General features: G+C 32.5%; 9 protein-coding genes, 2 long non-coding RNA genes and 1 other non-coding gene across 18 annotated transcripts in view; 9 read left to right on the top strand and 3 right to left on the bottom strand.

The window, feature by feature from the left end:
* ovo (transcriptional regulator ovo) overlaps positions 1-4,500 on the top strand; it is a 12,923-nt gene extending 8,423 nt beyond the window's left edge. Inside the window, exons 2-4 of one of the 2 annotated variants that reach the window (XM_089703708.1) lie at positions 1-1,710; positions 2,052-2,477; positions 2,886-4,500. The exon at positions 1-1,710 is cut by the window's left edge and continues 26 nt beyond it. In XM_089703708.1, coding sequence (XP_089559834.1) covers positions 1-1,710; positions 2,052-2,477; positions 2,886-3,071 — 2,322 coding nt within the window. In that variant the 3' untranslated portion in view covers positions 3,072-4,500. The remainder of the gene's footprint in view (positions 1,711-2,051; positions 2,478-2,885) is intronic. The other variant, XM_089703709.1, reaches the window with a different exon arrangement.
* Positions 4,501-15,018: 10,518 nt separating this feature from the next.
* LOC149482188 (uncharacterized) lies at positions 15,019-16,943 on the top strand. 2 transcript variants are annotated; one of them, XR_016316669.1, is made up of 5 exons: positions 15,019-15,114; positions 15,212-15,233; positions 15,579-15,626; positions 16,005-16,072; positions 16,822-16,943. It is a non-coding gene; the product is annotated as an uncharacterized LOC149482188 (long non-coding RNA). The 2 variants fall into 2 exon arrangements; XR_016316671.1 differs by lacking the exon at positions 15,579-15,626 and having other exon boundaries at positions 15,036-15,114; positions 16,822-16,896.
* A 656-nt stretch (positions 16,944-17,599) lies between these two features.
* On the top strand, positions 17,600-18,444 carry LOC149482187 (uncharacterized). The gene is made up of 3 exons (XR_016316747.1): positions 17,600-17,708; positions 17,975-17,990; positions 18,323-18,444. It is a non-coding gene; the product is annotated as an uncharacterized LOC149482187 (long non-coding RNA).
* A 1,611-nt stretch (positions 18,445-20,055) lies between these two features.
* Positions 20,056-37,915, bottom strand: Nadsyn (NAD synthetase). 2 transcript variants are annotated; one of them, XM_089704421.1, is made up of 13 exons: positions 37,801-37,915; positions 29,622-29,781; positions 29,252-29,507; positions 28,845-28,990; positions 28,132-28,381; positions 27,219-27,423; positions 26,722-26,868; positions 25,433-25,581; positions 24,631-24,786; positions 24,058-24,272; positions 23,227-23,449; positions 21,283-21,459; positions 20,056-20,417 (listed from the first exon to the last, which is right to left on the bottom strand). In XM_089704421.1, the coding sequence occupies exons 2-13, from the start codon at positions 29,765-29,767 to the stop codon at positions 20,394-20,396; spliced, it is 2,094 nt and encodes a 697-aa protein (XP_089560547.1). In that variant the 5' UTR covers positions 29,768-29,781; positions 37,801-37,915; the 3' UTR covers positions 20,056-20,393. The 2 variants fall into 2 exon arrangements, with proteins under 2 accessions (XP_089560547.1, XP_089560546.1); XM_089704420.1 differs by having other exon boundaries at positions 37,753-37,885.
* On the top strand, positions 26,047-26,120 carry TRNAT-AGU (transfer RNA threonine (anticodon AGU)). Its single transcript has one exon. It is a non-coding gene; the product is annotated as a tRNA-Thr (tRNA).
* LOC149482185 (cytosolic carboxypeptidase 2-like) lies at positions 32,007-37,232 on the top strand. Its single transcript, XM_089704424.1, has 17 exons — positions 32,007-32,220; positions 32,426-32,601; positions 32,706-32,858; positions 32,946-33,178; positions 33,255-33,401; positions 33,483-33,741; positions 33,821-33,985; positions 34,075-34,190; positions 34,255-34,414; positions 34,487-34,806; positions 34,874-34,997; positions 35,080-35,157; positions 35,254-35,430; positions 35,523-35,668; positions 35,793-35,969; positions 36,299-36,466; positions 36,814-37,232. The coding sequence occupies exons 1-17, from the start codon at positions 32,016-32,018 to the stop codon at positions 37,106-37,108; spliced, it is 3,099 nt and encodes a 1,032-aa protein (XP_089560550.1). The 5' UTR covers positions 32,007-32,015; the 3' UTR covers positions 37,109-37,232.
* Positions 37,916-38,017: 102 nt separating the features above from the next.
* On the bottom strand, positions 38,018-40,105 carry LOC149482183 (uncharacterized). The gene is made up of 7 exons (XM_089704423.1): positions 39,906-40,105; positions 39,710-39,802; positions 39,535-39,635; positions 39,343-39,454; positions 39,181-39,267; positions 38,933-39,031; positions 38,018-38,858 (listed from the first exon to the last, which is right to left on the bottom strand). The coding sequence occupies exons 1-7, from the start codon at positions 39,945-39,947 to the stop codon at positions 38,547-38,549; spliced, it is 846 nt and encodes a 281-aa protein (XP_089560549.1). The 5' UTR covers positions 39,948-40,105; the 3' UTR covers positions 38,018-38,546.
* Positions 40,106-41,799: 1,694 nt separating this feature from the next.
* Positions 41,800-42,508, top strand: LOC149482182 (vacuolar ATPase assembly integral membrane protein VMA21 homolog). Its single transcript, XM_089704456.1, has 2 exons — positions 41,800-41,957; positions 42,036-42,508. Exons 1-2 carry the CDS (start codon positions 41,937-41,939, stop codon positions 42,285-42,287), a joined length of 273 nt encoding a protein of 90 aa, XP_089560582.1. The 5' UTR covers positions 41,800-41,936; the 3' UTR covers positions 42,288-42,508.
* Positions 42,332-43,497, top strand: LOC149482181 (piRNA biogenesis protein EXD1). The gene is made up of 3 exons (XM_089704455.1): positions 42,332-42,919; positions 43,008-43,124; positions 43,212-43,497. Exons 1-3 carry the CDS (start codon positions 42,332-42,334, stop codon positions 43,452-43,454), a joined length of 948 nt encoding a protein of 315 aa, XP_089560581.1. The 3' UTR covers positions 43,455-43,497.
* A 2,471-nt stretch (positions 43,498-45,968) lies between these two features.
* On the bottom strand, positions 45,969-49,945 carry Vps36 (vacuolar protein sorting 36). Of its 2 annotated transcripts, none has more exons than XM_089704454.1 (8): positions 49,927-49,945; positions 49,450-49,586; positions 49,185-49,380; positions 48,739-49,094; positions 48,351-48,515; positions 47,697-47,797; positions 46,979-47,093; positions 45,969-46,192 (listed from the first exon to the last, which is right to left on the bottom strand). In XM_089704454.1, the coding sequence occupies exons 2-8, from the start codon at positions 49,543-49,545 to the stop codon at positions 46,022-46,024; spliced, it is 1,200 nt and encodes a 399-aa protein (XP_089560580.1). In that variant the 5' UTR covers positions 49,546-49,586; positions 49,927-49,945; the 3' UTR covers positions 45,969-46,021. The 2 variants fall into 2 exon arrangements, with proteins under 2 accessions (XP_089560580.1, XP_089560579.1); XM_089704453.1 differs by lacking the exon at positions 49,927-49,945 and adding an exon at positions 49,753-49,771.
* A 1,528-nt stretch (positions 49,946-51,473) lies between these two features.
* HisRS (histidine--tRNA ligase) lies at positions 51,474-58,148 on the top strand. 3 transcript variants are annotated; one of them, XM_089703828.1, is made up of 9 exons: positions 51,474-51,797; positions 51,884-52,162; positions 52,614-52,829; positions 53,031-53,252; positions 53,899-54,105; positions 55,088-55,382; positions 55,634-55,734; positions 56,235-56,417; positions 56,831-58,148. In XM_089703828.1, exons 1-9 carry the CDS (start codon positions 51,705-51,707, stop codon positions 57,065-57,067), a joined length of 1,833 nt encoding a protein of 610 aa, XP_089559954.1. In that variant the 5' UTR covers positions 51,474-51,704; the 3' UTR covers positions 57,068-58,148. The 3 variants fall into 3 exon arrangements, with proteins under 3 accessions (XP_089559954.1, XP_089559956.1, XP_089559957.1); XM_089703830.1 differs by lacking the exon at positions 51,884-52,162 and adding an exon at positions 52,329-52,500 and having other exon boundaries at positions 51,476-51,797; XM_089703831.1 differs by lacking the exon at positions 51,884-52,162 and having other exon boundaries at positions 51,477-51,797.
* An 878-nt stretch (positions 58,149-59,026) lies between these two features.
* Positions 59,027-60,395, top strand: LOC149482178 (uncharacterized). Its single transcript, XM_089704449.1, has one exon. It carries the CDS (start codon positions 59,077-59,079, stop codon positions 60,316-60,318), a length of 1,242 nt encoding a protein of 413 aa, XP_089560575.1. The 5' UTR covers positions 59,027-59,076; the 3' UTR covers positions 60,319-60,395.
* Positions 60,396-70,168: the final 9,773 nt, after the last annotated feature.

Below are 70,168 nucleotides of genomic sequence, written 5' to 3'. Positions count from 1 at the left end.
GGAAATAGAACATCGCAAGAGAGACGCACTAAAGAGCCGAGAAGATTCATATCTTCCATCCTCGGGGGTGAAATTCCTTACGGAAGTCACAGAGGTCATGTCCTGACACAAGCAGAAAGAAAACAATATTTGCCTGTAGCAGTTGATAGCAAAAAAGTTGAAGATAAACCCTTAATAAAGGAAGAAAAAGATGTATTACAAGCCGATCCAATTGTTCTTCCGTCTAGGAATTCGCCTTCACCTGAAGCTACACCATCACCTGGTATTGATAATAATGTCACATGCCAAAAAGTTTCAGTTATTCAAAGAACACCATCACAATCACAATTCCAAAACAACAAAAAAGAATTATCTGATGTATGCCTTCCAGTTACTTTACCTCCTTCAGAACCAGAACAAGATCAGCCAATAGACTACGCAATAGCTAAGAAGAGAGGCGAGACTGAAGACGAAGAAACCGAAAAGAAAATAAGAGAACAAAGACGAACCAGCAGTTCCAAAATTGCTAACGGTATTTTGGCAAGACCAGTACTAGTATTAAGAAATTGTCCTGGGAATAAATTACCAGGCATTATCAACGCTGCCGCAGGCCATGGTCGCTCAACTAATGGAAATAGTTCAAATTCTGGTTCACAAAGTACCGGTGGGTCAGGAAGTTTTAGCTCAGGTGCTGGCAGTGCAGCCCCCTCTTCGGGTGGAGGTGGAGGAGCGCTTGGTGGCGGATCTGGTAGCGGTGGTAATGGTCGTGATGGTAGATCAAATTATGGACCTAACAGCCCGCCCACAGGCAGCCTTCCACCCTTTTATGAAACACTCGGACCAAACACCAAAGGAGGACAAAGTTCGTTTAATGCAAACGGTAACTTTTCAAACGAATTTAATATGATAAATGGTTTTAACATGGATTGTGAAAATACAGATAATGCTAACACAAATTTCCCAGAACAAAGTAAACAATATTCTTTAATGCAAAACGCGCACTATGGAATTGCATTGAAAGATGAAGAAATTGATTACGACCGGATTGAAAATAAACTAGAAAATCTTGGATCTATCGGTAATTACAGTAACAATTTCGATGATTCTATGGTTGTAGATATGGGTGAAGATGTAATTGACAACAATCAATTTTATACAACTTTAACTTTTGCTTCTAATGAAGGGATTTTAGGTAATCTTTCTGACTCTACCGAAGACTTTGCTAGCCTTCTCAACAATCACGTTGAACAAATAACAGATTCAGAAATCCGAGAATCTTCATCCATTACACCTGATTCTGTTCACAATGGTGTAGATATTGAATCTTTAGCGGAACAAGTAAATCTAAGCAGACAGTATTACGAAAAAGCAAACTACATTGCTTTTGCAAGCCAAGAACAAGGTTCCTCTTATGGATTTGCTAAGGAACGACCAGATTTATTAATGCAGCTTAATCCAGCACTCTTACCCCACAACGAAGGTCAAATGCAACAACTACAAATTCATGTACAACTTCAACAAAGACAACAAATACTGTCTCCTGGTTTCCCTTTCACTAGTCATTCCTTGGATTTGGATTCACCAACTGGAGTTTCACTTCCATCACCTGGAGGCAACAGTTCCCTGGATGGCAACAATCACATCGAGAACTCATCTTTAAGCCCTGCTGCTGCTGTAAGTGTGAAGAAAGGCTCAGTCGCCGATAGCAAAATTCAAATCTTGCAACAAAGGGTAAGCATTATTTGATTTTAAGGCGAAGCTCTCAATCGTTTCTCATTCAATGTCATCTTCGACACAATTAAATAAAAAAGTGTAAATATGTATTTGCTGGAACATCACGATGACATTGAAATTTGAATGTACAATACCGTTAATATATAACGCTGAGCCTGAATCAACTTATGCTTTTACCTACTGCAACTTTATTCTTGTTTATTTACGTACCATTTTTTTCTACGGACAGCTGTCTTTTATATCGCTCAGCTTTATAATTTGACGAATAAATACTTATACATAAGTAGCTGTCCAAACATAACATCAATAATACTAAAAGTATTACTTTTTCTTTACAGTTGGGCCTTCCTGCTGAACTGCCATTAGAATTTATAAACGGAGGTCACGGTGTAAAAAATCCTCTAGCCACTGAAGCAAATGCCAGACAAAGAGAAGAGGAGAAGAATAAACAAGTATTAGTAAGCGAAGATGATCCCACAAAATTCGTGTGCAGAGTATGCTCAAAGAACTTTAGCTTGCAGAGGCTGCTAAACCGTCACATGAAGTGTCACTCTGACGTGAAACGGTATCTCTGCACGTTCTGCGGAAAAGGATTCAACGACACCTTTGACTTAAAAAGACACACACGAACTCACACTGGAGTCCGACCCTACAAGTGCAATCTATGTGAAAAATCTTTCACCCAAAGATGTTCGCTAGAATCTCACTGTTTGAAAGTTCATGGCGTACAACATACATATGCTTATAAAGAGAGGAGGACTAAGGTGGGTATTATTCTTAAATATTCCCTCATAATTAAAGGTCTAAGACATGTATTGAATATATCCCATATAACAATGTTCCATAGTTATTACATACTAGCTTTCCACCCGCAGCTTCGCCCGCGCAGTCAAAGAAAAACCCGCATAGTTCCCGTTCCCGTGGGATTTCCGGGATAAAACCTATCCTATTTCCCGGGATAAAAAGTAGCCTATGTCCTTTCTCGGATATCAAAATATCTCTATACCAAATTTCATGCCAATTGGTTCAGTAGTTAAGGCGTGATTGAGTAACAGACAGACAGACAGAGTTACTTTCGCATTTATTTCGCATTTATAATATTATATAGTATTGATTACATATGTAATGTTTTTTTATATCTACCATATCTTATAATAACATCTCATTTACAGATGTACGTCTGCGAAGAATGCGGCCACACAACTTCCGAGCCCGAAGAGCACTACATGCACCTTAAAAAACAACATCCATACTCTCCAGCCTTACTCAAGTTCTACGACAAACGACATTTCAAGTTCACAAACGCAACGTTCGCAAATCAACTACTAGGACAATTACCTATGCCAGTCCACAACTAATAATAAGACGTTTTTAAATACAAATAATATTCAAGATTTCTGCTAAAAAGATGTGTTGTAATATTGAAAAAATTACGAATTTATTCCGTCCGTTGGTTATAAAAGAATGTAAAGCAATCCCAGTGCATGTTGTGTGTCTTCTGTCACGATTTAGTTTATAAAGATTACTGTCTTCCAAGCTAACTGTAGATCTCCTGATTATTGAGGAATATTATTAACAACTTTAATATGGGAGCTGCGTCTCCTTTTTAAAATACCTTAATTTTTTAACAGTCAGAGGAGACTCCATTAGCCTATTGCGTTAGGCATGACTGCAATAATTAAAAAATCAAAGTATCGGGTATTATGTGCAATGTTTGGTGATGGTACGGGGTTAGTCTTAAGTTTAAATGTAGCTGCAGAATAATAATTAAGACTTAAGATACCTATGTAGGTTTTATGATAATAACACATTTGCGGTTTCATTTCAAGTCAGCGTAGGTTAGAATAGAATGCATAGTGGATGGTGCTAATAGCGAGATTATGAATCGCTGAATTGAAATGAAACAATCTATGGACCGGATGACGTTTTTGTCCGATTCATTAATAAAATAATACTTACTTCGAGTGCGTTATACGCCTCGATAGTAATTAACTCAATTAAGGAATCTCGTTTCTTTCCTTTCTAGTGATATTAGATTCTAATTGACATTAAAATGATAACACAATTCATGTCACAATTTAATGTGTACTTAATACGTTATGTTTGTTTTTGTTGGTACTTATTTTGTAACAAAATTTTTAAATTTATACGTGAACGCTCGCCCAGAGCTCACATTAAGTCGTACCAAGTTTAAATGCATTTCTAGAAGTATTTATATGATTAAATTATAAAAATAATTGGTTTACAGTGTGTGCTGTGAGTGTGTGTAAGAATTATCTATTGTGCTAAGTTATTTAATGCGTTGATTGTTATTACATAATAGAATATACAAAGTGTAATTGAAATAACGCACGTGTTATGCGTAATTAAGAGTTTAAGAAGTTATGATGCTCAATTTCGGTACATTTGCGCTTTCACAGCGAAGCTTGTGGATATTAATGAAAAATTTGTAAATATTACTAAATTTATATATTAGTAGTAAATTTTAAAAATATTTTAGTGGTACCTTATTAGCTTTATGAGATTTCTAAAAAGAGAATATTGTATAAATTTGTATGAAAATTGTTATAGCATTTTGTACGAAGAATTCTTTGATCTGAGCGTATTGGCTTATCAACAGTAATTGGTTACACTCAATTATCTTGTGATAGCGCAATGCCTTAATTTTAACTACTTATCGATTGCATTTACTAGCATTTTGATGGCAATGTAAAGTTATAGTTTCATATTTTTAGAAACAATCTGTTACATTGTACTGATAAGCAATAATATAATATCATGATTAAATATATGGTTTTATTTCGCTCCTATGAGTTCTAACACTCGCATTAAGCGCGTCACACACGCTGAAGATACTATAATATTTTATCTTAAGATACTGTATATTTTATATTACAGTATCTTAATGTATCCGGTATCAGCGTTCTGACCATCATTTTTCTTTTTGTCATTGCGTACTAAGACCCCTGTAGAACCGCCATCCTGTTACAAATGACCCGAAATTTTGTGTGTGCCCCAAGGACAAAAAGAAAAATGATGGTCAGAACGCTGATATCGGATACCTTAAGATACTTTATATTACAGTATCTTAAGATAAAATATTATAGTATCTTCACCGTGTGTGACGCACTTTAAGCTCTACAATAGTAGAGTAGTTCATATGGCGCTGTTAAGACAAAGATTCCCAAAACTTTTGATACTTACTTGTTAACGGGACAAACATAAACCTGAATGTTGTTCCAGTCTCGATCGCTGCGCTAGTACTGAAATTTTAAACACGCTTTTGTAATTCGTAATAAGGCGTGATTCATTATTATATTAGATAAATGTACATGTCAAATCTAATAAAAAACTCAGGTGAGTATTTATAATTTTTACTATTTGCTATTTTCGATGTGGCTTATCCAAACCTGGAGCAGGAGTTTTGAACCCTTGACCGCTGAATTGCGGCGAATTATGATAGTGGGATATATACGTATAAAATTTATACCATATTTAATATGGTCACAATTAATAAATAAGGAGATAGCTTGATTTTGAATAAAAAGTAACTCGAAAAATGCGCAGTTATTTCAAATCCAAACATTTTTACTAACCGTTCTAATAACTAGACTTCTTCAGAACCAGGCCTTCAGAAGTGCTTTGGAATAGTAAAAATACACGATTAACCCAAAGAATATCATTTGAGTTCACTCAACTTAACTTTTCAAATGCAACCAAACCCCTTATTTCCTTTTATGACGAACTAATTAACAGTTCAAGCCTTTAATTGGTTCACATAGTTAATATATATTATTATAATTATGTTTTTTTCTGCACATTTATGTATAAAAATAAATCGATGAGATTTGATAACTTCCTAGTTCCTATAGGATCTTTGTTGGATAAGTTTAATCGAATTCCTTATTAATTAATACTTAATAAAAAATGACCTACAAAGTTATGGTTAACTAGCAAACCCGGTGAACTCCGTTTCGCTACCAGAGACACCTTTTCTTTGCTAGGTATAAACCTCACGGAGCCCGAGACCTTTCCAACGAATGCAAAACCGTGGAAATCGGTTCGAGCGTTCTGGAGTTATAGTGTCAGGAAGGAAAAACCTACTTATTTTTATATAGTAGATTATTATATTTGACGCAAACTAATTATTTATAAATTAACGTAAGGGAGTGTCCATAAATTACGTGAGGTGTTTTTTTCAATTTTTTGACCTTCCTCCCCCCCCTGGTGAGATGTCGTGAGATTTTATTTTAGTTTCAAAATAGTATAAGTAACAATTTACATACAAATTTTCTATAACATGACATTGCTCAAACCAATTCAAAAGGAGACTTTATTTAGGCGAGCTTAACTGTGCAAATTTTAATGTCTATTCACTATTGGTATGCTATAACTAATAACTATAGAGCACTTCAAGTAGATCTCTAAATTTAAATAGAGTAGAATTTCAAATCGTAGTTTATTTACTTGCCTCATAGGTAAAAAGTCCATTCTTTGACTGGGTCTCCGAACCAATTTTTATAAATAACCTATAGAACATTAGAGCAATTTTAATGCTCGACGACGAAGTATAGATTTAAACGAAATTTTTATCAATAATATCCCATTGAGCCCCAAGCGGCCCGATCGGTCCCAGACACAATAGATTTTCTATTGTGTCTGTGGTTCCGGGGCCTGAGTTACTACATAATTCGCTATCGCTTTTATAAAACTACCCAATTTTAATCAGTAAAAGAAATATAAAGTTAAATAGCATGAAATAAAGAAAAGTTTCAGATAATTAAGAAAATACATTATGAGCAACATAATGAAATTGTTATTTTTATTATTGAAATTCGATTATTATTTTCCTATAAACGTTGACATGTGATGTATATTTAATTTAACCTCATGGGCCTACTGCTTTACTAATTGATTTATGATAGTAATCTATCAATATATATAATGTAGCCCTACAGTTTTCTTCACATTCCCTCATATAGGTACGTACGTAAAAGCTTCACAATGATCAAACAAAAATTAGTAAAAGAACATACTGATAGAATTAAAGCAGTCGCCCCTTACTTACCACTTTTATATTTATTGTATATAACAAATAACACGGGATTTAAAAGGACAAGTAACGTTTTAACTAATTTAAAACTGTTTATATTGCCCTTTATAACCATTGTGTGTGGGACGATTATATCCTGGAAGGCTTTGTATTTTATACAGTTTATTAGAGCGCCATTAGCTGTTATAGCATTAATGATAACATTATTTTCTGTTTCGATTTTTGTATACGTGGGTGTCATAAGGAGGGATGCGCTTATTAAACTTTTTAATATCTGCGTTGATATTGATATATTAATTGGTGCAAGGGAAACTAAATTTATGAGGAACATAGAACACAGGGGATTTATTTTCTATGTGTTTGTTATTACGAATGTTGCAATAATTACAGCCATAACTCTTGTAATAACTACAAATTCATCTATTTCAACTACAATAATTGGAACTTTATTAGTGATTAATATGTACTGTTCCTACGTATACTTGGATATATTGCTTGCTGTGTACCTATTCTTATCCTTGAGAGTTCGTTATTTAAATATAGCATTAACCAAGGAAAGCAATGTAAACTATGAACTCTTCGCACAAAACGTTTTATTTTTCGACGGATTCTTTTGGAGAAAAGACTTCAATAACTTAGTAAAAGCACACCTTATAGATAAGCTAAAAGTTAGACAAGTGTTTCGCTTAGTATTTATAGTTATTCGCCATATTGAAATATCATACAGATTTGTGGTAAGTAGATGATGTTAGTTTTTATAAATACATACAACATAATCTAAGCTAGCATTATTTGTATACAAAATATTTACAAATTTAAGTAGAGAATAATGAAATTCTGTTCACTATAATTTATTCTATATTTTAGTAACCTTATAAACTCTTAAATAATATTTAATTACAGATTCTCATTGGGACTTTTTTTGTATTAGCATCATCGCTTGTAATGGCACACGGCATTATAAATTACCTAAAAATTATACCGGTATGTACCTATACTTCGTTATAATATTATATTTTACAGTTGTTTCAAATTATATTATTAAGAAGTTAAGAACATTAAGGGTGCGTATAAAGCAAAATTACCAATCTTCTATTAGATGATACGTGTAATATTCAAGACCAAATCTAAAAAATAAAATATATATCAAACTAGATGATATGTTCAACGATTCTGTTTAATCAAAAACATAAAATATTAAAATTTACTCGATAAAAAAAATCACCAAGTTAGCTCTAATTTTCACACTTTTACGTTTTCTACTTGACATGGTAATACTTATTAGTTATGATTTTTTTTTCATAAACAATTATATTAAAACATTTGCAAGATATTTGTCAGAGCATTTTGTGTAATTACTTTTAGTTTTGGTTTTATCTGCGATAAACCACTTTTGGCGCTCTTTTTTTCTCGAGATAAACGTTTGGTTTTGTCACGATAAAAGTGGTTTATCGCAGATAAAACCAAAACTAAAAGTAATTACACAAAATGCTCTGACAAATATCTTGCAAATGTTTTAATATAATTGTTTATGAAAAAAAAATCATAATAAGTATTACCATGTCAAGTAGAAAACGTAAAAGTGTGAAAATTAGAGCTAACTTGGTGATTTTTTTTTATCGAGTCAATTTTAATATTTTATGTTTTTGATTGAACAGAATCGTTGAACATATCATCTAGTTTGATATATATTTTATTTTTTAGATTTGGTCTTGAATATTACACGTATCATCTAATAGAAGATTGGTAATTTTGCTTTATACGCACCCTTAATACCTAACTCAATTTGATTCGCTGTTTCGAGCAGTGTTGAAATTGAAAAATCAATTTTATCTCCTGCACGCTCGCCTGGCCTCGAATCCCCGACTTTTAGATCGATATTTTTGTGATACTAGCTGCCCCGGCAGACATTGTTGTGCCCTTTTTACGTTTTTTATGCCTTAACTTAACTTGTGCCTTAACAAAATAAAAAAATATCTTAAATGGTCCAGCCATTCTCGATTTTTTACGCATTGCAATAGATTTTGCGATTCGTTTTTTTTTTTAATTATATTTAAGGAATAATTTATTCACTTTTGTTATGGTCACATTTGAATATTATTGCATAATATATTATAATCTGAAATGTATAAATTTATTTTATTTTTACCTTTATCAAGACCACAATGTATTAAGGGAAGGGACTGGCTTTCTTAACACAGGCTATGCCTAGCAAGAGAGCCAGAGCCTCATAACCAATATTGTATATATCCAAAAGGTGAAATAAAGATTTATTTTATTTTATTTTTTTTTTTTTTTTTAATCTTATTGAATATTTATTTCAAGGTAATTGATGGTTTACGGATTACAGTTGTGTTAATTTCTGTTGGTATACTTTGGCTGTTTAAATTCGTCTGTGGCATCTTCGCGGATATGTTTTTGACACAAATTGGGAAAACGCAACAGATTTGTGCGTATGTTATGCTGGAATCTAATTTATCGGGTAAGTATTTTTTTTTTTGCGTAAGTTACAAAATGTTATACAAACAGTGCAGATGAATATACAATCATGTATACTAATATTATAAAGCTGAAGAGTTTGTTTGTTTGCATGTAAAATTATTTCATTAAACCAATTGGTTATGCGTAAAAGAGCCGTTTACTTCGACAAAATTTGTGTCATTTCTATCCATATCAAATAATAATGAGGTATCATCTGCAAACAGTTCTATTTCAAACCTGCGAATAATAAGGAAAATCATTAATATACCTATACTAAAAACGAACGGTCCTAAGATAGATCCCTGCGGAACATTAATGTTAATAACCGGCGCACCGCAAGACTTATCTCCATTAACAATATGCTTAAGCTTAATATTAAACAACATACATATTTGTTTAAATCACAATTTAATAATTATTCAATCCTTATTTAATTTCAGAGGACACCCTTCAATTAACAGAGGAAATATTTCAAATGTTCAAAGTTTACGATCCCCAAATATCTGTATACGGAATGTACTATTTCAATTTTAGTGCTGTTTCGAAATGCGCAGTGACTATAATCGTACTTATAGTCCAAATGTTCCAGTTTTCGTTTCCAACGAGAGAAGACCTTGTTCATAATAATGTGGAAACTTATGCAAATATAACACATACCTTCTAATACTTAATAAGTTTTTGGTATGTGTGTTCTGTTATCATGCGACTAGCACTATCCATTTACAGTAAACTAGCAAAATTTAGCTTAGACATAAAATATAAGATTTTGAATTAGATACCTATTGTGTTCTTTCAATTTATTTTGACAATTTTTTTTTAAATGAACTACTGCTTAAGCTTTGCACGGTGCAATTATGCATGTTATATATTATATAAATGTTAAACTCAAAGTCATAACGCGTTGTGATCACAACAAAATCTCCACATCACAAAGATCGTATTATGGATCTAATGAAAAAGATCACAAAGATAATGTTGAAGGTTAATCCTGTAAAACCTGTGAAATATTTTTGATTGTATATTTTTTACAGCTTTGATTCTACTTCTTTCTGGCTTTCTTACAATAATACATGGTTTTTCAAGATCAGTTGGAAATAGGCATTTGTTTACAAATAAAGGTAGTGGTCCGGGAGCCAGCAGCAGATTTTATGACCAAGTTCCTCTCAAGCGGTAATTAGTAAAATGCATCAAAGTATAGTATTATGAAGCCTCGTGAACGTCAGCTGGAGCTCGGTTGGGGGGATGAGCGGTTGTAGCCTCCCACGCACGTAGGAAAAAAAATACATTCATTCATTTCCTCTCAGCTAAAAATTTGTCAAATTGTAGCTAACCCAATATCTCAACGAAAAAAAATAATCAGCTGTTACAACGTGGTGTATTATACGTCAGCTGGTGTCTCGAACATGAAAAAAAAATCATTTTCCGTGATTTCCTCTCAAACAAAAATTTACCTGATGATAGCTTATATGTAACTGTGGATAAATATATAAGTCAGCTGGCTGTATCTTGGTGGAAAAACCGTCAGCTGATACTTTGAAAGTTATTACATAGGAGTTAGACAGAAGCATCTATTGCCAATTTATATGCATCAGCTGACTAGGTTTTCCTGAACTTATTGCAAGCTGATTTTTTTTATTTATCGCATCAGTATATTAACAATCAGCTCACAAATTTTCATCTGAGAGGAAATGACGTATCTTTAATTATTCGACATTGCGCTTCAATATAAGAGTTGAGTTGAAATAAACCTTCAGTATCAATATTTTTGAAACGAATAAGTATGTAATCAAATAATTTTATAACTATGTAGGTATATTAAAATAATTAAATAATCACTTAGCAATAAATGAACTAGTTACTCGATAAATAATATTTATTATATAAACTTGATAAAAAATGATAATGAGAACAATATGATTTATTCGTTTTCGCTCTGGCTTGAGTCACTTTCCTCTCTTTCCGATTCATTATCAGAGTCGATAATTAATATCAACGATGTAAGTTTTGCAGGACGTCAACGTAAAGTCAGATATTTGAAATAATTTCTCGTAAATGTTAATAAATGTTAAAATGAAGAGTTTGTTTGCCATATGTACGGATTTAATCGTCTACAAAAGATCAATGATTAACGTAGTTATTTTTATTTAATATTTTTTAGTGTATTTTTCAACACGAATCAAACGAGCCCAAACTCGATAAAGTTGAGTCAATATATTACCGAGTTCCTAAGGCCACCTTCCGATTCCATCATCAAATCAGCTCTATATCATGATAATGTTTCATCGCTATCCAATTTACATACGTATACAAAATTTCAGCTCAATCGGTTACCAGGAAGTGAATCAAATTTACTTGCTTCATTTCAATTAAGTCATCGAGATCAGACAAAAATGCTCATAAAATAAAAACTGCTGGGCCTATCCGAATAAAATTTTTATGAGACCAATTCGACACCATTCCGCATCAAACAAAAAAAGAATCACGTAAATCGGTTCAGAAACCTCGGAGTAATCGGTGTACATACATAAAAAAAAACATACCGGCCGAGGTTATCAACCTCCTCCTTTTTTTGAAGTCGATTAAAAAATCAGCTAGCAATAAGTTGAGGAAAACCTAGTCAGCTGATGCATATAAATTGGCAATAGATGCTTCTGTCTAACTCCTATGTAATAACTTTCAAAGTATCAGCTGACGGTTTTTCCACCAAGATACAGCCAGCTGACTTATATATTTATCCACAGTTACATATAAGCTATCATCAGGTAAATTTTTGTTTGAGAGGAAATCACGGAAAATATTTTTTTTTTCATGTTCGAGACACCAGCTGACATATAATACACCACGTTGTAACCAGCTGATCATTTTTTTTCGTTGAGATATTGGGTTAGCTACAATTTGACAAATTTTTAGCTGAGAGGAAATGAATGAATGTATTTTTTTCCTACGTGCGTGGGAGGCTACAACCGCTCACCCCCCCAACCGAGCGCCAGCTGACGTTCACGAGGCTTTATAATACTATACTCTGATGCGTCTGACGAATTTTCCTTTCCCATCAGGTTGCCTGGTAGAGATTGCTGCTTAGCAATAAGGCCGCCTCTTGTACAAACTATGCCTTCCTTTTGTATTTTAATGTTATTTTTGTCCTAATTTTGTTTGTGCAATAAAGTGTTATAAATAAATAAATAAATAAATTTTCTCTTGAGAGGAAATAATTAACCAAATTTGCACCTGGCTCCCTAACCATAGCAATTAGCAAAGTAGGTACCATTCTCTAGTACCATTCTTAGTATGCAGAGGCGGCTCGCCCTAAGGAGCGCTGGTGCAGTGAACTCCCATAAATAATTATAATAAAATCATACTCCTTAATTTCATTATTAATATTAATTATTACTATTTAAAATCAATCGTAATCGTAAAAAACTACTGTCAATACCAATGATCCAATCCATCATTCCATACACCTGAATAATACTGTATTATACAGTAACGCGCGAAGCGGAGCGCTCACGATTGCGCTCCAATGAAAAAATATTTAGTACATTTCCTAATACGAAATCCAATAGGAGTGAAAGAGAGGGTTTGCCAGTGCCCTGCGCGCGTGAAACAGAAGATTTTCTATGGAAAAATAGCAAAATTCGGAGCGCCGCTCCCGCAAACATTGCCACTCTCTATATTATAAATTTATAAACAAACACTCGACTCTCGAGTCAACTTCCATGCACGCGCGCGAATGCAAATTCGGGAATTTTCTAATTAAAATCATAAGATACGTGTTGAAATAGTCTGTAGTTATCAGTATTACTTGTGAGTGTGAAAATGAACAATTATAATGTGGCGTTCATTAAAAAGTGTGTTAAAACGTTACAAATTCGGCTTTAATTGAAAGCTAAGGGACTGCCACGGCCTGAACTTGACCTTACGCAAAAATGTACGACAAAAACGAAAACATATACCTACGCGTGTTAAATCCGAACAATATTATGTGAAAACACCGTGGTTGTGTGGTTGTGATGAAAGCAACAACAGACATTTACGAATGTCGCTTTAAGTTATAGATAAGTATTTTTGCACACCAAAAAGAAAGACGTACCTATGTATTTCCTTTATAAGTAATTTTTTTGATAAATGTACTGCTTTACAGTTTACACCATGTATTTTCAGTGTTTTATTTCAAGTGAACACCCATAAAATTTTGTCACGAGCCGCCTCTGTTAGTATGTGTAATTTGTAAATCTAATGATTTAATTAAAAATTAAAAATGCAATAAAGTTTATTTTTTTTATCTCTATAAGAATAGATATTATTGACTTATATGACATACATTTATATCATTAGTAGATTTTCAGTACGGCAATTAAAGATTTGTTGAACATATATTATATTAGCTTTCCACCCACAGCTTCGCCCGCGCAGTCAAAGAAAAACCCGCATAGTTCCCGTTCCCGTGGGATTTCCGGGATTGCGTCATTTTCCCGGGATAAAAAGTAGCCTATGTCCTTTCTCGGGTATCAAAATATCTCCATACCAAATTTCATGAAAATTGGTTCAGTAGTTTAGGCGTGTTTGAGTAACAGACAGACAGACAGAGTTACTTTCGCATTTATAATAAATATTAGTATGGATTATATCAATTTTAACAAAATTTTTGCACAACAACAATTTTTGTTTGATCGAATTGTGAGTGGCACTTTACGAAAAAAATTAAACTCATTAGTTACGATTGTTTTTGTCTCAGATTTTCATATGGTTGTCGACAAATCATAATTATTGTCAATTTATGAGACACGTAGGTAATTTTAAAATAAGAGTTGGTGTGACTCACAGTCTTTCATATACTGTGCAAATAATAATTAATAGTTACCTGATATTATAACGAAGGTTTATAGAGTTTGACGTTATTTTCAGGATTAATTCTCTATATCTAAAGACATGCGGCGGCAAATAAATAATTATTTTTAAACAAAAAACTAAACCGCTTTTAATTATTGTCAGTACATAAATTAATTTGAATGGGGCCAACCGGCAGACTACGATCAGCTTTATAGTAAGAAAAAAACAATCGTCAAAATTCTGTTAGGTACCTACTTGTTTAATTAATGGGACTTTGTAATTAACCAATCTAAATGAGTGCCAAATTCTGCGTTCCTCAAGAATTGACTTAGCTATTTTTTACCAACAAAACTGATACTCAGCATAGGTGTGTCAATCCAGAACAAAAAGGAAGTACAGGAGTCAAATCTTTGGCTCCAATTACATAATTTAAATAATATCATAGGGATTTAAATTTTTTATGAGGACCTACCTAATGCTTAAGATTGTATTCATGCGTCAATTTGTCTGAAAATGTTTAAACAAAACGATAATGCGCTTTATCGACATATTCTCGACACCGTAATGACACGGTAATTTACACTTGAATGTAAATTCATCTAGAAATTATAATTATTACAACAGATTTTTCTCCTAATCGATGAAAATTACACTCACGCATACCTACATAGAATGTTTAGTGTCGCCGTACACGAACCACTCGCGACAGCCACAAGCGCTGCCACGAGAAGTTAGAAGCGTGTAGCGTGTGGCGGCCACCGGCGTCAACCGTGTGCGGCGAGTCCATATAAAATGTATGAAAAGTACAGGAAATATGCCGGTGGCGGCGTTTTGTGGTTGTGGCCGGTGGCCCGTGTGCGGGAGCCCTTATGTGTGTGTGTGTATTATATGTATGTATACAAACCCGCAGTATATATAAATATTAGAATGCCGCCGCAAAGGCTTACTTTCCTTAGTAAAAATAAGCTTACAATAAACTCAAAATGTTAAAGAAATTTTTCATCGGTCTCGTCATCACAACGCTGATCCTCAGCAACGTAAGTTGTTCTTTCTTTATTTTGTATACTTTAGTCACATTAAAAAATTAGATATAAATAAACATTTCAGGCATTTAAAAAATTCAATCCTTTACAGATTGCAAATGTTAAAGCTGATGGTAAGCAATTTTTTGTTTTTATTGATGAAAACTATATGACAAAAAATAAGTTCAAGTAATACGCAAACGAGATACCTAAATCGCATTTGATTAATATTTCCTATTCCTGTCTTAAGTCTCTTTATCAATAGCCTTTGAATATAGCCTTGCCTAGTCGCTAGAAGGCGTCGATTACCTAACGGCCTGAAATATCTTTAAAAAAATATTGGATGAAGTGGCTAGCCTAAGCTGAGCCTTCAGCACAATATACTAAATTGTATCCTCATCGTAATATTGAGTTTTACATTTTACTTCAGCATGTTAATGGTTTTGTATGAACACTATTTAAACAATTATTTTTCTTAGATCCTCAAGCGAAACCTGATGCACAACCTAACACCCCAAATAATAATGGTTAGTTACTCTTGTATGCATTATTCCCCTGTATATTTTCTCTTTTCTATGTTTTATATAATATATAATATATATAAAATGTAAATATATAAGACGAATTGTCTGATCTATTTCTGACTATCAATGCGCAATTGCATAGCCCAAACTACTGGACCGATCCGGTTGAAATTTGGCATGATGTAGGCTTCTGCTAAGATCTTGATAGATACTGCCAATGCAAGGGGATAAAATAACGTAGGTATTGACACGATAGGATAGCTAGATTTCTATATTTAAAAATATCTCCCTATAATGTTGAATGACGCTGGAAGGTTGTAAACAAATGTAGACCCTATCAAGCAAATGAAGGTACATTACTGTTGTTCCCGCTTTTTGCAGGTAACGAAGGACCGCTAATGGATTTATTCAGTCTTCCAAAGAATTTCCTTAAATCTGTAATGAGACCAGTAAGTTATAAATCATACAATGTATTTAAAATCATATGTAATTGCTCCATTTATAATAAGTCCTACATCTGGTAACATTTATGTGATACTGGCTGTGTCCACGAAATTATAAAAGAAGCCTAGTTATAATTATAAAACAAGTAGTAACTTATTTTTGAGCTTTATAGTGCCACAAACTTATCTGACCCGGTGACAGTGTCACTGATGTCGCTTTCTTTTTATTTAAACAAAATATTTCGTATGAAAAGTCTGTGAAAATGTGACATTTCAAAATGGCGGCACGTAGTTCCATTTTTTGCCACCGGGTCAGATAAGTTTGTGGCACTGTACAGTGCCACAAACTTATCTGACCCGGTGGCAAAAACTGGAACTACGTGCCGCCATTTTGAAATGTCACATTTTCACAGACTTTTCATACGGAATATTTTGTTTATATAAAAGAAAGCGACATCAGTGACACACTGTCACCGGGTCAGATAAGTTTGTGGCACTATACATGCTCATGTCATTGCTCTGCCACTGAAAGACCCTTCAAAATCGGTCGAGTAGATCCATAGATTAGCCGGAACCAGCAGACAGACAATTTTTTAATGTATTATTTTGAGTGTATATGTCTATGTGCATTAAGTAAAGTGCTGCTATTTCAATATTAAAAACAGACACTCCAATTCAATTTATTTGTACCTATTTATAGATAATAGATAATATTTTATAAAACAAATATAATTGACCTCATAGTTCTTTTCCAGGTCTTTTAAACAATGCAGTTCATGGGTGAACACACATAAATTCTGGATTAGCTATTTCTATCAATATCATACTAATAAAATAACGTATCTTCATATTATTATTCGAAATAAAGAAGCCTGACTTAAAATGAAATGTTTTATTTTACCTACATGTTCAAACTATTAAAAAGGACACGTAGAAAAACCTGTTAATATTTCACACAATTAGGTACCTACTCTTTTTTATACTTAGTCAATATTAAAATCATATTGCTTACATTTATTTTTATAAATGCAATATTTCCTGGGTGACCGAACTTAGGTCGATATATTTTGTTTTTAAATGTATCCTTGCCAGATCGATTAATCACCCCTAAAACCAGGAGGTTAATTGAAGTATGCAAGAGCATAAAGTATGCAAGAACAACTTCATTAAAATCGAATTGCTCATTCAAATGTATTAGATACATAGGTATAAAATAAATTAATGACATCTTTCACAACTGCGTTGTTAAGAATAGTCACATCAAGTCGTCCTCTGAAGTTAAAGGAATATAATACATATAGGTATATTTTATAAATTATAAGTATTCTAATTAAACGACCTTCTATATAAACAAAACGGTGATGACGAATCCATAACTTCCTGGAAAACTTACACGATATTCACCATATACGTCATTTAACATTTTAACAAAGCGTGTGTCAAAAATATTTTGTATTACGTCTGCATATTTTAAAATTTGTTCAGGTGTTCACATAATATTGTACTGCGTCTACCGGTGATATATAAACTCAACAAATTACTTAAAAGCCAATATTCAACTGCCGAGAGCGTCATAAAGACTCCAAACATGTTGAAAAAGCTATTTGTTGTTCTGCTTTTAGCAGTGATGTTCATAGGTGCAGTAAGTAGCCTTTCGTAATTTGTTATTTATATTTTAACATTAATAGAAAAATATACATATTTAATAAACTTAATATGCTTATATTCATTACGTATTTAGCCGATATTATCCATAATTAATTATTTGAGTAAGTAATATGTTTTTGTAAAGAGGTTTCTCGAATATTTTAAATTTCATTCCATTGTTTCTAAAGTTGCTTTCTCGTACGTATTTAAATATAAATTTAAAATTTTCTTTTCAACTCATCATTTATATTTCTATTACAGTTTGCGAAGCCAGCGGGTAAGTAATAACTTCTGAATATACAACATTCATGGTAATAATATAGACTATTTCAGCCAAGTAACTATTTACCATTATATTTATTAAAATAAAATTATTTCTCATTATACCCTAGTCTAGTGAACGCGATTTTGAAAATAAAATTAAGTAACTTTTGCATTATTTGCTTTTTTGTTATTTGTTAATACTAACTGTTGCAATATTTGCTTATTGTCTAAATAAAAATGGTATTATTGTCTATCGCAATCCCATATCATCTATCATCTATATCGAATTACTTATTTATCTATAATATCATCTATATACTGCAATAAACGTTAAATATGTTACAGATTCTTCAACAGGCCCCGCATCGATACCATCAACCATACCGGCCGTAACAACACCCTCCTTACCTGCAACACCTTCACCGTCTAAACCTGGTTTGTAGCCTGCAGTATTACATTTCCAAATGAAATCATTTTTTTGTTAGAATTGTGGTAATGCAGAGTCCACATTAGCTAAAAAATAGTGCACACAATTCGCCAAACAATTGGCATACAAAATTTCGAAAATACAACGTCCTAAAACATTTATTACAACTACAATTCCAAAATGGAAAAATTACTTAATATTTTTTGTTTACAACAATAATTACGTGGTATGATTGCGTGGTATATAAACGATTGACATAAAGTATTCTCATATTCAACCCCCATAAAGGTATTTAAATCTGTGCTAGCATTATTGATTTTTGTTTATTTAAACAAATATGAATACTAAACAACCATTCAATTATATTTTTGTTTAACTATTATACTAGCTGGGAAGACGTTTTTACAGTAAACAAAGTTTAACATTTAACTATATAATTGTAGTCTATCGGGCCTATGTCAGCCAGGAATGATAAACTTTTCTTTGGAATTTTCATCTATTCTTTAGTGGAAAATATGAAATAACACGTAGGAAAAAACCCTCGTCCGAATATCTTATTTCACACTTCAATTCATATCTTCAATTCAAACTTAATTAATCCTAGGTTGTTTAATAGCATAATAATTATCAATATTTAATTATGGATTAAAAACGCCTCTCTCTTAGGTTTCTTTGGGCAGATTATGAATGAAGCAGATAATATGATGAAAAATTGGATAGTAAGTATAGTTAAAAATATTTTTATATTTAAAATTTATATGTAGGTATATATTATATAGGGTGGAGGAAAAGTACTTGAAATACTGGAGATAGCAAATATTGCTGAAAGGAAACGACGATAGAACGGCATTTTTAGAGTTTTGAATACTTGCCGTGTTTGAGAATTTATATATAACTGAAAATCATTTCAGGTTTCCACCCTGTATAATATATTGAAAATACTCATATAAATTACTTCGTTGGTCGTAAACGAACGAACACTTGAGCTAAATAATATAATTAATCCTTTGAGCTTTATAGATAGCTTTTTGTGTGTACATCTCGCAGGGAAATCAGGATACATGAGATTTTATCCCTCGTTGCGTGATTTTCCAAAATCACGCAACCTATCGTTACCTACCTATGTTATTGTATACTCTATTACTTTTTTTCACTAAAAATATTTAATAATGATTGTTTCACTTAAGTATATTTAGGGCCGATTTTTCAATGGATTTGGATAAAACTTATCCGTCCAATAAAGTATTAGGTATAGGTACACGATAATATTAAAATGCCACGTAAACTGTCAAATACGGGCAATTAGAATACGTTTTAAAAAGGGTAATTTTATACATTATTCGACGAATAAGTTTTATCCAAGCATTGAATAATCGGCCCTTAGAGAAATGAAGAATGAATTAAGTAATTTGTCACTAGAATACGAAGATTGATTAGGTTAGGTTTTAACTTTTAACAAACTAGAGAGAAATAGGAGCCCTGCTACTCTAACGCTGTTTTTTTTTTCTTTTTCAGAATATAATATGAATAAACACAACATCGCGGAATTCATTGGACATTTTCCCATTTTTTTAGATACTTACTTAATTGAAATATGTAAAATATATAAAAATAATATCTGAGATTACAGGAAATAAAAATAAAATGAATCTTTGAATAATAAAACTCATAATTATTTATTAAAACCCAATAATTACCCCATCTACATAACGTTACTTATATTAAATATGAAAATTCAATTGAAAACCAAACACAATAAGCAAGATTTAAAAAGCTATTCATAAAAATACATTTTTTCCTGTTATAAATTAATAAAGATACTATTTTATAACACAGCTATTAATGATGAAAATCGACATCATTGTAAAATTATTATAAATATAATATAACATACACTATGGTGTGCTAAAACATTCACTAGTTACTAGAATGCCGATACTATAGGAATATTTAATGAATATTGCTTCAAGTTCTTGCCAAGTAGTAACTCTATCTATGCATCATAAGAGCCACCTGAAAAAGGAAACAAAATAAAAAGCTTCTAGAAAATACAATCACATGTTTATTCATGTATAACACAAATTAACATAAATAATATATTTATAGCAAGTTTTACAACTTCTAGATAAGTTCTGTAAACCTGATGTTGCATATTAAATGACAAATAATTGAACAGGCCATCAGTGAGTGATTAGCAGCAAGTTGAGAAACTGACCCTTATAAAAATGAAAAAAAAATGTAAGATTTTAGTATAAATAACCTTCTATAATGAAATAAAATAGGTAAACATTGGCGCAAAACAAAGATCTATAAGTAGCGGAATTTTATACGCTTAATTAAATCCAAATAAAATTTATTTGACGACGTATATTATATTTGTACAGCTGATTCAATTAACTATTGTGAAACTACTTATGATTGTTTTCAGACAACGGCTTAGTCAGAATTAATATTCAGGTTTTTCATAAAATATACGTCATAGTAAAAATAAGTGTAAGTTGGTTGAACCGCGCGCCAATAAGCGACACTTAATGACTTTAATTTCTTTACATTAGATTCATCTGTATGTTTGTTTGCTTGCATAATTAGGATACATTTTTAGACAAACTTCGCCCCTCGGGCAGTTTTAACAGGTGTGTAAGTATAGTTGTTAATTGAAATAATAATAGTTTAAAAAACTAAAAAACACGCTTTTTATAGAAAACCGAAAAAATTTTATCAAATTAGTGTATTGTCATCGGTCCTTAATAAACCTACAAAGTTTGAACGAAATCTGGCCGTTTAAAGTGGGTCAAAATCGCGCCCAAAGAAGTCGGTTACAAACATACAGGTGAAGCTAATATAAAGCGTGTAATAAAAAGGTAAAAGGTTTTCTTACCGATTCGTCAATTTTCTTGAACTGCCAATTCCACTGCACAGGGTATAAGAAAGGTCGATGGTCGAAGCGATTGTCATCCGGGTTGTAAGATTCCGCGTGGTAAGATGGCGTCAGAACCGTCATTTTGTGGCGATTAATCGCGTAACAACGGAAAAAGTACTTTACTTTATCTGCCACCTGAAAGTACCACAATGTGTCCTATGTACCAGTATGTGCCAATATTTTTTAATCGGTCCAGTAGTTCCTGAGATTAGGACGTATAAACATACAAACAAACTCTTCAGCTTTATAATTATATCAGCTAAGTATATATTATTATCGTATGGATACAACGCCTTGTATGAGCCGCCGCTCAATATATTTTTTTTTGTTGGAAATTATTCCCATTTATGTTGCGTATGAAACACCATACAACTAAAATGATGTTGATAATGAAAAAATTGAGTAGGTACCTATGAGAAATGTCTGCGCCTCGTGAATACAGCGGTAACTGACACAGAAAAAACATTGTTCTTCTTATGCCTTTCCCATTGTTCTGTACTATTATTTTTTATTGCACGCCTCATAAGCGAAGCGTTGAGGTGGGTACTACTGCCACTTCGCGCAAAACATCTGATTTTTCAAACTTAAAATGTCTTTATGTATCATACATTGCACTTGTAATAACATACACACACATATTAAGAAAAAACACTATTTTTGACATTCATGATATTTTTGATGTCATTTTTGTTATTTAAACTAGTTAAAAAACAGTTTAAAAAAGTTCTGTCTTGGACGTCCGTGTGTCTGTATGTGCGGAGGATTTTCTTGTTAACACGATAGCGACCGAAATACTTTACTAATCGAGTCTTTTTTTTTCTCTTACGCTTGAGTATGCTCAGGAATAGAACCCTTTCATTTTTCAGGGTCTGATTCGATGTGGTTTAATTGTTATTAAATAAACAAAAATAATAATTAATAAATAATTATTTAAAAAAATTATGAGGCGTGCACTTTTCGATTTTCCAAACTATTTTTTCAGTGTATATTAAGGATAATTCACGCTACACCGTGTCGCGACGGGGCCGGCCGTCCGGTCAAATCTTAATATGTATATATAAATCTCGTGTCACAATGTTTGTCCTCAATGGACTCCTAAACCACTTAAGCGATTATAATAAAATTCGCACACCATGTGCAGTTCGATCCAACTTGAGAGATAGGATAGTTTAAACATGTAGGTTCCACGGGCGAAGCCGGGGTGGACCGCTAGTACCGTATTGTATACTTTTTGCACCTTTTTGTATTAAGTGATTCGTCTGACCGTGGCTCAGCCATTGAAATGGGCCAATGAAATGTGGATGGATATTATTTCATTTGTTTCAAGATCGCGCCATGGCAATACCACGTCACGTCATGGAGTATTAGGCGACGATTTTGGTATCTTTGAATCTTGACAAAGAAATTTCACTTCTAACACGCTCATTTTTTAGGGATTTTTTGTCTCATCACAACCTAATTAAAAATAATGGGCTCATTATTTTTCCGGTTAGCCTGGTAGCCTGGTAGCCTGGTAGAGATACTGTTCAGCATTAAGGCTGCCTTTATGCAAATTATGCCTTTTCGTTCTGCTTCATTTTTATAATTACTATTTTTAAGCTATTCAATAAAGACTTCAACATGAAATAAATAAAATAATTTTGCTCAATATCTACGAATCCATCTATAGATATAACGCGAATCATGTAAAAAGAACGCTGGATGAAAGTGATGGGGTGTGTTTTGGCATGTATCGAGTTTAGCACGAAAGTTATTTGCTGCTTATTTTATTTTTGAAGTATGCTCTCGAGTCGTGGCTTCGCAACTACATATTTGTTACTCTTATACCACCTCATAACACCAAATAGACCAATAAATCGCCAATGCGCAGCGTTCTTTTTACATAACGCGACCTATACATACCTCTTGTGGGGAACACTTCTCGTTCCAAGTGTGTACTAATTTCTGGAACATTCCAAACGGTCCACACGAGTACATTTTCCTCAGTCGACCGAACTCAGACAGTTCTTTGTACGTCATTCCCATATCTTCTTCGTCTGTTTGTGTGATCTTTCCTTCCTCTAAAGGCTCTAATTCTGCTGTAGGCGGAGCTTCTAATATACCTGATAGAGACGGCAGGGAAAAACTGAAAAATAAAATAAAATTTTATACCTGTAGTTACTAATTAGTATGTTATTAACTTTGATGTTTTGTATAAATTTTGTTTAACGGAAAGATAAAAGAAATAAAAAGAGATTATTAATTGCAATCCAATACTTATGTTAATTATTATGAAACATACAGGGAGTCCTTGAAGACATATCGAAATAATAGATTATCATTTGAAAAGCATAGAAAAACAACTAAACATATGTACATATTAATTGAAATGTTTAATTGTAACATACATATAGAAGGGTAATAAATAAATTATTATTTAGCAATTTTAATAATAGTGGTCTCATTATTATTAAGCAACTAGCTGTGCCCTGCGGTTTTACCCGCAGTGCTCCACTTCTGCCTATAGCCTTCCTCGATAAATGGGCTATCCTAACACCGAAAGAATTTTTCAAATCGGAACAATAGTTCCCGAGATTAGCGCGTTCAAACAAACAAACTCTTCACCTTTATAATATTAGTATAGATTTAAATAATAATAATCTCATTATTATTTAGCAATTTTAGATATCTAGTAAAAATCATTATTGATACACCTTTAAAAGTACCCTTAAAATTAAAATTACATAACCTTACCGCATTTCAGCGAAACGCAGAAAAGATTTCAAGTCTGTCTTAGAAATGCCACCAATGGGGTTCACATCTGCACTAGAACAGTCGTACTTAGTGAGATAGCCCCGTAGAGCCTCGTCCACGTTCGCAGAACCCAACACTAGCAAACAACCCGGCTTGCCTCGCACCCAGAGCATTAGCTGGGCAAATAGGTACGCGAATACCATGCGGAGACGAGCCTGAAAGAAAAAAAAAGATTGCACTCCGGGAGTGCCGGCAGAAGTGAAAACTTGATTATTAACGTTGAGCATGTTTGATATCCATCCGTCTTACGCTTTTTCGATCAGGTCACGTGTCCTGACGCGAGTTTAAGATTTTATACCCAACGCCGCTAAAGAAGTTTTCACTTCAAAAATCAAGCACCTATTAAATGTATAAGAATGTAATATAGCAACTATTGGTAAAAGACAAAAAATATATACAAAATGTACGATCTCTGATACATTTTAATTTTTAAATACATAGTAACTTTAATAATATTCACATTTCTAACATTAACTGTTTCTAATTTCTATGATATGTGCTTCTTATAAATACCTGAATGTTTTGCAATGCTTGATTCTCTCGATAGCAGCCACCATTGATCTTAAACTTCGGTACAAGTCCAGTAGCAGTTTGAAATACACCAATAGCTGCACTCACTGCAGAGTCGATTAGTATGGGAAAATGGTAACTCCCTATTTCGGTGGACAACTAAAAATTTCATGTTTTATAAGAATAACTATATTCTTGCAATAATGATCTTATTTCATAAATACTTATACAGGGTGTCCCACTATTGGTATACTAAGCGCGAAGGGACTTGTAGTTTTGCATACACTGATCACGTAAAAAATACTTAAACAAAAAAATTACGTCAAAAATTTTTTGATAAATTTTTCCGGAAAATCCATGTTTTCTTCTCTAGCTTCGCGCAGCCGGCATATACCGCTTCTCTAATGTGAACATTTCATCTATGAAAACATAATCTTAAACGATAGCTCACTTGCTGGTGGCAAAGTTAGGCGGGTTGCTTGTTAGGGGTGTACACATAGAGTTTTAAGAATTCATCTATTTGAAAAAAAAATGCGTCTGGAATTTTATAAGTATTTTTTACGTACTCAGCGTATGCAAAACTATAACCTCCTTTGAGCTTAGTATACCAACAGTGGGACACCCTGTATAGATAAATTAACATCCAGACACCGAGCAAACATCTATGTTTATCACACAAATATTTGCCCCGGATGGGAATCGAACCCACGACCTCTGGCTTGGAAGGCAGGGCCACTACCAACCAAGCCAACCGGTCAGGTAATAGAAGACAAACTTTATACATCATTCCATTAGTATATACAACCTGCTTAGCCCTCTGTCTCGTCTCTTCACTGGAATTCTCAGTGGCCATGTAACATGTGACCAGTATTCTATTGCAAAGTTCCTTCGGATCGAGTGGGGTGTAATCTGATTCTGACACTATCTTACGAACGTCGGATAGAACTTGGCTATCTGAAAGGTAAAGGGGTAAAGGATTTTTTATAATCCAGGCCTTAAATATTATATTATTTATTATTATATTATTTTAAATATTAGAAAACAAAGCATTTCTATTACAAAAAAACTACTATATGAATAATATAATACTGCATAGCCGATTTCGTTATATTATATACGTACCTACTGCGGGCGAAGCCGGGTCGAACCACTTGTATTAAATTATTCTGTACGTAGTAATAATCATCAGCTCTATAATATTATGTATATTAAATGGAACATACATAATATTAATTTATTGCAAACTATTCAAAAATCATCAAAACTTTCATTCTGAATGATAATAAGGTTTAATTGAAATTAAACTTTATTTATAAAAACATAAGGACGACATAAGCAAGATTAATATGAACGTATTACATCATCACACGTGTCAGAGAAAAGAACGTATTATACGCTTATTTCGTCGTATAAGACATCGGCGCCGTGGCTTAGTTGGTTAAAGCGCCTGTCTAGTAAACAGGAGATCGTGAGTTCGAATCTCGCCGGTGCCTAGTGGTCGGAAATCTTTTTTTATTTTTATTATTTCATTTTCTGAATAATTTTTTTGAATATTATATCATTTTTATTATGATATTGCTTAAAAATTTAGAGATGATTTTTCCTAATACATTTTTGTACAGGAAAAAATTACGTATGAAATCCTAAAATTAAACTTGTTATCGCCGATTATAGATAAGAAGTAATGTTATACATGCGAATAACCAGTTTTAAACGAAACTTTGATATCATACAGATATCTATAGCAGAGTTCAATAAATTTAGGTCGCTGATATAACTCGTTAGATGGATTACGGACGTTGGCAAAAAGCCATTATTTATTTTGTCATTTATTAGAAGTTTTTTAACTAATCTTTACACATTCGTATTGTTAAAAACACGTTAAATTTTCATTTGGATAAGATTAAAAACTCCGTGGGAAGTACAATATTATGTACCTACCTTTTTAATTTTTATAGAAAATAGAACAGTCAAAACGGTGCGACACACTTTCCCATTTTAAAACTTTTTTTCAATCTATACATTTTTAATTTCCAAAAATGTACTACAGAGGATTTCAACTATTAAAGGTATATCGATCTTTTTTAAACTTACCTCCTCTCTGTACTGCATCGCAAATTTGCGTACACATGGAGAACACAATACAAGCAGTGCTCGACGAGTCCACCCCACCACTTAGGGGCAAAAAGAACCCCCCTTGGCCCGATCTTCGTAAATAATCCCATAGCCAACATGCTGGTCCTGTATAAAATATAATAATATGGGTTAACAGCATTAACAGTTTGGTTTAAAAGTCTAATAAAACGACGTTAAGATTAAAAGATGTCAGTCAAAATAGGGTAAACTGCTAACTGCATACGATAATGTTGGCAAAGTTAAGTATTTGTAACAAATTTAATGTAAGTACTTACCTCTATTTCTACATAATATAGCCTATACTACCAGAAAACTTATATAATTTATAAACTTAAACAATATACTTACAATATAAATTTCAGGAGAAATGCTTACTTATATTTTACATTTATTTATATAAATAAAAAATAATAATTTAAAAGGTGAATTACATCCTACTGTACTACTTTACTTACCCATAGCAATTTCTTCTTCCGGGCTCAAATACTGCCATTCGATCGCTGGATTGGCAATTAGGTGAATATCTTCATTATCGGATAAAGCGAAGTCCACTGTGATCCTTGGAAATGGTGCGCTAGACGCGGCTAGATGAGATCTAGACCGTTTCTTAGCACGGTATGACCTAATGTCCTCGAGGTCGATCGTGGCAGTAACGACCTCCTAAAACATGTTTATGGTTTACTTGCGAGTTGCGATGTCGTTTAATTTCGTTTGTTATAAAAGAAAGCAAGCAGATATGATGAAATATGATTCTCAGGTTTGAGTTAAAAGACATTTTACTATAAATATAACCAATTTCTGCAAATCAGACTCAGACTCCTTTATAATTAGAATTATTCGATTCTTCTTACTTTATAAAAAATCTTTAAATTATGACGACATCTTGTATTTGTGTTATTAAAAATTTTATGAACTTATGTCCTATAGAATTTAAAATGTACATATTTCTACCAAATTTAGTTCAATACTGATTGTTAAAAAAATAAAAACAAAGAAATAATCGAACATTTAAATAGGTAGTTAAAAAACAAATAGAATTGTTTTTTTTTTTTAGTAACTAACTACTTATTAAATTTTACCCTGTTTTCTCATTATTATTTCAATTTGAATAAAAAAATGCGATAATAACTAACTATATACGAAATGATGTGTAAATTATATTCATAGCATATTTAATATTATAAAAAATACTATGAATGTAATTTACATACCATTTTGTATGCAATCGGAAATAGAGGAGATATACATAGATATTATAGTTTAAATATACATCCAGAATTATAAAATTGTTATTTTTCCTTGAGCCCTTTTAGAATAATACCCCAATAAGCCATATAAAAAGTGATACAACGTAATAAAGTAACAGACCACATCCTGTAGAGAAAATTGCAATCCCCTACTGACGATATCACCATTCACAGCAACACAGGAGCATCCATTGAAATAAATCCTTTGTCCGTCACACCCTCGTAAATTACTGAACAAGTACGCCCCACCGCTTTTGAACGTCGCACTTTTTACTAAGTCCACGGTCACATACGCTTTTCGTAGTTCCGTGTAACTGCCTGAACCGTTGCATATAATTTCTACGCCGTCGAGGCCCAGATCTATGTGGCGACTGTAAAAATTTTTCAAGTGTATACCAAATGTATTTACCCCACATTATAGGGACTAAAATATTACCATCTCATCACACCTCACATCATCATCACCTTAATTTTTTTAAGTATTAGCGTGGTACAGAAAGGGAGACTAATAGAAGTACACATACTTCTTGAATTTTTTTAGGGAATAGAAAAATTTCAATCATGGTGGGATTGCGAATGATGCTGGTTTGATCCAAGTGTTATATATTTTTTCTACTCTTTAAATTTTTTCAAATATTAATAACTTGCATTTAATGCTATCGAATAGGTAAAAAATGTTTATCTTTCAACTCAATCCAAAACAGAATGCAATAACTAAACAAAATCATAATCTCATAATGAAGAGTCTTTTATTACCCCCAACTCCGATTAACATCTAATATTTTAGCTAAGTCCCAAAGGAAATATATTGATAGTCATTAAATTATGATATACCTTCGAGGATTCCATAATTCTTCACAAATTTCGAAGCCAATGCATGTATCCTTCGTAGCTATAACAGCGTCACCAATGGGAACAGTAGTTTGGTTTGTTATCGCCGTGATCATTCTAGGCAAGTAGTAATCTTCTGTTTGCTTCTCCTTTGTGGAAAAATAATATGTATAGGTATTTCTACAGCTAGAGTTATTGGGAATAATTAGAAAAATATATTAATGCTTAAACCACTGTTTTACAAAGAGTATAGCGATTGGAGTCAACTCAGAAGAAGGCGTAATTCCATCGCAGTCAATCTTTTAAGTATTGTAACGAAAGCCAAAAAATCTCACATACATGTGAATTAATTATCTATCTATGACCAAAAAATATTTTACGTATTTTAAATACTCGTTCCAAATACCCACCTTTGTCCATCGAGAGAACCACCGAGATTCTCTGTAGTTACCGTCCTCGCAGAGCGTCATCTTAGGTCGTATCAACAATATCTTTTTGTTCAAGAAAACTACACGACAATTATATGATACATTACGATGCTGGACGGGCATACCGACATCTACTAGTATATTATCACATGTTGACGACTTAAGCAACTCTGCAAGAACCTGCCAGCTATGAAGAAATGTATCGGGCTCATGGAAATGATCCTCGCAGCTATAACCACTAAAATACATGAGAATAGGTAAATTAAATATACATACATGATACTTTACTAAATACATACAAAATACATACTATGATCATAACAAAAATTAATAATCAACATAGCAAAATTACCATATCTCTAATTCAGGCCCAGTGCGGTAAAGAGCTCCCAACTCTTTCGCTTCTTGAATAGATTGTAAAATCCTGCTTAAATTACCCTCAAAATCCAAGGCCCATTGATTTAGAGTACAAGTGGCTACGACAACTTTACGACCCATGTTTTTTTTTAATTCTAAAACAAGAAAAATATTTATTTTATACCTAAAATAAAAAATAGAAATCAGGAATTAAAAAGGAAATAATTGAAGTAAAAACTCGAATAATGCATAACGATTAGGTAGATTAATTACGTACATTAAAATGTGCATTTAAATTAAAATTTTTATGTTATTTCAAATAAGAACAAGTATTGTGTTAAGAGTTTTTTTTAGTACGTAGGGGGTATGTTCATTGATAATATAATTGACAAAGCCCCTGATCGATCCGCACCAAGCGGTGCCAGGGTGCGGCCAATCACCTCGCGTATTTCACTTCTCAATCCCTACCGCCCTTTTACGTTGTCTACGCATTCTAAGGGTAACCCTTCTATTAGTTTGGATATAGTGAGATATGTATCTAGATATTTATAATTTAAAGTTTTAAATAGTTTGGGCCTTAATGTTCCCGCGACTTCTATTTTGTTATCAGCTGCAGTTTAGACAATCCATTACGATAACGAATTGCTCTAGCGGTCGAGGTCATGTCTAATGTTTAAATAATAGGAGAATAACCAAATTGTTGACCACTCTAAAATCTTAATTAATTAGCTACTTAAAGTAAATTTCCCGTATGTTTGACAAAAAGTAGACTGACTTTTGAAGTACGAGATCATCGTACCTATATATTGAAGAATGCAGAGAAACTATATTAAAATGTTGAGGCAGATTTATTCTCATCAATGAAATCGAGACAGCTTATATTCTCAAGTCTGATATTATACACAAATTGGTATGAATTATAATTGTTGAAACATTTTCGCTCAGCATTGTTGAAATTTAGCAATTATTATCTAACCTAAATACATAACACATTGCAGAATCTATTATCTACATGGATATATTCACACTGACAAGGTTGCATGTTAGCTTAACGTAATAAGGGCCTATTACTTACGTTTTTTATCTCACACACAAAATCTTGCGAAAACCATTAACAACTTAATTTATTAATGTTTTGTTAGATACTGATACTATCGACTTCACTAGTGTCGTTACCTTAGCGACCGTTGTGTTCCACATACCTATTTATTCCAAAGATAACTCTAGGTAGGCTTCTATAGATTTTCTTAATGCTGCATATTGCTATACCTTATTACAACATTACACGGATTTACAGAAATACAATTATGATAAGGTAGAGAACTTATTTGTTTAAAGCTAGATCGACAACTATAATATTATCAGTATACTTAGAGCTATGTTATTAAGTTTGTAGGTACTTACTCCAAATGCAAATGAAGGACAATTTTCTGGCTTCCAAAAGAATTGGATCAACGGACCATAAATCTTTAATAAGTATAAGACATTAAATTATATTTACTATAGTAGTTTACAGTCTTCAATCCATATAATCCAGTACAGTTTTTAAATAACTACAGTCGTCTACAAGAATTGATTGAAGCCCATTGTCTGGCTTTTGCCTATAACTTTATTGAACATTGTTTTCTTCGCATGTCTATATGAAAAAGTTTAACGATTACGAAGTTTGCACGTTTCCATCGAACTTTAACACTTTACCAAGAAGTGCAGTCACCTTTCAGATTTACGTGGAACAGTAGCGTAACTTACAGTGTTCATACGTTTTATATAATCGTGTTATTTTGTATCGAATTAAGCAAAAATTTGTAAAAAAATACGTAGAAGTGAAAGCTCTTTATTTTTTAAATTACTTAGTATCTAGATTTTATGATTTTTTTTTATGCAAACTGCTGTACAGGAAGACTGCGGTGGGTAATATTCGAATTTTTATACATTTATTATTACTCATCATATTAGTTACTAATGATAAATTGAGAATAGATATTAAATTAAATATTTGAACAGTTATCTCTAAATACTACAATTAATTTACTAAGTTTAAATAATTAAGAACAAAAATTAATTAATGGAACATTTAATTGATAAAGCTATAATTTTATGACTTGCCAACAAAAGCTTGCTGACGCAAGCTATCGTCACTTGTTAGTTATGATAGTGACGTGACATCAGGCTTTCATTTTCTAACTTTACAACGCCCCCGAAAAACTTCAGTATAATTTCGTGCGTCGCTCCACTCGCCAGGTTACACGCCGACGAAAATCAATCGTTTATCATCACACAATATTTTTGTGCAACCATGGCGACTGAAAGTACAACGCTGCGAAATGCCTTGATAAGATTAAATAGCTAAAAGTTTTAAACTTTACAAGTTCGTATTTACTTTAGTACAATGTTATGGTGGAAACAACTGGAATCCGTCCAAGAAAACGTCATGATGATTGAGAGAGAGGAACAAAGGAAAGAATTTACGGAAAAAACGACACTTACTTTAAACTTTCCTAGCAGAGATCCGGTTTTGCGGGACAATATTTTATTAGCGAATTTAGATCAAGTAAAAACATTGCAAGCTTCATTATTTCCTATTTGTAATAAAGGTATTGAATAACAAAGCTTGGAAACGAGGAAGACATCGTTAATTTATATCAATAAACGTTACATTACTTATATTATAGAGAACGATAATTTTATTTACATATCTTGTGTAAAATTAAAATAGAATTACTTCTTAACACCAAGATATTTTTTTCAAGTCATGTATTCAAATATATTTTTTTAATAAGTTAATAGCTTTTCTTGCAGGTACATTTATTTCGAACTTCCTTCAGAACAATATCAAAACGAATCAACTAGAAATTAACACAGATATAAAAACGTTTAAAACCATTGCCAAATTGAAGGAGCCGAGAGACCTCTTTGCACTGCCGAAAGAATTAGATTGTCCACAGCAAGCACCACGGTGGCCATCAGAATGCCAAGTAAGGCTACTCCTATAATAATCCATTGAGATTTTTTTTATTCAAGTATAATAATTTGCTCTATAAAATTGTATAAAACAGTACTAACATAACAATGCTATCAGGTAGTCGAAGAAAGAATACAACACATATGTTGGAGTCCGGCATCACCTGAACCTTATTATGTGCCTACTGGTAAAGAATTAAAACCACAACCAGTTGGTGAGGAAGCCGGCACAGTAATTTTTCAATATTATCCAATGAGTGCAGTGAACTATGTGAGTTAAAAAATAGTATCGAAATCATAAGAAAATTATGAAATTATGTGCAACCTAACTTATTTCCCTAATTTTGTATATTTTTAGTTTAGTCGTTCAACCGTCGGTGGATCACGTCTATTTTTATCAGCGTGCACAAGTGCTGGAGGTGACGATGAATTACGATTTGAATCCCGCTTTGAAAGCGGTAATCTTGCAAAAGCTATAAAGATAACATCTGCTTATTATGAACTTCATCTTCGGACCGATCTATACACAAACAGACATGTGCAGTGGTTCTATTTTAAAGTATCTAATACAAGGAAACAAATGATGTATAGGTAATATTCATATAGCTACATGTATAATTTAAATTTTTATTATTGTGATGCACGTACAGCATAATTTACATTGCAGGTTTTCCATAGTTAATCTATCAAAGCCAGAAAGTTTATATAATGAAGGCATGCGACCTTTACTGTACTCGACCAAGGACGCTCAGTTGCATTCGATCGGTTGGAGACGATGCGGTGACAATATCGCATACTACAAGAATGATCCCACGTTAGTGATATTATTTGTTATTAACTAAAAAGTATATTATATCACACACAGAGCAAAAATAAAACATAGCATAATCAACAGGTGTGAAGAGGAGGAACAATTTCCAAGTTATACGTTAACATTCAATATTGAGTTTCCACACTCGGATGACGCAGTTTATGTTGCTCACTGTTATCCGTATACGTATTCTGATTTGCAAGAATATCTTTCGAGGTTACAAGCACATCCAGTCAAATCAACTTATTCGAAACTGAGGCTTCTTTGCAGAACTTTAGCAGGCAATAATGTATATTATCTTACCGTGACTGCTCCGCAAAACCAAAATGAAATGGAACAAAAGGTTAAAAAATATATATTTAGGTTTTATTCTAAATTGTATAATTTATAATCCAATACGATTAAAAGAATTCTTATCGCAGAAAAAGAAAGCGGTCATTATAACCGCTAGAGTCCATCCTGGCGAAACACCAGCATCCTGGATGATGAAAGGATTCATGGACTATTTAACCGGAGATTCTAATCAAGCTCGCGAATTGAGAGAAAAATTCATATTCAAACTTGTTCCAATGCTTAATCCAGATGGGGTTGGTAAATAAAGTTTTTGGATAGTTGTTTTGTGAGATCTTAATTTGAAATGTAAATTTAACTAACTATATGTTTATTATTTTCTCAGGTAATTGTTGGTAACAATCGCTGTTCACTAACTGGAAAGGATTTAAATAGACAATATCGCACTGTTATCCGAGAAACATATCCACCTGTTTGGCACACGAAAGTTATGATCCGCAGGTATGGTAAATTTCAGAAAAAAATGTTCATTGATAATGATCAAACTTTATTTTATCCTTACTAGATTGCAGGAGGAATGTGGAATAGCAATGTATGTAGACCTTCACGCTCACTCCCGTAAACATAATATCTTCATATATGGTTGCGAAAGTAGAAGAAATTCAGATAAGCGTTTACAAGAACAGGTGTTTCCTCTAATGTTACATAAAAACGCAGCCGACAAAGTATGTTTCAATAAATTTGTTATATTTTTTACCGAAAAAAAAACACATTTTCAACTTCTTTCATGTTTTCAGTTTTCTTTTGAACACTGCAAATTTAGAATTCAGCGTAGTAAAGAAGGGACGGCGCGCGTTGTAGTTTGGATGCTAGGAATAGCTAATAGTTATACAATGGAAGCATCCTTTGGAGGGTCAGAACTTGGCAGTAGAATGTCTACACACTTTTCAGTTCAAGACTACGAAAGCTTAGGAAAAACATTTTGCGAAACTCTCCTTGATTTTTATGATGATGACCCCAGTAAAGAGAGATTAAGGAATAAAATAGTGACACGCCTTTTAAAAGAAGGATCGAATGCAGATGAGCCAACTAATATTGACCTGTCTGACTATTCAAGGTAAGTTTTGTATTTTTTTTTGAATTTCCGAACATTTAAAGTAACTAATTGGAGATAACATTCACAGTGATGAGGGTGATACCTCCAGTAGTAGTTCGGAGGCAGCAGTTGCTACAAGACCAAAAATTGGTGTAATCCAATCTGCACCACCACCGTCACCAATTTTTCCGGATATAAATAGATCGAATGAGGTTTGCATTAAACTGCACTTATAACAAATTTGTAGTAATGTAGTAATGCAAGGTAGTCAATTATTCAAATACTTAATTACAGAGGCCGAGGCGGCAGCAAATTCTACAGGAGAAACCTAATAAACTCCAAAAGAAGAAAACAAAACGTGAAACTTTAAAAGTACTTTAACACTTTATTGACCAGATTTATATTTTATACATCAATTATTTCAACATAAGTATTGTTCTTTTCATTCAGTTATCATCTAATTTTCAGGTCCCAAGAGCAACAATAGATTTAACATCAGACGCAATGACTTCTTCTGATTGCGATTCAGTTGAAGAAAACTTAAGTCCTGTAAGAAGAGTACATAAACTTTTGCAAACATCTAGTAAAAATAAACCCCGTCGAAAAAAGAAAATGCCTCCGGAGCTTAAAATTTTTCCTGTTCCGGTATCAACTTTTATTTTATTTCCTTCTGATTGAATTATTTACTTTTCAACTATTGTCAATAAGTGTATGTACTAAGTAACAACTCATTTTAGACAAATGATTCGCCGTTTAATTCGGACCGTGAAAAAAAACCGAAATGTAGAAGACCACGAAGTGTGTCTATGTTCGACGACTCGATTCAAAAACCCAAACTTAACCCCGCGTCGTGGCATCAGTTTAGGCGTTTACCTCCGACGAGGTAAGCAAACATTGAAATAAACGAGTATTGATAACATTAAATTTATGACTTTCCTTCTTCAATTGAATATTTGAACACATTCTTAATTCATATCTTGGAAATGCTCACGATATTATTTTTGTAGATGCCTTGCAGAAATCAAGAGCAGAAACACACAACCATCTGAATTACAAGTAAAATTGAATGCATTGAAGAAAAATTTTTGGACAGGACTACAGGAAGATGAGAAAGGTCCTTTATCGTGGGGCATTTCAAGTTTTGCAATGAATTCTTACTTTACAGATAGCGAGGCATTGCTCAGGTAATCTATGCTAATATTAGAAAGCCGGTGAGTTTGGTTGTTTGGATGAACACTCTAAACCCAGAAACTACATGTCCGATTTGAAAAACTATTTCTGTGTTAGATAGCCCATTAACCGCGGAAGGCTTATATCATAAACAATTAACTTAAGGATTTTAATTATTTAACTTCTAACAATGTAATGTGAAATACAAAGTGTTAATTAAATCTATTAGATCTACATCATTGATCATGAGCTTTACTATATTTTTTGTTATATCATAACATCAGTTAACATTTATATTTATTAATTAAGAATATCATTTTAAGTAAGCCAAACTCGTCCACAGATCATGTTCGAAAAAATTAGAAGAGTTAGAGGATGAAAAAAAGAAAAATAAAGACATGAAGAAGAAGAAAAAGTACAAATCCAAAAAGGTTTCATTGAAAGTACCATCTGTCGAAGACACATTAGATCCAAGTAATAAAACTAGCAAAACATATAAAAAGAAGGGAAAGTGAGTAATTATTATCTATACCATCTATTACGCCTTCATACCTTTCGAGTATGTACCATTGATTATTCACCATTACTGGGAAACGCTGTATGTGTAGTAATATGCTCAAAGTCAATACTAAAATATCGAAATATGAGCTATTTCTTCGATTCATAAGCATTATCTGTCTTTAAGCATAACTTGTATATAAATTACAATTTCACTTTTTGCTATTAATCCATCAGGCCCCAGAATCACAGACACAATAGAAAATCTATTGTGTCGCGGTCGGATCTGGCCTCTCGGTGGTTGAGACGTTAATATTAAAAAAATATTTTTTTATTAATATTAACACTTTCCCTTTCTAGATTAAAACATAGTAAAACAGAGATTGCTCAGTTAAACAATACAAGCTTTACCGAAATACCAAGAAATAACCAATCTCTTCAACGCCCAAGTCTTCTTGAAAACAGACAAGCTAAATCAACATTTAGAAAAGGAGCCTATGTAGCAACCGCTATTCAAACGAAAAAGTCAAAACAGAAAGAAACAAAAATGGTATCAGAAAACTCTGATTCTGATAATTCTATACAATCTAGAAAAAAAGCCAAGAAAAAGGGGAAGAACTTTAAAAACAAACCAAAAGATGCAGCTAGAAAATAATTTTAAGATGTACAAATATTCATTTTATATGAATCTAATAAGATAAGCAATAATTACATTTTTATTCAGTGTTTTATCAAATAGCACACAATTATACATACATAAATAGTATTATTTTAATAGCCCCTTGACCTTATTTTAACTGTCTCAAATTTATCAGAAATATACAAAGAGAAATCATTAAGTTTATAATCAATATTTTTAACTTAGGTACTAAATATTAAATAGGAATGTGTATAATTTATGTACATGTTATTTTTATTTGAACTAGCCAGGATACTGTTTACTATAATTAGATTGGAATTGAAGACAATTGTTTTAATACAAATAAAATTTACAAAAAATTTTGGCTGATTGTATGGCTTAGCTGGTAGGACCCTGCCTTCGAAGCCAGAGTTGAGCCAGGTTGTAGGTTCGATTCCCACCCAAGGTAAATATCTGTGTGATGAACATCGATGTTTGTCTGGGTGTTAATTATATATAATAAGTATATTAAAATTATATATGTAATTATGTATGTTTATCAGCCATTTGGAAAAAGCTAAGTATGGGATCAGATCGTGCCGTGTGTGAAAAATATTCTGAAATATTGATTTATTTACTTATTTTTAATTATCAAAGATGCTTATTAATATTTCACTAACTTCAAGTAAAATAAAGATGAATTGAGTTGAAAATTTTATTTAACTTACTGCTTTCACCTACAGTGATGCAAGGGTATCTATTATTCTTCTATTTCATTAAAAATAAACATTTATTAACCTTAGCTGGTTTTCTTTAAAAAAAATTGCCTTTGTTTTGACTTTTAAATGTGACATTTGACAAATAACAAGGTGTCAAATGTCAAAAGCAAGTCTGGATCGTGAAGGCCATAAACAAAACAGAAGAAGAAGACACCCATTCATCACCCTACACTTTTTAAAGAAAAAAGAGACAAGAAGTTGAGAAATCTTTTATTTTATCAAAAATATTACGAACAATAGTGGCAACTCGTCTATTCTTTACATACACTTTACATACTTTCTCTGTCTTCTTGGCAACGTCCGCGTTACGCCTACAGTGCTATACACAAATGTTTGTTTCCTTAGTTCCGAAAAAAATCGCTTCCCTGCAGTTTTTGAACTTAACGCTAGTTTCTTTGACGTGACAACGTCTTAAAATTCGATAGAGCCGACTGCACGCACGAAAAAACATGACTTATGCGGCGTTACCTCGCTCTGAGGCGTTCCATGTAAGGCTTGAAGTGCGAGCGAGAGCGCGGAGCGAGCGACAAAGAAGCACAATCAGCCGTTGTCACGTTCAACTATCGTCAGTAAACCGACTTTACAGACAACCATTTTTTTTTAATCTTAAAGCTACAAAAACCATATTCTAGAAAAAAATAAAATTTAATTCTAAATTTACATTGAAACCTAGTTCATTCTAATATTAATATACATTAACATACATTTGTCAACCAACTAGTTTGATTTAAATTATTCATAGTGGAACAAAAAGATGAAGAGACCGGTGTATTTGCAGAAAAAGCCAATATGCGAAGTTCACTGTTTTCAGAAAACTGAAGTGCATTGCTAACTCTCATTCCTGAAGATGTGTAACCTGGAGTTTGTGGTTCACCAGATATAGGATTAAAAGGACCACATCTTGTTTTTGCCAAGATACATGATGTTACATTTGTGTAAAATCTAACATTATCAGCATCAACTGTTATATTCACACCAGTTCTAGCTTCTCTCGTACACTGCGTGATCTTAAAAAAATGCATAATTATTGTTAGATTATTAATTATACCGTGAATGCTATAATTAACTATTTAATACTTACCAAATTCATTGAATTGGTTCTTCTTAGGCATCGTACAAAATCGCAATATCCCATATAACATCCTGAAGGTTGAACATTCAAAGCTGATGTGGATAGAGCCTAAAAATTGCAATCACAAAATAAATGATTATAGAATTTATTCTTCTAAATTTGTAGTAAGAACTTAAACTTATAATAATATAACATTATGCTAATAATATAATAGTATCGTCCTACTATTAATACGTATAAATAAATTATATATTTACCATGAGCGCTGTTGCACAGCTAAAATACGATGTATTAGCAAAATATTGTACGGCGCAAACACTCAAAGCATTTAATTCTTGAGGACCCTTAAATAAAGAAATTACATAGTCATAAGTTAGTTTAAATACAATTTGTAGAACATTAATTATAGAGGGACATACCTCCGGCATAGACGTCACTCTAGAAAAACAAGATATGCAAGCGTCGCGGTTGGTTACGTTCGTAGGCTGAGCAGTACTACATACTAAATTTAATAAAAATTGGAGTTGTGCCCTAAAAAACAAAATTTGAATTGAAACTTGTGCACTAACCAAGTAAAAATATTATTATTTATATATTTTGTTATAATGTACCCATTCGACGGACATAATGTTGATAATTTTTGAGTTTTCCACTGCAGTAATTTATTTTTAACATCACTTAGATCAAAAATTCCGTTTGTTGCCACTCCAACCTAAAAATGTAGAACAAAATAAGTGAAAAGGTTAAAACTTTAAATAATTGAATAGTAACTATTGAATTTCTAACCTCATTAAAATTTAAGTTTTGATCCTTCCATTGTAGGACATGATTTTTAATTTCATTGAGGTCTATAAAAGTACCATGAACCCATATTAAATTCTAGAAATAAAAAAAATATATGAAAAGATCATAATATTTGCTGCTATAAACAATGATCGTTTTCAAATATTGCACTATTTCTTGTTAAAAGCGTTTTACTTACTAACAATATAAGACAAATAACACCGTATTCAACTTTGAGCATTTTTATGTTTTATAATAATTATTATACAATACTATCATTTATTTTCCTGGTCAAACTATGAATGATCGAGAAAATAATTTGAATACATATTTTCACCACAACTTACATGAGTGAGACATAAAATGATATAATATTGTAGCATCGTTTCATAGCAAAGACTGTATTGCAACTTCTACTCAGGTCAGTTCCGTATACACTATGTAATAAATATTAATAGGTACGTATATAAGTAAAATAATCCGTAAAAAGAGGAAGAATTTTAATTTTTAACCAACTTCAAAAAAAGGAGGAGGTTATCAATTCGACCGGTATGTTTTTTTTATGTATGTACACCGATTAGTCCGAGGTTTCTGAACCGATTTACGTGATTATTACATATATACATGTATTAACGCAAAAACTGCTATGCTTATTTCAATAAATATTTTAGACGAACTGCTAGTATAAGCCTTACTAATTACGAAAAATGAAAATGCTTTTTAATTAATTAAGAATATTAATTAAATAAACCTAATTGTATCAATATTGTTATTAAGCTAAGTTATTAAGTATTCAATTAATAAAAGTTTGATATATAATAGTTAATTATTGATTATTATTCTTTTCGATTATTCTAATGATTTCGACATTCTATTTATTTGTGTCTTCCTTGTTTAGTTATTAATCAAAATTCTTGAAAGTTTAACACGTTTTGTAATTAATTTGGAGAACTCTAAAACCCTCTTCAAACATTTTAATATCTAATATTTACTATTGTAGTCAAAACACCATTGCTTTCATAACAAAAATAATTAACTTTCCTTTATATTGCTCCGCCTTTATGCTCGCTCAAAGACCATGAAGTTGTCTGTTGTGAGAGTGTATATTGTTCTTTTGTGAATAGAGTAAAACGTAGTATATAATATTGATGTACATATTATATATTTTATTTTATCATGAATTTTAGATTAAAATACAAATAAAAAAAAGATCATGCGCGCACTAAACGTGGACCTACTTTTTAGCGTTGAATTGGTTAGCGTAATCGGTATATTATTTTATCCATATTTTATCTTACTTGTGCATTAACGATGTCATGAGATTTTAAAATATGTGAAGCGATCTCAAATTCATTCGTAGACAATTTCTGCACCCGCAGGTTCTATGACACTCGTCTGCTATCTGATTCGGTAAATAAATTAAGGACAGTCAGTGATCACTAATATTCGAAGTTGTTTCTTAATTTAGTCCTAAATTGAGCGAAGTGTAATATGCGCTTCATTCCGTTCGCAGCATCATCGTTGGCGCTCTACCACCGTACGCCACCCTCGCAACTTTTTTCCGCGTACGGTGAAGCTTTGAAGCGGCGATTTAACACCTGCGATGATCGAACATTAGGAGCTTCAAGAAAAGAGAGTACCTATTTTATCAGTAAAAGTCCAGCAAAGTACTTATAACACTTCCAGTGTTACAAGTGTGTATGGACTTGGACGGTGATGACCATTTAACACCAGGTGGCCAACCTGATCCTTGCTTGCTCTGATATAAACAAAAACCAAACACACGTGTCAGAAATGAAACTTTTTTGGCAATATTCAAAGATACCAAAATTGTCGCCCTACTCCATGGCGTGACGGTATTGCCATGAGGCGAACTTCAAATTTTACTACCAACGCGCCTAGAAACAATTTTCACTTCAAAATACTTCAATGACCTATGTATATATATACATTTTACTCAAATACTTTTACGTGTAGGTACATTTTAAATTTTCACATAAGTACAAACAATATCGTAATTCGTACACTAAGAATCTGCGACCGGCTACCAGGAACGTGAATTGGGTACTTTATTTTTATGTCCTTCGATTATTGAACGTGATTGTACTGTAACTTTTTGGTTGTTCTATTCGCTATTGTCATCGTCATTTGTCATTGATCGTGGATTATTGATGAGTGTGCTCCTTTTTCTGATTATTTGATTTATTTTTATTTTTTGTTTTAACTTATAATGATTGAAGGCAAGGCAAATGTAAGTAATATTCTAAAGTAATTACAAATTCATATTTATCGATTCTGTCACTGTCATATAACCTATTTTATTTTTTAGGAATTACCCGACTTTCAGGTCTTTCGAACAGTTATAAAATACTGTTTGTTCATTATCATCGTCCCTGTGGTCTCTTTTTTCCTAGTTAAGAGTTTACTATTTGATGGATTACTGCGTTTAGAGCCAATTACAAGCAGCGTTTACTCTGCTGTTGTAGCTGTAGTCGTTCTACATATTACACTTGGCCTATACATATACAGAGCCTACAGTGAGGCTGAAAAAGCTCCAACTAAGCCTGTTAAAAAGGATTAGTATTACTCAGAAGTCTTATCATATATTACAACAAAACTTGCAAAATGGACAGTCTATATATGAAAGGAGATTTATTACAATTACATACAAAAGATTCTGAAGTGGTAGAAGGCAGATTTTATAGCATCACAAATGACAAATCTAAAATATCACTTTACAATGTGAAAGAGTTGTCTTTAAATGATAAGAGTGAAGGTGTATGCCACTACTATGATTCTGAGGTAAGAAACATTGTAAAACTGCAAGAAGTAAATGAGCAAACATTTTTGAAAATATCTCAGAAGGAATGTGAAGAAATTTTGAAAGTATCTAAAAAATATGTGTACATAAATCAAGTTGATAGCACTTTTCACGAGGCAATGGATGTACTGAAGCATTATAACTATATAGCTTTGAGTACTGATGGTGCACACATGGGACGGAAATGTAAAATGCCATTCTTAGTGCTTTCAACTCCAGAACAGATTTATATTTTTGACATTCAAGTTATGCAATATCATGCCTTTGATGCTGGCTTAAAGAATATACTTGAAGATGAAAGTATTAAAAAGATTGTCCATGATTGCAGAAAAATATCTGACTGCCTATATCATAAACATAATATTAAGATTAAATCCATTTTTGACACTCAGGTTCGTATGAGCATCTTTGATATTGAAGTATTCTAAATAAAAGTTGTATGAACAAAATTTCAATATTATTATTAATTTTAATTTTTAGGTTGGTGACCTTATCATCGCCAAAAATAAAACAGGTAGAGTTCCTGATAACGTAAAAACTTTAGCACAATGTCTTAATACTCATCTTGGCCTAAAATTGAACACAATAGATGAAAAGGTATTTATGATTAAATAATTTTTGTCCAAAATTGCTGATCATTTTTTGCAGAACTTTTAATATTCTAATCTATTAATTTTTTATTAGATGGATATAGTACAGTGCACTGAGCGACCACTTTCTTCAAATATAAAAGAAAGCCTGGCTAAAAATATTGCATTCCTGCACCGTCTTTCTGAAGTTATAAATCAAGAGATGATGTTACCATTTGTAAGAGGCGTTGAATGTTTCATAGAAAGTGTGAGGTCATGTGATGATTTCAAAGCATGGGAGTTGTGTGGAAAATACGACCAGATACCAAAGGATTTTCAGAGTGCAATCGAGTATTAACAAAATTCATTCCAACTTTGAGTAATAAATGTTAGAATTAGGATATGATTTTATTTATTTTGCCAATTTTATTTAAACTATAATATTGTAGCTTATTTATTGCAAATTCAAGGTGTTGGTACAAAAAAGTTTATTGTGAATGTCTGTATTTTTACATTTTAATGGGGAAGTTTGTAAAATAAAGTATAGACTGGGGTAGAAGCCTTTGAAAATAATGAAAAGATAAAAAAAATCGCAGTCGGATGAAACCTATTAGAAAAGGAGGGGAATATGATAAAAATGTAAGGAAAAATAAATTACGGTCAATCCGAGTTCGGGAAGCGGGAGGGGGGAGCTTTTAAGAGAAAAAAATGGTTTCTCTCGATTTCCGACAAAACTACAAGTCCTATAGAAAAAAGTTCAATGGCAAAGTTGTAGGTAATTAAAAGTTCTACAACTTTTGTATTCACAATTTTTTCACATAACCTAAAAATTTAGGTGAAAAATTCAAAAAACCAAGTTTTTGGTCTTTTATTTCTATCTACTTCAAAATTTATTTTTTTTCTACGAAATTTGGTGGAAACGTACTTTACTATGTCCCAAATACACTGTAATTTATTTGATTGAAAATATTTATTTTTTCGCCTTATTTTGAATTAATACCAAAAAAACAATCTAATTTTCAATCGAAAAGTCACCCGCCAAAATATCAGCTTTTTTCAAAAACTTGGGGTGCCTTTTATTCATTGAAATCTCTACTTTCATATGGTGTAAAAAAAAATAAACACCACCATAGTAAATGTTCTCAGGAAATGCATACAAACAGTGTGATAATGAGCTTTTACTAAATCAGGCACACTTCTTGAACTCTATATCTTCTCTTGTATAGGCTTTTCGGTAATATTTCAAAAGAAAAATAATTATCTGTTCTAAGTTTAATATTTTACAGCATATTTAAAAGCAAAATGATGTCGATAAAAACATTTCAGGTAGTTCGAAAAGTGTGCCTGATTTAGTAAAAGCTAATTTTCAAACTGTTTGTATGCATTTCCTGGGAACATTTACTATGGTGGTGTTTATTTTTTTTACACCATATGAAAGTAGAGATTTCAATGAATAAAAGGCACCCCAAGTTTTTGAAAAAAGCTGATATTTTGACGGGTGACTTTTCGATTGAAAATTAGGTTGTTTTTTTGGTATTAATTCAAAATAAGGCGAAAAAATAAATATTTTCAATCAAATAAATTACAGTGTATTTGGGACATAATAAAGTAAGTTTCCACCAAATTTCGTAGAAAAAAAATAAATTTTGAAGTAGATAGAAATAAAAGACCAAAAACTTGGTTTTTTGAATTTTTCACCTAAATTTTTAGGTTATGTGAAAAAATTGTGAATACAAAAGTTGTAGAACTTTTAATTACCTACAACTTTGCCATTGAACTTTTTTCTATAGGACTTGTAGTTTTGTCGGAAATCGAGAGAAACCATTTTTTTTTCTTAAAAGCTCCCCCCTCCCGCTTCCCGAACTCGGATTGACCGTAATTTATTTTTCCTTACATTTTTATCATATTCCCCTCCTTTTCTAATGGGTTTCATCCGACTGCGATTTTTTTTTGTTTCAAAAATTATCTACTCTAGTCTAGTATGCCTCAAGTGCTTTATATAATCACAATGGAAAGCTTTTCAAATTCTAAAATAAAGCCTACTCACTACTGTATTAATTAATGGTCTTTAGAGACATGATTGTTGCATGTGTTTACTAACTTTTGCAAATCCATTGCTTTTGAATGAAATGGCAAATACATAATACTTATGTATATTTTTTGATATTTCAATATATTATGCAAGTCGCATTATATAAAAATAAAAAATGGAAAAAAACTAGATTTAAACATTAATGAATGAATCACAACTTTCATGTATGTTATATTGCTTTATTAATAATAATAATTTAAATTATTATTGTGATTATCTTCTTAATACTCTTTTTAAAAAAGATCTCACGTGTGAAAGAAATTTGGTGATGGTTGTAAACAAATGTGTGAATTTGCTTTGGGGCTTTTAACTGATTATGTGTAGAAAATATTCATAATAATAAATGTATTCTCACAGAATAAAGAAATGTAAAATAATATTTATAATATGTATAACTTTTTGGAACCTGGTTGATGGACATTAATGATGAATATATATCATTCCAGGAGCAAAAATTCTGAAGTGAATGACAATGAATTTGAATAAGCTCAGGCCTTAGGGTGAGATGATAAAAATTTTGACACATAAAGTTAATCTTTAACAGTATGTATTTATAAAACTGAGCACCGTTTGTCCAGTATTACATTTCACACTTTAGAATGCATAGAAAAATGCTCATATCTTTATGTATAAGGAGAAAGTTGTGTCTAAAGATATTTTGCGAGGTTGTTTACAGAGTTGGTATTAAAAGTGTAGGTTTAAGTTTACTAAGCTTTTGTGAACTTGCTTCAATAAAAAATTCTGCTTATTGTGTTGTTTTAGTGTGAAAGAAAAAACACATTTCGAACTTCGAAGTCTCAAGAAAATATATTATTAATTAATATAAACATAATTTACACTTTGCTTAAAAATAGATTTGGATAAAATGCTAATCCCTCAATAGATTCGTCCCTGCAAGCCATTCCAAGTCTTTCTGTAGTGAAGAGACGTTCACGCGCTAAGAGGACGGATACGTTTGCGATTTGCGATAGTTTAATAGGAGTAAGTGAGCCATTTTCTTCAATCTGTAAATTACGATAAAGTTATATAAATCAGTAGATCGAAAAATTGCATGAAATGTGGTGTTGGATATATATTTTGATTGGTGGTGGTATAAAACTACATTTAATTATTTACATTTCCATGTGTTCTATGCAAAACAACAATTTTACACACCAAAATAATTTAGTTCAGAACATTAAGTTGTGCTTAAATGTAACAATCCATTAATTCTTAGTTAGTGTATAGCTTTTTCCTATCTAGAAGGAAATATCATAATTTAACTTATTCAATGTGGCATAATCAGTGTATGCTTTAAATAGTAATTTTTAGAACAGTATCTATTCTCATCAAGGTGCGTACGGATAGCGCGTTCCTGTGTTACGCGTAGTTGGGAAACACTGTCCACGCGTACATTGGATACGCGTACAGCTCCTGTACGGACCGCCGCGAACCTGTATGTGAGGTTAATCGATCCACAAGACCCGGTGAAATTCATAAAGTTGAATCATTCTGATAATATTTTCATTATTAAAACTCTAAGAACAAATGTAGCGTAGCCGGCCCCGTGCGTCCTCTTTGACGCGCGACAAAAAACCGACTGACGATCGGCACGCCCTCGAGTTGGCTCGCGCGGTACGCGTACCCCAAGAGTGAACGCGTAGCTGCAGGTATGAACTAGGCGTTCCAGATACGCGTAAACTGAGTACGCGTACCAGGGTACGCGCAATCCGTACGCAGCTTCAGAGTTAAATGACAAAATTGTTTCAAGTTAAGAATTAGTCTCAAATATATATTTTGATAATAATTACCAATTGACTAGTAGCTTTAGCAACTTCTTCATCTCTGTTATTATTCAGCTGAAGGACACATGCACCACTTGGAAACTTGCGAAGAGACATTGGCGCATCAATGTTTGGGAGTAACCTAAAATGTAATTTAAATAATATCTTAATATATATTATAAAGGCGAAAGTTTGTAAGTATGGATGTATGGATATTTGTTACTCTTTCACGTAAAAACTACTGAATGAATGAACTGAATGAATGTTTCTTCTGAATGAATGTTTCTTCTGAATGAATTCTGAATGAACATCAGAATAACACATAGGATAGGTTTTATCCCGGAAATCCCACGGGAACGGGAACTATGCGGGTTTTCCTTTGAAAACGCGGGCGAAGCCGCGGGCGGAAATCTAGTTATTTATATTGAACCCAACAAGGTGGCATTAAATAAACTCATTCTGTCATGCATTTGTGAAGTCCCGTGTCCCCTAGTGGGGTAAGGGGCAGATGCGTTATACATCTGTTTCACTGATCGAATTTCTTTAGGGACAAGTAGGTGATCAGCCTTCTGTGAGCCGTCTGTCATGCATTACTTGGTTATTATTTTTTAAACTTCTTGTGTGACTGTGGACCAAGGACTAGAAGCTAACTTTATATTATCTTTCTATAATATGAAATTGAATAAAGGTTCCTTAATAAAGGTACTTCTTAAGTTAATTGCTATCAAAATGAATAGTTCCTTACTTGCAAGCATTAAGTAAATCTTCTGGGGATATTAGTTCCAAACCTCTTGCTCTATTCACGCGGCACCAAACATCAGCCAGGGACATTATGCCTCCACATTCCTAGATACAGAACAATATTTTCAAATGAATTCATTGTAGTATAAAAAAAAAGACGGGTTGCACTCCGGGAGTGCCGGCAGAAGTGAAAACTTGATTATTAACGTTCAGCATGTTTGATATTTTGGAATGGTATCCGTCTTACGCATGGAATATAAGGGCTAATAAAAAAACATCCGTCTTACGCTTTTTCGATCAGGCCACGTGTCTTGACGCGAGTTTAAGATTTTATACCCAACGCCGCTAAAGAAGTTTTCACTTCAAAAATTGAGTAGTCACGGGACGCCTGGCACATGCGAACCATTGATAATATTTCACATCAAAAGTTTTTATTTTAAAGAAATAAAAGTATGTGCATTGTGTACTGTATTAGGATATAAACATCTGAAAGTGTTTCTGGGAATATTATTAACATCAAAAATAAGTACTATGTCATTATTTTGGTCAAAATGATATACTTTACACCCATTATCTGTTCAAATATCATTCACATCATTGGCAAAGTTTCAGTAGGGAGTGCCAACATAAAAAAGTAAAATACATATTTAATATTTACCATCAGTGCGGCAACCATCATATCAGATATTTGCTGTGCGAGCCCCATATAATACTCTGAGTCAGATCTAAATGCATCTCTGGTCACAGGATCATCAATTCCAAGACTCATTAAGTATGACTTGAATCTTACTGTATCATCCTCAGATATATCACCTTGTTTTTCCTATATCAGAGAGAATAACACTAAATTAATATTATAAATTGAAAAATAAAAAAACAGTGAATGAAACTTATTTATAAAACTACCAGGAATTTTATTGACTTTAATCTACAGACTCATAACATTCTTGAACAAGCAACACAAAAATTACTTATGAAATAAACTTAAACACATTCTTATTGCATTAATAACTTCTTATCTGTTGAAGAATCAAATCAATATTTACCCTGATTTTAGTAGAGATTGTTTTGGAAATAGAAACCATATCTTTAGCCTTTTCCATTAGCTTAGTTAAATCTTTAAAAGCAACACTGATACTTTCATCAGTTGCTTTATGTTGTTCTTCAATGCTTCGTTCAATCCCAACTATACCTGATCGAATTTTAGAATTAATGGGGTTTATTGATGGTCTTGGGCTCATGTTGGGGCTGCTGAACGCATTCGTTTCTATTGGGTGCTTTTCCCATAACTTTGCAGCCACAGCATCACTCAAAGCTTTATAAAAAGCAGCATCTATACCATCTTTGAATGAAAGCTTTATGAAGTGGTAAGTGCTTATTACAGCTGGGCCAGGTCTTTTTCCTGGAAATATTTAAAAATGTATAAATGTTTGCTGCATTTATAAATACATACTAACATAAAAATTTATTGTGTACGAAAACTGTGTTATACCTGGAAGGGCAGGCCCCAAATGCAATATTATACGTTTCGGACCGCCTAGGCCAAAAACGCCACCATTCTCTTCTTCCAAACAGAAAACATAGTACAAATAGAGAGATAAACAAATAAGCCCTTTGGGTATGTCGCCTGGCTTTCCCCACAGTAGTCTGTGAGATGTAAGCACTACCTCACCATCTACGTATTGAGTCTACAATAAGATATGAAAATTAGGCACGTTACAAAATAATATATTTTTAAGCAAATCAGAATCATTTACCTTATCTTCGCCATCATACAGCTTTACATTTTTATCGCGTTTTATATAATTTTCGCCGTCAAATAAACGCGCCTCCATGTATTCAAATCTATCCATTTTTCAGAACCAACATTTATATTGTTTTAATTAATATATTTCTAAAAATAAAACCATTATTAAAGCGAAAGTTTGTGTGATTAAATTTTCTCTAACTAAAATAATATGAGATTAATCAAACAGTATATCAATAAGTTATTGAAAAGTAATCAATATTCAATATTTTTTTGATCTAATGGGAAAATTTACAATTTTGACAGTAGGTACCTTGACAGTACCACAATGACAAAAACAGAATATTTTGCTTGTGCTAGATCTGTGATTTTATTAGAGACAGATCACAGAATATATTACAGAGAATATTTTTGTTGAAACCACGTTAAAACCAAAGATCACAGAGCATTTTTTATCGTAGTAGCGTAGTAGCGCATAAATCAGTACTTAATGATCTAAGTAGTAGCGAAAATGGCCAAATGTGGATGACCCAAGAAGCTTATATCTATGGATGACCACATCGCGTCGTGATGATTCAAACTATGTTGGCAGATTGAATTATAACAATTAAATGTTCGAACAAACGTTATTTATTGAAGAACAAACGATAATAAATGTTTATTTATAAATTAATAATGGAAAAAAATATTAATACTTTTGAATGGGGGAGCCAACCAGTATATTTTTTATTTTATTTATTGTTAATATACAATTAAAGAAGAAACAATTATTTAAAGCACATAATTATGAGTAAACCATGAACTTGCCATGAACTAACGATATGGCATAATAAAAATATAAAACTAAAAATTTTTTTTGCGGCGGTTAAGTTTACTTTGTATTAGAGACATCTAGTGGTGAATAGAAGAATCGAAATTAATAATGACTACAGCCTCCTTCTAATAGATGGCGCTGTATTCAATTTCAATATTATACTATTCGTGAAATATAATGCAAATACTCCAAAGCACTAGGAAAAAATGTATAATTAAATTTTTTGGTGGCTATTTAAATATTTATATAACTGTAAACTTATAATATCACAATAATATACAAACTACTAGCTCCATCTACATAAATATCAGATTAATTATATTTAATTACTGTGACATCTATCGATAACTAGTATTAACTAATTGCACAAGAATTACTGCCAGATTCTAATAGATGGCGCTGTTCTTAATTTCATAATTACTGAATTTACGGAATAAAATGTAAACATAACAAATTGGTTCAGTAGTTTAGGCGTGATTATTATTTGATATAAAATAATCAAATAATAATAAATAATCAAATAAATCAAATAAAAGTGTACTGTTTGGTTGCCCCCCCCCCCCCCATTCAAAATTATTAATATTTTGTTCCATTATTACTTTATAAACATTTATTATCGTTTGTTCTTCAATAAATAACGTTTGTTCGAACATTTAATTGCCGTTTTTGCAATTTATAGATAGGTGACGTGCTAAACATCGTCGGTGACGATATTTTTCCCGTCCACGTTCCCGGCCCGTCGATGTTCCCGTGACATATACGTTTTTGGATACATTTTGTATGCAACGATGTTTCCAAAACTTCCCGTCACGTCCCGTCCGGAAAAAATCCCGTCATGTATGCAGCGGCCTTTAATTAAGTGACATTTCAAAAAAGTTGCATTGCGCATGCACTATTTTGCACCCCCATCCTATTTAAGTTACTCTATGGTTGCACCAATGCAAATTTAGCACCCCATCAATGAATTTTTTTTCCTAACGAAGCCGATGTTACCAGATCCATATTTTTTTAAATTTGCCGCCTCTTACTGGGTTCAGCTTTGGCTGGCCAGACTCTAGCTACAGCGCCGCGTGGACCGCTTTTTAAAAGTGTCAAAACAATTGACGTTTGAGAGAATGACAGATTCGTAAAATGTAAATGGCATTGACAAATGACAAATTTAACCAAAGAGAGATCTTTACAGTTGTCAGTTACAGCCAGCTGTGAGCCGGGTGCCCATAGAGGACGGGTGCCTTTCTTTAAGTTCTAAGCCTGTCACCACATTGCCACCACAATTGCCACCTAAGTGAACGTGTAGCAGCCAACCGCAAAGTGAAATGAAAGGAATTGCAAAGGCTAACCTACAATCATTTCTGTATTAGTCTCGAGGCACAATCATTCTCGCTAGATACGTAACAGTAAGTGTAAGGAATTGTTAGTCAGCATCAGATATTTTTGAAAAATCTAAAGAAATGGCAGATTTGCAAAACTCATTGTTACAACAAATTAAGGAACAGGGTGATCTTGTTCGAAAATTAAAAGCAGCCAAAGAAGCGAACGAGAAGGTATGTAAAAAATGTAATCTCTAAAGTAATGCATAGGTTAAACTTATAACACATTGCATCATCAACTTCTACCATTGTTTTTGTAGGTTAGTACACAAACTAAAACATTTCAAGATCTTGATGAAATAGACAGACACCTATCCGAATACAGCTATGTTTGTGGATATTTACCCAGTAAATATGATATAGAACTGCTAAAAACTTTAAATAGTGACATAAATTTCTATAAATATGTATATTTAAAGAGATGGTGGTACCATATGCGGAGTTTCAGTGACTCTGAGATAGAATTATTTCCTGAAGCCTGTCCATCAGCAAATGTAATTAAAATGTTAAGGGGTTGTACAAAAATTTATGGTGAACAGGTGTGTTTTGAAATATAATATTGCACCAATTACTAGTATTGATGTGTTTAGATGTTTGCAATTTATTGTATTAAATTTGAGCCTCCACATATGGTTATTTCGTTGCCACATAATAATTTTATAGTAACAGTTTTTATTTGTTTTTTTCCGGTAATAAAAACATCAGTGGTGACGAGGAATCATATTGGGGCAAGTCGAAAAGTATTGATTAGAGAAGCATGTTTCACAAAGCGTTAAGATTTGTAGACTTGAGACATAATGCAACAGCACTATTGTTGTGTAATGCAGCTTTCAGAGGTGGTTTCACAAAAAGTATTGCAACAACTTCCTCTTGCAAGGTATTGGTTACATCGAGCTATTAGCAAAAAACTTAGGACTTCTTAGAGGCTTTTCTTGTAGTGTTTTATTAATCTTTCTTTATTTTTGAGTATAATTTTGTCTTTAATTACAGATACAAGAAGAAGTTGCAAAATTATTGGCACTTAAAGCTCAGTTGGGTCCTGCAGAAGATGCGGCACCTCAAAAATTCACCCTCAAAACTCCAAAAGGAACAAGGGATTATAATTCCCAGCAGATGACAATAAGAAATAATGTTCTGCAGAAAATTACAACTGTATTTAAAAAACATGGTGCAGAATGTATCGACACACCAGTTTTCGAATTAAAGGTATAATAATAGTCTAAGCTTAATTGTTAAATATGTTTTTTTAATCTAATTTAACTATGCTTTAATTAATAATTGTATAAAGTTTATAATTGATGTTAATTAACAGAACAATGCAGATGTGCAATACTAGTGTAATATGTACAATTTTCTTTTGTTAATTAGATAGATTATCTTTGTACATGATTAAAATATTACTTGCAGGAAGTTTTAACTGGAAAATATGGTGAAGATTCAAAATTAATCTATGATTTGAAAGATCAGGGTGGTGAAATCCTTTCACTAAGATATGACCTGACAGTGCCACTGGCCAGATACTTGGCCATGAACAAAATTTCAAATTTGAAGAGATATCACATTGCTAAAGTATATAGAAGAGATAATCCTGCTATGACTAGAGGCAGATACAGAGAATTTTATCAATGTGTAAGTTTTTAATAATCAAATTATTATTTCTTTTTATCCCACTGCTATAATGTGTTAATTTTTTGCAAAAATAACATTTGTATTGATCTAATATCCAAGGGCTACAAATTGGTACTATATATTATAAGTTGTAAAATATTAATACCCATTTTACAATTTACTTTAAAATTAGACTAGATCAATACATAAATGTTGTTTTAGTTCCAGTTAGTACTCCAAAGGTTATACTGTAAGACTATTATTTGGCCTTGTTAGATAGAAGGTCTAACCTGCCATTCACAAGATTTGTGCATTACACAAAATTTAGATTTATTTCAACTACTATGAATCATGCATTACGGTTGAACACATTTTTTAAGTTAGTTATGCTTGAGTTTGATATTTTTGGTTTTACAGCATTATATCCATACTAATATTATAAATGCGAAAGTAACTCTGTCTGTCTGTCTGTTACTCAATCACGCCTTAACTACTGAACCAATTTGCACGAAATTTGGTATAGAGATATTTTGATACCCGAGAAAGGACATAGGATAGGTTTTATTCCGGAAATCCTACGGGAACGGTTTTTTCTTTGAGAACGCGGGCGAAGCCGCGGGCGGAAAGCTAGTGCTTTATAAATATAATAAAGAAAACTTCGTTTTAGGATTTCGACATCGCCGGCCAATACGATCCTATGATACCCGACGCGGAATGCCTCAAAGTAGTAACGGAGATCCTGGACGCCCTTGATATTGGCAAATACATACTCAAGGTGAACCATAGAAGATTGCTCGACGGCATGTTCGAAGCGTGCGGCGTTCCCGCAGACCTGTTCCGGTCTACTTGCTCCACTGTCGATAAACTTGATAAGGTAACTTGTTATGTCATTGAGTAGTGACATAGTGAGAGTGGATGTTAATTTTCTTGCATGCTCCGTTGCTAGGCGACGGGGAACCGGATTTTGTATTGGATATTAAATGGTTATAATCATGGACGTATAAAAAAAGACGGACGACGTATTACGAACAAACAACGTGAAGCCACCATAGTAAGCTAGCGATCGTGTAAAGACAATAAACACGCACACACTCTCACCATAGTAAGCTAGTCGGCCGCCATTACGTCGTGAACTACCGACTGATTAACTGCGTCACTGTTTCACAAAAAATATTTAAAATGCCGTATTGCGTGGTTAAATGGTGTCGCAACATTCCACAGGGAAGCGAGTTATTTCTTTTATGTTTTAATGACAAAATTATTACGGCAAAATTTATAGAAAAAAATACAGCCGCCATTGTCATCAGGACAGCTGTTGCCATGGCAACATGGCACACACACATGGATGTTTCGCCGCCATTACTAGGCTTCACTCAATGTTTAGGCGATATACCGTCCGTCTTTTTTTATATGTACATGGTTATAATCATCATTATGTGCTATTGAAATGTAATGGTATGGTTATGTAGCTTACAGGAATTTGTAGTATTATGTTGTTTATTATTTAATGATGCGTGAGTTGGATTCTATGCTTTTTATAACAATTGATTAGTTTCTAAATTACACCTGGTTGGTCAATTTAATATTTCAAATCTTATTGGAATGTTTATTTCTACTGCCTGTATTTTATGTTTTTTAGTATTTTGAATTCACAATGTTCAAACAAACGTTATTTTAATTGTTGTAAATTAAAATTAAAATAATTCAAACAATATAAAAAAATTATAAAAATCTTTAGTATTATTTTTATAGTAAGTATAAATTATAGTCATTTGCTTCTAAATCTAAACATGAAAAAAAATTTTTTTAGAGTAAACTATAAAGCAGCACCTTAAATATTTTTTTATTGCTTTCAGTTACCATGGGAGGAAGTGAGAACTGAAATGATTAACGAGAAGGGTGTAACACCAGAAGCAGCAGACAGAATTGGGGAGTATGTTCGTCTCAACGGTGGTTCAGAATTAGCCCAGAAACTTTTGCAAGACGAAAAGCTTTCTAAATCAAAGAGTGCAGTAGAAGGCTTGGAGGGACTCAAATTATTGTTGCACTATTGTGAACTTCTTGGAATTCAAGATAAAATTCTGTTTGATTTGAGCCTGGCCAGAGGATTAGATTATTATACTGGTGTTATTTATGAAGCGGTTTTGACACGTGAGTTCTCATTTCTAAGAGAGTTATCTCGTATTTATTTTAGAGTATTATTTTGATGATATAGTAATTGTTATTTTCGTATTCGTATTTAATAAATATTTGTTAAGTGTATTTCTTGTGTGTTGTGTTAGAATGAGAAAGTCAACCAGGTGATAGTCTAACAAAAATATTAACTTCATTTCATTTATATATGATACGAAATAAATTGCAGAATGATGATGATAAAAGATCTCATTAAATTTTGTTTTCAGAACCTATTAAAATAGGCAACGAAGAACAAACGGTTGGATCTATCGCGGGCGGCGGTAGATACGACAATCTTGTAGGAATGTTTGATTCAAAGCATAAACAGGTAATTAATAGATAATCTGTATTTTACTATAATATTTAAGTACCATATTTGTAGTGAAACTTCTTTATCGGGGTTGGAACAAAATTTATTGTAACATTATTTCGTTATGCGTGACATTTTTCCGTTACGCACCATCTTTTTTTTATCCCTACCACGCGTGATTCGACGTATTTCTGTAAAGTTGCATATAGTAATTTATTTTTTGAAAAATAAGGTCATAAAGAAGTTTCACTTCTTACGTGTGTACCCTAGTACACGCACACATTTTTTATCCATATGCAGTTTGAAATAGTTGATTGCAAAAAATCATATCTATTTCAATCACGCAAACTGAAAAAACTAAGTAACTATAACATAAACTTGCATCATAAATTGCTTATAAAAATAAAAAGAATACTTACACGTTTGTTGAATTAATAAAATTTATTGCACGTTAACATGAATTATAAATATAATGATGATGATTAATGATTTCATTTGTTTAATTTCAACTCTTTCAGGTGCCATGCGTCGGAGTGAGTATAGGCGTGGAGCGTGTGTTCTCAGTGTTAGAAGCGAAGTTAGCCGCAGGTGACATTAGCGTGCGGACCAGCGACATTGATGTGTATGTGGCGTCTGCGCAGAAGAACTTCCTAGACGAGCGGCTCAAGATTTGCTCCGAATTGTGGAATGCGGGGATTAAGGTAAGAAATAATTAAAAACACGCAGGAGCATCGAAATGTATATTAATAGTATCAATCAATATATATAAAACTCAAAGGTGACTGATATAGTGATCTATCAACGCACAGCCCAAACCACTGGGCGTATCGGGCTAAAATTTGGCATGCAGGTAGATGTTAGGACATAGGCATCCGCTAAGAAAGGATTTCCCGAAATTCTTGCGCGAACGGGGAAAAACGGGGATGCACGTACAAAGTCTTATACATAGTCTTATATAATATACACGTACAAGTTTTTTTTCTGCTTTGTCCATTCATGTTTGTACAATGAAGTATTATAAATAAATAAATAAATAAAAAAGTCGTGGACGGAAGCTAGTATTAAATATAATGATAACATTGCAACCGTTTTAAACTGTACATATTATTTTCAGACTGAACAGTCCTACAAGAAAAACCCGAAAATGCTCAACCAATTGCAGCACTGTGAAGAGAATGGCATACCATTTGCAGTGGTACTAGGAGAATCAGAATTAAAACGGGGTGTTGTTAAAATCCGTAATATTACTACTAGGGAAGAGAATGAAGTGCCCAGAGAAAGTCTAGTTGATGAATTACGGACCCGCATCAGTAAACTAGGTCTCAAAGAAATGAATGGACCTGTTGCTTAAACAGTATAACGGTAAATCTGCTAGGATGGAAAGGTGATGGAAGAAATATAATATCCTATAGGTGTCAAATGTTTGTTTTGGTGTAAAAAAAATACTTGTTGAGCCAAAAAATTTACTCAGTGTGAGTGTGAAGCTCATACATTTAATATCAAAGTAATACACTTATTATGAAATGGATTGAATCTTTTGGAGCCTAAATTTATAGTGAAAGTGTTGTTCACCCATTTGAAATCAAGCTAAAGTGATGTAATTCTATGAAAGCTAAACTCTCAGTTTCGGCGGTCAGTTCCGTTGGCCAACAAATGGTCCTTCGAGTCGGATATACACTTTGACGTGGAAATATATTTGTTTTTTAGAGAACTTGAAAGTTGCATTTAAATAACTTATCAACAAGAAGTGTCAAGTACAGGACTTGCTATGGATTTATAATATTTTTATAGAAAAATAAAATTTAGGATAAGACATATTGTCGTTTATTTTGATCACCTCGCGATACTAGTAGACGTAATGTTCCATCTATAGAAAATTGTGTTGTACAAATTTTTCATTTTATTTAACGTTTTTTTTGTTTAGATAAATTAGTTGTAAAGTGACGTTACTAATTTATTTATTTACATTTAACTTTACGAAAATGTCAATCAATCTTTGTAATGATTAATGTATAAAACAATAATAACCTCATAACTGTTTGCAAATTAGAGTTGTTAATAAATGTTAGTATACTTTCTTGCATTTTTGAAGCGGACTCCTCTAACATTTTTTTTGTATACAAAGTAAAGCATTTCGTCAGATACATTTACGGTTGTTAGTAATAAGTTTGTAATATCGTAAGAAAATAATATCTGATTGATCCTTATTTATTTGTGATTTTAAGTAAAGTTAATTTACTTTTTATTTCATTATACATATTCCTATCTGTATAAAAGCAATATTAGTTTATGGTCATACATTCTGATGTGTATGTTTGTGCGCTTGTTCGTTTAATGGATTTAAATTATCAGAATGATAATGTGCTTAAACTTGTTACACCGTTACTATTTATTTGTATTTTTTTCTAATAAATATATGAATAACTTTAAAACGTTTTTCATTTCTATCCTATCATAGAACATTTAAGAAATATCAAAGATTTTTTTACAATTTCGCTACTCTTCAAGATTGTCGAGGAAAATAATTAAATAATTTATAAAAAAATATAGACAATACTTTTTTATTCAAAGTATTTATTTGGTCCTTTAATGTCGGACGTCTTCACGTAACAAGACGACCGAATTTCGGCAACGCGAACGTAGTTATTAAAACATTGCGTAGCAAGATACTATAGGTACTATTAAACATTATGTAGTAAGTATACCTATATCAATAATTCACATAATTGAAAAGTCCTTAATTTTAAGTTTATTTATTTATTATAGACAACCAAAATTCAACCGTAAATAATCAATAATAAAGACCACTTGATTTCGGTCAACAACTTGATATATAGGGTGCGGGTGGATCCATAAAATAAAATAATAAAAAAATAAAATAATTTAATTTTACACTGGCCATAAAAGCACCATAAAATAATTGAACTAAGTATGTAGTTATGTGGATAAGTTGTAAAGCAAGCACTAATTTCTAATTAGGGACAAACTATGTAAAGTTTAACATTAGCTTATTTTTAAGTTTAATATACCTAATATTATGTTAATAGTTTAATGTTTGATATAAAATGTGCTATTTTAAATGATTCAATGAATAACGATTGACCTCCATGACGCTCGGGCCACGGTACTCTAGCTTCACTGAAAATCGTCATGTCACGGTCAAAGTAACTATGTTATTCTTTTTGGGTACTCATTGTACCCTCTACGCAGGGAGCTTCCTGTTATTGTGCCCTAATAGCCGCGAAATTTAACATAGTTGGAGTCAGTATAAATGAACTTGCGCAACACAAATTCCATTTACTACAGATTTTAAGTTCAAAGGAGTCACTTTAAATGTTTTAACTATAAAGAAGTAATGAAATGGTGCGTTGGTGCAAGAAACGTTTCACATTATTTATTTGTGTTATCTTGGTGACATCAAGGGTGAGCGCATCGGTACTCAAAGATGCCTTAGAAGAACATTCGAAAGACCTATCGCATAACGAAGGTGCTGAAATAGTAAAACTGGAAAAACAAAAGGGAGAAAAAGATCATCACATTGAAAGTAACGTAAATGACAATCACTCCAATCAACATTCAAAAACCACCGATGATCTAAAATATTTGAAGAAAGATCATGATACGAAATCAGAATCAGAAAGTGATGAATATGGTGGATCAAACGTCAAACAAGATCAAGCCGAAGATAGTCACACGAATGGGTATAAGCGAGGTCATAAAAAGGGGCACCATAAGCAAGGTTTTCAAAATTCCTACCATAAAGATGAATCATCTAACAAAAGCACTTATTTTGACGATTTCAATGATGAAGGTGATCAATCCGCTTATAATAAGAAATTAAACAGTTATGATAACCATGACGGTAGGAATTACAAAGGCTCTCACAATAACGGTCACGAATATCTCCGGGATCATTACAGAGGCGGAGGGCACAGCCGTCATGCTGATGTGGGCGATAAAAGAATAGGTCACCAAGATTATGGAAAAAATCACTATTTACAAGACTTGGAAAACTACAACAAACATCACAAGGGTCGTAATTATTATGACAGAGGTAATGTTCACGACCGTCGCGAGTACAAAGAGCCACATGTGTATCATGCTCCACCACCACACCACGATCCTGGTTGGGACTGGAATCAATGGCAAGACAAAAGAGACTGGGCAGAACCCGGTTGGGATGAGCGCCGTGATTGGGACAGGAATTCTGATTGGGGACGAGATTATGGTGGTCCCGGATACTATGATGATCATGGTATACGTCACGATGGGGGTTACGGGCACGGTCCTAACCATGGCTACGGTTATCGTTATGGAGAGTCCCGTTCTTCTCCAGTTGCTGAGATTCCCGTAGATGTTCCTGCTAATGCACCCGTAGTTGCTCATAGAAAGCAAACGATAACAATTTACGAAGATCCAAGGTATAGTGGAAAAGAAAGTGGACAGGTAAGAACGGAAGAGGGAGATTATATTCAACTTGATATAAAGCCGAGCACACGACGATACGCAAGTTATGATGACACGTACTACAACTTGCCTGTAAGGGACGGAGCACAAGCTAGTACAATAAATAGATTAGTTTATAACTATAAAAGAACTTAGATATTAATTACATCTAACTAACTAATAATAATAATTATTTATTATTTAAATTAAGCAATTATAGTATGCAACCTCACCTCATGTTGAATAAAATTATAATTTGATATTAATAATTATATTGTACTTAATGTTTTCGTTTACATATTTTAAAATTTTATACTTACTCTCTGTAGAGTCTAGACGATTCTTTGAATAAAAGTCATAATATTTTTTTTTATTTTGTTATCTCTTAATTATTATTTAATAGGACGTGTATAATGTATATGTCTACGACGGGACGTGTATATGTCGTAATTATAATTAAGTACCTATGATTAAATATTTAAAAGCATCAGTCGAAAATAAATAAAGTGGATAAATAAAATGGGGGATGATTTAATTAAACACGCAATATAATTTTATAAATCATATATTATAATCACGTAATTATACACATAATATAGCTAAGTATCCAATATTGGTTATTAATTTGCAACAGAAGCGAATCCATAATTCACTCGCAATCCGATACGCTGGTAATATTGTACAGTGCAAACTAATATGCTGATATCCAAAATTCAGAGAAGCATGCAGATCAAATACAGGTACTTTGATGTGACGGATCCTGGGGCAGTTACATGTCGGACGGATGCCCAATCGGCTGACATATTTCAATATAGCATCTGACACAGTTGAGTGGCTCGGCCATTGGAGCGTGACTGACGTACAAAATCGGGGTCGATATGAAGCTTCCAATATGGACCAAGCCTAATATGCTGTATTAGGTCGAGTTCATATCGAAATTTTTATGACCAATTACAGCTTTTGGGGCTGTATAGAACATTTGTTTGTTGAGAGGTCTTTTTGTCTTCTAACAAACTTCTTTATTATTTTTTGTCGAATTTCTACTTCGAAGGGAATTTAAATTATGCCAAATGTAACTAGAACTAATTTGAGTATAAGGAAATTGACATTTTTCTCATTTGTGGCAATATTTTTTGCTATGAAACGTAAACCCATCAATTGTCAGCGGAGTGAAAAATAAATATTAAAATCGTTGATGGCTTGTTATGCAGTCACTTCTCACTTTGTCTTTGACAATAACACCATTCAAGTTTACAGATTAATTCCCTTTATTACTCTTTCGGCTTTAATTAAGGGAAGTCGTTATTGAGATTTGAGGCACTACCCACTCGTAGATATTTTTCAGTGCTTTTATTTGTAATTTAAATTTTCCAACCCTTCCCTGTGGTTCTGCTTTAGGGGAATAAACTAATTTAAACGTTAAGCTCCCGTTAAAGTCCTTATAAAATATATGTCCAATTCCGGTGGATGTGCAAGTTATTATATTTTATTATGGGGCTCACGCGAAGCGGACACAGATTTTTGGGTCAGGTTTCCGATTTCGGTTATATTTTAGTATGTTACACCTGTATATATCCTCGGTATGTATACGAAATATTTTTGCATTTAGAAGCTTAGTTTTCAAAATACAGGTCTTTGAAGATGTCAGCAAGCGCGAGGCATGCATGACTTTGAATGTAATTATCAGTTCAAGAAAAGGATTTTTTTAATAAATTGATGACTGAATAATAACCCCCATTAAAAAACCTTTTTATTCTCATATTTTTGATTTCGAATTTATTTTTAAATTCCTAAGAAAATTTAAAAATTATTTTTCTTTGTAATTTTTTACGAACTTAGCATATTTTTAAAATTTTTTAAGATCATTAAATAAATGGCTTATATTATGCTTAAACTACATGCCAAGTTCTAGAGTGGTCATCGGAGAAGTTTCGAAGCTACATGTATTATAATTGCGAAGCGCGGCAATATCCCCATACTAGCCCTAGTTAGTTAGCGCGACGCAGTGCAGTGGGGATGCAGATATATGGGGATATTGCCGCGCTTCGCCATTATAATACATGTAGCTTCGAAACTTCTGCGATGACCACTCTAGAACTTGGCATGTAGTTTAAGCATAATATAAGCCATTTATTTAATGATCTTAAAAATTTTTTAAAATATGCTAAGTTCGTAAAAAATTAGAAAGAAAAATATTTTTTAATTTTTCTTAGGAATTTAAAAATAAATTCGAAATCAAAAATATGAGAATAAAAAGGTTTTTTAATGGGGGTTATTATTCAGTCATCAATTTATTAAAAAAATCCTTTTCTTGAACTGATAATTACATTCAAAGTCATGCATGCCTCGCGCTTGCTGACATCTTCAAAGACCTGTATTTTGAAAACTAAGCTTCTAAATGCAAAAATATTTCGTATACATACCGAGGATATATACAGGTGTAACATACTAAAATATAACCGAAATCGGAAACCTGACCCAAAAATCTGTGTCCGCTTCGCGTGAAATGCCCCTATATTCATGTCATTGGGCTTCTTATTGTTATTCTTTGGCTACGCCCGATAGGTGTTTATTTAGAATTTAAAAGTGGTAGCAGCAAAGATCTATCAGGCACCGAGAGATGTACTTATATTATCTTTATATTAAAGTGAAACTTTTATTACATCATCTCAAACTTTTTGGTCTGTGTAGCGCATGTCGCGTGTATCGCGGCTGCCGAGTAGGTAATAGGTATACCTACTCGGCAGCCGCGATACGCGACATGCGCTACACAAAGCAGTGTTCGGAACCGTTCGAACAGTTTCACTTTTACCGTGGATTCATAAAACCACACAACATTTTTTTTTAAATACATACGAGTTAATTTATTTTGTCGTACTTACATTATGTAACGTTTTCTTTCTGCTTGGTAAGGAAAGATGAAAAGTACCTTTCACCTCTATCCCGCACATAGATTTATACAGCGATTATTTTTATGACCTGGCATTAAACTCATCCCATAGAGGAATGTAGTTGCAATCGTAAAGATCAAATCTGATAGGTAACTAGATATTAAAGCTAGGTATATTGTTAGAATTACCCAACTAACTAAGTACATATATAAAAATTCCAACTAAGTAAAGCAAAAAGAAGCCAATCTGCAATTTTAATATATTCAACCTCTTATGTTTCTTTGTAATAAATGAATAGTAGCTAGCTACTTGAAAATTTCACCAATCCTTTGTAATTTCCATTCAGTTTTGGGAAGCCAGGACAAAATTTTAATTTACAATTTTTCGTGTACCCCAAAGTGAATATGCAATTTTATCTGCAACTAGGAAAGCATACATATAAATTTAAGGTCCTCAAATAAATTACAAGACTTTATTTTGTCATTTTACGACGGTATAATTCATGTATCAATATTTATTGTGTCTACGAAAATTAATAATAACCTTAATAAACAAGGAAACAAGTTGTAAAATATATATAATTACCTCGAAGCACACTAATCGAATCACCCATTCTCTTTTTATTAGACTTGATAACGACTTGTCTTACACTAAAGCAATTTCAAAACGACACCCGAATAACACGCCAATAATCGTTAGTACCGATTGGAAAACAAAACTGTGATTATGGGATATTATCTCGGTGCTTTTGTCCTTGTTTCGTTTAAGTTTATTCCTATTTTCATCTCTTTCGTCTGAAAAGGGGAAGTACGATAGAGTGACATTACTTTAACGAACTTTCGATGGGTCTCGTCGGTTGGGAATGCTTGTAATAAGATGATTAGTCAATATATATTTAATACGTATCTATAATACACTATTATAATAACTTTTTTCTTTTTGGTTACTTTATGATAAAAATTGAATCACAAAGCCTCTCGAAAATGAAAAGAAAGAGAAAATAGGTAACATTTTTCTTCAATAGAAAGAAATGAAAGGAAAAGGAAGTCACAAACCTTTTAGTTTTTATGGATATTTGACATTTTCTAAGGCCAAAGAGAATGTACATACATATCTGTACATATCGTGTTACTTATTTTTACGTATACGTACGTGTTACGTATTTTAACTACAGTTACCTACGACTTGTAGTAAAATAAGATCTTTTCTTCAAAACAGCAATTAGCTACAAGATTGCCTATTGAACTTAAGAAAGTACCTGCTTACACCATACAAACAAAAGAAGAATTAGAATTAAATGCCAATTCCAAGGAAAGTAATTTTATTAATAATTGCGTCAACTCCCTCTCAGCCGCAGTATCGTGGAATCCCGGCAGAACAATGAAGTCGCAACTCGCTTATCTCCGACTTTGTTTATTGTCTGAACTTGCCTCAACGGCCGTTTTGTTACAGATTTCCCGACAACTCAGTTTAGATGAACAAGTTGGTCTTCTTTTATGGAAATACTTATACCGTACGATACGATATCGTTTATTTCGATAAACGCGATGTCGTATCTATGACGATTTATGGGTTAAGTTTTCCATTCAATAAATACTTGCGTAGTATGCAGTTGGTTGTTGAATATTTTTCCAAATTAAAACCAATATCGTAATATTACATGCTGTTTTTGCCATATGTAATAAATAAAGAAGCATCAAGTTGACTACAATTATTTTTATTTTTATTTTGTCAGTTTAAAATAATGTAGGTACGGATACATCGCGAGTGCGTCGTAGCATTTAAAGCGTTCCTGAAAGGGGTATTCTGCCTGTAGCTAACTAATTGCTATGAAATAAACCGCTCCCATGAGATTCATCACCCCGCATTTGTTTGAATCGAAGTCGCTCGTGTAAAGCGCTTTCAAAATTAAATTGATGCAATTCCAACCTTTCGTAGAAATGAGCCGTTGAAAAATTCATTCATTTTTATATTGTGAAGGGTTAAAATTCCTTCGCTATTATAAAGAAAATGCCACATTTACAGGCTCTTTAACATTTATAAGAGTTCTTTTTGTCCGCCTTCTCTTTTATTAATAAGAATCCTTTTGTCAAACATTATTTAAATAAGAGGGTAAGAAAATAAATTGGTTCTTTGGATTCGGCACCTTTTTAAAAAATATTAATTAGAAATTGTGATCATAGACAACATTTACAATTTAAGATAAGAAATTAGCATGCTTCGTCAGCTAATGATATGCAGCATACAGCAAAATACACTTCTTTTTTGTTTATTTTCTTTATAGAGGAAACTGTAAGTCATCATCATCATTTCATTAAACCTTCTCTCCTATATTTTGCCCTTACAGATTTATCCACAAGCAACTGTTGGATGGTAGTCGTTCAACAGCTATTAATATCTACACTAATACGTGGTGTACTCGCAATAATTATTCAATCGGACTAATACAAATTATCCAAAGGTAATAAAGTAACATCGGGCCGCGCCCGTCCATAAGTTATCGGAGTTTGTAGTACAAGTGTTTGCCAATGGCGCCGCGCAATATGTTCCACAAACAGCCTTCAGGTAAGTTATGGCGGCCCTTGTGTGTAGTTTTGCTTATTAACGAGACCAACATGGCGGACGCTTGATAAGATTTCGGTTTGTCTTGCCAGGCATTCGTGCCTTGAGGCGGTCTTCAAGCATTTGGAGTTGAGGCCACTCTATCGAACTATGGGGAATATGCTCTATTTCGTATAACATGTAAAATTATTATTAAGTGGAAGGTATAGGTACATTTTAGAGGGATTTATGATATGGTTTAATTATTTTAACAATATTAGGTATACCTTTATATATAGAGACCTTTATATAAGAGAAACGTAATAGGTAGGTATTTAAAAAGTACCTACGTTTTTACACACACACACACGTGTACATTTTTACAAAACACAGCAACAGTATTAGAGTAATTTGTATAGAATTACCAATCACGTACCTTTCAAGACGATTTTAATAATACAAGACACATTGTTAAGATATATCTTTATCTTTACAACAACAATATAATATTGTTGGTAGAGTATCCTCTCATGTGTTACTCGTAGACCACGTAACGCTCGCATAGCTACAAGGTGGCTACGAATCGCCCGACTGCTTTGGATAACTGATGTATGTACAGGAATTATAAACAATTCCACACCTACGAAGCTCTGAAATGTGTGTAATTTCCTTGTTAATTTCTCGTAGAAGTAGGTAAGTAGGTACGTCACATTTGGAGACCACAAGTTAGTATGTATATTAAAATATGTATTAGTAAATATGATATTTATAATCCTAGAGCATACATAGAAAGTCCTTTTATTTTTAATTTTAACACAAGCACTATGTTAAATAATTTTATGTAAAGTGAATCATATGCATAGGCAGTTATTACAAATTATTATTACAGTTTAAAAATGGGCGAATTATATAAATTATTAATTTATAAGATTGCAAAATTATATTCTTTAACTAAATTTGTTATTTTACTGACTTCTACCCAAACGAATTTAAGTATGTAAATCTTCTTAGAGAAGTTTAAGACGCAGCGTCGAGTTATCTGAAGAAAGTTAGATATTTGTTAATGCCAGGGGCTTTAAACAATATATGTATGAGCTTAAGCCTACGGCTAAATTGCCTTAAAGTTTTGTATCACATTATGGGAGCGATATAGCAGCAATGCAATATAATCAGTTTATAGGTTCGTGGTTCGTTTAGTTGATGATTTTGAACATTTACAATATGATTGAAAAAAAATCTATTGTTAAAATGTGTTTTTTATTTCAATTTATAAGCATGAAATAATTTATGGTACAACAGCAAATATTATCTGTAAATTTACATAATAAAATAAACAAATAAGTAAAAATAAAATATCACAATGATATCATGTTACTTTATATTAAAATCTCTACATAAAATATTTGTGAAGCTGAAATTATTTACTGAAAACAAGAACGCCGATTTATTTAATTACATCATAACGCCATGATCTAAAATTAAATTTTAAGACCTTTGGCGCGAGAAGATATCACGTTGAGCACGGAACGAATGCGCCCATTTCTCATTTAAACCAAAACTTAATAACCCTACTGGAAACGCAATAATTAGGAGCGTTCAGTGCGAGATTCGAGAGGGAAATAAATGAGGACCATTAGGAGACGCGTTAAGATATTTCATTCTGTTTGAACAAGACGTTAGCGGGAGCAACCGCGTTGTTCTTCCGCGAATTGTTCCCACGCACTTCACCAAAGAATAATACATGGTTGAGGTTAAAAGTTTTCTCTGAGAGGCATATACACATATTGACTATTGTATGCAGAAAATATCCTGCTAGAGTTCCTATACTTATTATAAAAAGATAGAGTTAGTTATCTTGTCACATGTGTCATCTATAACTTATTTGTTGCAAAAAAAAAATATGAATACATAGATTAATTAATTATCATAATTCTTAATTGATTTAAGTATATAATTTTAATGTAATATTATCTCTCTCACTTATATCAACAATATTGTTCAGTCCAGTACAAAATAAACTATTGGTAAAGGTGTATTATCTACAGTAGAACTTCTTTGCTCTACACACCTGACAAATTACCATCACTCAGAGGCAATCCGCACGTTTGTTTTTGTTGAATTGTGGATGTTTTTGTGGGGCAAGACTAATGTGCAATGTAATCATTCTCACAACACTGTTACTTACAGTCCCTTATTTATAGCAACGTTATATCTTTACAGTGTTCCTATTTTTTTTAATCCTAAATGTTTAGCTTGCAAATGTTTTCTTTATTACATTAAGTTTAAGGAAAGAAGAAAGAAAGAAAGAAAGAAAATAAATTTATTGCAAAAAACACAGCCAAGAACATTACAAAATTTATCTTAAGATTAGCAAACGGATACAGCCTCAGCAAAATGCTGCACAAGAACAGCGCTGATTTTCAGGCTGCACCGGCGGTTGAGGTCCGTCTTAATATTAAAAAAAAAATAATTAAGCGTATCTACTTAAAATAAATACATAATGAAGTATATTAATATTAATAATAAATAAATATAATAACTAGATGCATATATAATTTATGTTAAGGCAGAAACATATAAATATATATAAAATAATAATATACGTATATTAAAAGGCGTATAATATGTCATACATATATACATATATACATAAGGAGGATATAGTTAGTAGCATTAACTGTTCCTATGTTCCATAACTGTTCCTATCTTAATTTTACAATATCTTGAATTGAAATGTGTAGTGAATAGCAACCAATTGGAATATTCCCAGTTTTACATTTAAACAATGAAATTTCTCTAAAAGAATGAAATGCCCAATCGTGTTGACAAGGGCACGCGATTGCGGCGGCGCCTACCCGCGCAGAAGCGACCTGTTTGCCTCGCAAATACCAACCCAACTATTGACAGAGCCTATTCGCTTTTATTCATATGAGGGATGTGCTGATTTTATCGATTATTTGGTGAGGAATATTTCCTTTGCTTTTATTAGAGGGGGTAATGAGGCTTTCAAAGCCAGCAGTATGATGTGTGGTTTTTATCTGTTATAAGTTTATGTGAAAGATTAGTAATAATAATATTTAGCATAATAAGTAATAGGCTAAAAACGATTGATGACAATTCATTGATATCATGAGCTTCTTAGCTTCTTAGGCAACTGCCGGGTTTATAATAATACGTAGATATTAGTGTAATAGTTACACTTACGAGTTAGAGTAGTGATCGTTTAACTCTAGTTAACGTTTATTTCTCATTTAATCTGACAGAAAAGCCAATCAAAACAAGCAGAAGTTGTGGTGAACAGGTATTTAATTATTTATGTAATATTTTTTATCGATATTAATATTACATTTTTATCGACATCATTCAGTCACGACTCTACAAAATCGTGTGTCGCGAGTCATACAGATCGCGATGCGTAGAGCGTATCGAACGTGAGATTTTTTCACAAAAGGCTGCGGTGTCAAACGATACACATAAATAAAGGGCTATTTATTTCGATACATATCCGTGATGTCGATTCGATACCGAATTTGAATAAAATTCATATAGAAATATGCGAATTTTACTAAACGCTTTACTCGACCTAACTTTATGTGAAAGATATTAATTTAGGCTAATTAAAATGTTTTTGTAAGTAATTTTAATAGTTTTATACCTATATATATTTTAAATGTCTCCCATAAATTTGTTCAATTTCTTAAATATTGTTTATATTTGCTTATTTTAACTACTACAATATATTTCAACTTATGAAAACAATACTTTCAACTTTTTCACACCAATACCATTACAGGAAGTCACGTTTTATTCACATATCAAAAGAAATGTGTATTCGCGGATTTCTATAGTTGTTCGGAAAGCGCGAGGATGCCTACCAAACTAAATTATTCAAAATAGACGCTACGTGTTTATGATGTTAAGATGCTTCTTGGCAGGAAGAAAGTTAAACTGTGAATCTGAACTGTATTCACAAACTATGGAAGTACTATTTGATAATGTTATTTTTAAATAAAATAAGCAATATTCGAATAAAATATTAAATTTTGTTATAAGTTTACAATATACTATTACGAAAATGTTTCACAAAAGGATTGAATAGAACATGTTTCAAACATTTACCCGCTTATTTAAACAAACCGCAAATAATATTTTACAACTACAATAATAAGCAAGTACACGGGTGACAAAAGCGCGGTATAAGCGGCATCCGACAAAGGGGTTGTAACATTTTATTGGCCGCAATCCGAGTGAGTAAACTTCGAGATAGCACTCCTGCCAACAATTAAAGGGAAAAGATAAAGCCGCGAAATTTTCCTTGATTTTCACCCGTTTCGCTTGTCGCGTAGTGTATGTAGGTAATGTTATTTTAAGAATAATCAAATAGTTTTTTAAGCGTCGCTAGCTTAAAATATGTTTTTTATAAACAAATATAATCTGTAGGATTCCTTCGAAAGATTTTCTTCAGCAACATGGTGATTTTATTGTCCAAAATGTACTTCTTAATCATTTTAAATAGGTATTTGTATCTACTTTCAGCTTATATAGTTTTATACAAATAAGTTGTCATTGAACTA

The sequence above is a fragment of the Colias philodice genome, chromosome 15, assembly GCF_061535455.1.
Source record: "Colias philodice isolate Cphi_HAF_F1 chromosome 15, ilColPhil1 Martin Lab GWU primary, whole genome shotgun sequence".
Classification (NCBI taxonomy): domain Eukaryota; kingdom Metazoa; phylum Arthropoda; class Insecta; order Lepidoptera; family Pieridae; genus Colias; species Colias philodice.
Note: the sequence above shows the minus strand (reverse complement) of the source record. Positions and strands in the feature narration are given on the sequence as shown.

What these genes read in the sequence shown, in the direction of transcription:
- LOC149482183 (XM_089704423.1), bottom strand. Translation starts at nt 39,947, where the DNA reads ATGCTCAAAGTTGAATACGGTGTTATTTGTCTTATATTGTTA. An exon ending in GCTGTGCAACAGCGCTCATG is followed by an intron (nt 39,032 to 39,180) that starts GTAAATATATAA and finishes TGCAATTTTTAG; the next exon opens with GCTCTATCCACATCAGCTTT. An exon ending in GAACCAATTCAATGAATTTG is followed by an intron (nt 38,859 to 38,932) that starts GTAAGTATTAAA and finishes CATTTTTTTAAG; the next exon opens with ATCACGCAGTGTACGAGAGA.
- LOC149482182 (XM_089704456.1), top strand. Translation starts at nt 41,937, where the DNA reads ATGATTGAAGGCAAGGCAAAT. An exon ending in TGATTGAAGGCAAGGCAAAT is followed by an intron (nt 41,958 to 42,035) that starts GTAAGTAATATT and finishes TTTATTTTTTAG; the next exon opens with GAATTACCCGACTTTCAGGT.
- Nadsyn (XM_089704421.1), bottom strand. Translation starts at nt 29,767, where the DNA reads ATGGGTCGTAAAGTTGTCGTAGCCACTTGTACTCTAAATCAATGGGCC. An exon ending in GGTTCTCTCGATGGACAAAG is followed by an intron (nt 28,991 to 29,251) that starts GTGGGTATTTGG and finishes TTTTCCACAAAG; the next exon opens with GAGAAGCAAACAGAAGATTA. An exon ending in GGAAGAAGAAATTGCTATGG is followed by an intron (nt 26,869 to 27,218) that starts GTAAGTAAAGTA and finishes TATTTTATACAG; the next exon opens with GACCAGCATGTTGGCTATGG.
- Vps36 (XM_089704454.1), bottom strand. Translation starts at nt 49,545, where the DNA reads ATGGATAGATTTGAATACATGGAGGCGCGTTTATTTGACGGCGAAAAT. An exon ending in TGATGGTTGCCGCACTGATG is followed by an intron (nt 47,798 to 48,350) that starts GTAAATATTAAA and finishes TTCTGTATCTAG; the next exon opens with GAATGTGGAGGCATAATGTC. An exon ending in CTAAAGCTACTAGTCAATTG is followed by an intron (nt 46,193 to 46,978) that starts GTAATTATTATC and finishes CGTAATTTACAG; the next exon opens with ATTGAAGAAAATGGCTCACT.
- LOC149482178 (XM_089704449.1), top strand. Translation starts at nt 59,077, where the DNA reads ATGGTGCGTTGGTGCAAGAAACGTTTCACATTATTTATTTGTGTTATC.
- LOC149482185 (XM_089704424.1), top strand. Translation starts at nt 32,016, where the DNA reads ATGTTATGGTGGAAACAACTGGAATCCGTCCAAGAAAACGTCATGATG. An exon ending in GGTGGCCATCAGAATGCCAA is followed by an intron (nt 32,602 to 32,705) that starts GTAAGGCTACTC and finishes CAATGCTATCAG; the next exon opens with GTAGTCGAAGAAAGAATACA. An exon ending in AAAATGAAATGGAACAAAAG is followed by an intron (nt 33,742 to 33,820) that starts GTTAAAAAATAT and finishes TTCTTATCGCAG; the next exon opens with AAAAAGAAAGCGGTCATTAT.
- HisRS (XM_089703828.1), top strand. Translation starts at nt 51,705, where the DNA reads ATGGCAGATTTGCAAAACTCATTGTTACAACAAATTAAGGAACAGGGT. An exon ending in ACAGAGAATTTTATCAATGT is followed by an intron (nt 53,253 to 53,898) that starts GTAAGTTTTTAA and finishes ACTTCGTTTTAG; the next exon opens with GATTTCGACATCGCCGGCCA. An exon ending in TTGATTCAAAGCATAAACAG is followed by an intron (nt 55,735 to 56,234) that starts GTAATTAATAGA and finishes CAACTCTTTCAG; the next exon opens with GTGCCATGCGTCGGAGTGAG.
- LOC149482181 (XM_089704455.1), top strand. Translation starts at nt 42,332, where the DNA reads ATGGACAGTCTATATATGAAAGGAGATTTATTACAATTACATACAAAA. An exon ending in AATCCATTTTTGACACTCAG is followed by an intron (nt 42,920 to 43,007) that starts GTTCGTATGAGC and finishes TTTAATTTTTAG; the next exon opens with GTTGGTGACCTTATCATCGC. An exon ending in TGAACACAATAGATGAAAAG is followed by an intron (nt 43,125 to 43,211) that starts GTATTTATGATT and finishes ATTTTTTATTAG; the next exon opens with ATGGATATAGTACAGTGCAC.